We start from the raw sequence: 62,537 nt of genomic DNA, 5'->3' as shown, positions 1-62,537 counted from the left end.
ATGGTAGGATGGTTCAGCTGCCTGATAACAGGCTAGGAAGAAACTGTCCCTGAATCCGGAGGTGTGCGTTTTCACACTTCTATACCTTTTGCCCGATGCTTCAGTGTGGCAATGTTTAACTGGACTGTATGTAAGAAAATAATTTCATGATGCCTCTGATTGTGCAGGTCATTGCCAATTCTGTTGTTGAGAAAGCAGCAGTGTGCAGGAAAGTCTGGGTGGTGTGTAGCAGGTGCATTGGGAACCTGATCAATGTCAGGGGAATCAGGATGAAAAACAATGATAGAGACAGGATCCCTTGACTATTCTGTGGGGAAATAAATACATTGTTATTGTGAATAATTGAACAATAAAAAAAAACTAGAGCTTAATAATTAAAAAAAGCATAAAGATAGAAAATAGTAGATCATTTGGGCCTTTCACAATTTAATAGGATCTTCTTACACGAAGGGTGGTGCGTGTATGAATGAGCTGCCTGAGGTGATAGTTGAGGCAGGTACTGTCAAAAAGTTTATAAAACATTTGGACAGGTACATGGATAGGATAGTTTTCGAAGGATATCGGCCAAACGCAGGAGGTGGGACTAGTGTAGATGGGGCAAGGGCAAGTTGGACCAAACAGCCTGTTTTCACACTGTTTGATTATGAATCTGTCTCTATCATATGTTCCTGACCTTTCCCATGCACTTTGACTTCTTTAGTTTTGAGAAATCCAAGTCAAGTCAAGCGTATTGTCATGTGGACGAGAGCAGTGAGGTATAGATACACTGCAAATCTTGCAACAGCATCACAGCATATAAACTCAGACAACACACAAACTGTAACTTATACTCCGTTCTTGCTCCCCCCATTCATAACAAGCAGGGGCCGTGGAATGTTTTTGAAAGTGGGGGGCTGAGCGATCACTGATCGCCGGTCTCGGGGGCACCCGGTGAGGGAGCGGAGGGAGGGTGGCACAATTATTATTTTTTGTTGTTGCTCGCCCTCCCTCTCGGGCAGACTCTCTCTCTCTCCCCATCGGGCCGACTCTCTCTCTCTCCCTCCCTCTTGGGGCTGACTCTCTCACTCTCCCTCTCTCGGGGCCGACTCTCTCTCTCTCTCGGGGCCCACGACCCTACCCTCCCTCCCCCCACACTTACGCTCGACGGCTTCACTAGGCTTCACTCGGTTTCGTTCACTGCCCCATATCGACTGTGAACCTCGCTGTGATTTCGCCGTTGAGGGGAGGGAGGGTTTTGGGGGGACAGTCGGTTGCAGCCACGGCTGGTCGTGGTTTTGTTAAAGATCATAGAGCGGAGCTCCAGTCTATGATCTTTGGTTTTGCCGCACTCACTGTGCGCTTGTTCTGAGATTCTGGATGTTGGAGGTCCTCAGAACAAGAGAAAAATACACCTACGGGCCGGGTAATTTTGGGATATGAAACACGTCTCGCCAAAAAAGTGGAGGCCAACCTCCCCCCCCCCCCCCCCGGTTCCATGGCCCATGACAAGGACAGAGTCCACCTTGTCCTCACCTTCTACCCCATCTGCGTCGCATACAGCACATAATCCTCCGACATTTTTGCCACCTCCAACAGGATCCCACTACACCTTCCCATCTCCACCCCTTTCTGCTTTTCGCAAAAACTGTTCCCTCCACCTCCCACAGGTACTTTCAGGATGCAACACCAGTCCCTTTACCTACCCCCTCGACTCCGTCCAAGGACCCCGACAGTCTTTTCAGGTGAGGCAGAGGTTCACTTGCACCTCCTCCAACTTCTACTGTATCTGCTGTTCCAGGTGTGGTCTCCTGTATATTGGCGAGACTCGCAGGCTCAGGCTCGGCGATCGTTTCACTGAACACCTCTGCTCAGTCCGCCTAAACCTACCTGATCTCTCGGTTGCTCAACACTTTAATTCCCCCTCCCATTCCCACATTGACCTTTCTCACCCATTGTCTGAATGAGGCCCAGCACAAATTGGAGGAACAGCACCTCATTTTTCGCTTGGGTAGCTAACACCCCAGCGACATGAACATTGGCTCCTCTAACTTCAAGTAGCCCTTGCTTTCCCTCTCTCTGCATCCCCTCCACCTTCCCAGTTCTCCTACCAGTCTTATTGTCTCCAACTACATTTTATTTCTGTATCGCCCACTCCCCTGACATCAGTCCGACGAAGGGTCTCGACCCAATACGTCACCCATTCCTTCTCTCCAGAGATGCTGCCTGTCCTGATGAGATACTCCAGCATTTTGTGTCTATCTTTGACCCAAACATCACCTGTTCCTTTTCTCCAGGGATGCTGCATGACTCGCTGAGTTACTCCAGCATTTTGGGTCTAAAGAGGCAATCAGTGTGTGGAGCTGGAAGAGTTTGGTCCTAGACACTCCCACTACTGGAAACATCCTCCCCATATCCACTTGATTTGGGCCTTTCGTTATTCATTGGGTGATGGCAAACCTAATTGTGGGTTAAGTGGAGAAAGAAACAAAACAACCATTGGAACTGTGGCTTCAGAGAGAGCCCACCGAGCTGGTCACCGAGGTCTAAGTCACGGTCCATTGGGTTGTGCCTCCATGGCCGAACGGAAGTCCCAGCGTATTGCGGCATGCAGGAGAAAATCACCGTGCCTGTCCCCTCGTAGGATCCAACCGACCGCCAGCCTGGAAGGGGGAGGCTGCCGTGCTGGCCCCTACTCGTCCGCCAAAGACCAAAGATTGGGAGAATGGAGCTAGTGGGCGGGGAGCGAGGCCAGTAGGAGAGGAGAGGGAACTGGGGTCTGGCCAACCGCCCCCTCGAGGTTGGCTGTGGGTGGCATCCTTGGGTAATAAAGAGGACAGGGACATGGTGTCAAAGGAAGGAGACGGCTGGAGGATCGCAGCAGCCTGGGATTTGCCTGGAACAGGCACAGTTCATAAGAACTAGCGCGTGGACTTAGAAAATTGGCGCAACAACACGACGCCTCTTGGAGGTTGGCTGAGTAGACTATTTCTGTACACTTGCTAATCGGGGATATGGCAATACTCTACTGGACTGTTTATAAGGAAATGTATTTCACTGTGTTGGCCCTTGGCACTTGTGAGAATAAAAGCACCATTGAACCATTGGAATTGGAGATGCAACACAATATTCTATTTCTCCTGGCGGGAGGTGGGGGTCAAAAGTGATAAACAGAACATTCAAGCCTCCATTTCAGGAGAACTCCCTCCAACAGAACAAAGCACTGAGACCGCAGTCTGGGTGTCAATGATTTAGATGTAGATGAGGGGCATTCTTCTTAATGCGTGACCAGCAGCTCAAATGAAGATTTGTTTGGAAGGTTTTGTTTAAAGCTTTTAACATTCATGGGGACGTAAGGTTTCTTGCTTACTCTCAGACACAAGTTTAAAAAGAGAAAAATGACTTCATACCCATTCAGTGCAACACACAGAAAATCTACAGACCTTAAAATATTATAATGTGAAAGGGTGTGTGGGCACTTATATAAACCTGCATTACACCTCGTGAATAATACCCATTTGGAAATTTAACAGCAAAGTGGCACAGCAGGTTAAGTCAGTGACTCACAGCTCCAACATCTCGGGATCGATTCTGGCTTCTGGTGTGTGTTTGCACGTTCTCTCTGTGTGCGTGGGTTTCCCTTAATTTTCACCTTTCTACAGAGCATCTGGATTTACAGAGGACTGGAGGGTAAGCTAACGTGACCCAATTTTTTAAGAAAGGAGGGAGACGGAAAACAGGGAATTGTAGATCAGTTAGCCTAACATCGGTAGTGGGGAAGATGCTTGAGTCGATTATTAAAGATGTAATAGCAGCGCATTTGGAAAGCAATGACAGTCAGCATGGATTTATGATGGGGAAATAATGCTTGACTAATCTTCTGGAATTTTTTGAGGATGTAACAAGTCGAATGGATAAGGGAGAGCCAGTGGATGTGGTTTATCTGGACTTTCAAAAAGCCTTTGACAAGGTCCCACACAAGAGATTAGTGTACAAAATTAGAGCCCATGGTATTGGGGGTAGGGTATTGACATGGATAGAGAACTGGTTGCCAGACAGGAAGCACAGAGTAGGAATTAACGGATCCATTTCAGAATGGCAGGCAGTGACTAGTGTGGTGCCGCAATGCTCGGTGCTGGGACCACAGTTATTTACAATATATATTAACGATATAGACGCAGGAATTGAATGTAACATTTCCAAATTTGTGGATGACACTAAACTGGGTGGCAGTATGAGCTGCAATGAGGATGCTATGAGGCTGCAAGGTGACAGATAGGTTGGGTGAGTGGGCAGATGCATGGCAGATGCAGTATAATGTGGATAAGTATGAGGTTATCCACTTATGTGACAGGAACAAAAAAGGCAGATTATTACCTGAATGGTGTCAGAATGAACTGCAGATGCTGGTTTAAACCAAAGGTATACACAAAATGCTGGAGTAACTCAGCGGGACAGGCAGCATCTCTGGAGAGAAGGAATGGGTGATGTTTCAGGTCGAGACCCTTCAGACAAAGCCTGGCGAGTGATGGGTGGATATAGGTGAAGGGGGAGGGGTTAATTGGCAGATGGGTGGAGTAAATGACATAGGCTAGAGATGAAAAGTCAGATAAGGAGAGAAGAATCTGATTTCTGAGGCAGGTACTATAACAACATTTAAAATAATTTGAACAGTTATATGGAATGGAAAGGATTAGAGGGCTGTGGGCCAAACGCAGGCGGGTGAGACTAGTGTGAATGGGGCATTTTGGTTGGTATGGACAAGTTGGGCGGAAGGGCCTGTCTCCATGCTGTATTAGTCTTTGAAGAGGGTCTTGCAGTGCGGAAACAAACCATTTGGCCCGACTCGCCCGTACAGACCAAGATTCAAGGTGAAATTAACTGGGTGAACGTCAGAGCGGCGCTGGGTTGTAAATTATGCGGGTGCCAGTAGATGCAATGCGGGACATAATCGGAGTGGTGTTGAGTGTCCCAGCAACTCCAAACGCCCAGTCCTCTCTCTCTCTCTCTCTCCCAGAATTGCTGATCGCGGGCGGCTTTGACAAACAGCTGATGGGGCGAGCCAAATGCCACCGGCAGGTCTAAATTTAAAAATACCCATCTGAGCTGTCCTCCGCACAAGTCGGTGCTCATCTCACTAGCAACAACATTATCACCAGGAGCGAAATCAGGCTGGCAAATTTTCCCTCGGGCATCTTCTTTTAAAACAATCTGCAAGAATTTGAGTGTTTCCGTCCTCAAGGTGTGTGTGTTAACTAACTGGATAGAAGGTTAGTAAGATTGAAATACACTGCAGACTGTTGGATTGCACAATTGCTGGTGACCGCCTGTATTTCTCTCTGTGTGTGTGTGTGGTTGCAGCAAATTCTGAGCCATTATCCCAATCACAGCATCTCTTTTTTTAATTATTTGGGAAAGAGTGCGTTAATACGAATCGAACGAAAATTCGCCCGCAGTTTGCTGCCTCTAGTTTCGAACCGCCCATCCGAGCGCTATCGAGTGTCACTGCGGTAACCCATGTTTAGCCTTTCCCGTTCCAATATTACAATACTCCCTTTCCAGTACTGTATTATAATTGGCATGTTTGTTTTCACCGTCTCCTTCCTTTTGATTTGCATTACATCAAATCGTGTTGGTGCAAGTTTTTTTAACCAAACATAACCGATATAGAAGCATGTAGAGACAAGGAACTGCAGGTGCTGGTTTAGAAAAAAAAGACAGTGCCGGAGTAACAGAGTTTAGTAGGATGGGGGGGTGGGGGGGTGGGAAGGGGGGTGGGGGGGGGGGGGGGGTGGGAAGGGGGGGTGGGGGGGGGTGGGAAGGGGGGGTGGGGGGGGGGTTAGGGCGGGCCTATATTGAAACCTAACCGAAATACCTGGATAGAGTGGATGTGGAGAGGATGCTTCCATTAGTGAGAGAGTCTAGGACCAGAGGCCATAGCCTCAGAATAAAAGGATGTACCTTTAGAAAAGAGATGAGGAAGAATTTCATCAGTCAAAGGATGGTGAAACTGTGTAATTCATTGCCATAGGGGCCTGTGGAGGCTGTCATTGAGTATTTTTAAGGCGCAGATTGACAAATTCTTGATTAGTATGGGTGTCAGAGATTATGGGGAGATGGCAGGAGAATGGGGTGGAGTGGATAAGATAGATCAGCCATGATTGAATGGCAGGGTAGACTTGATGGGTTGTATGGACAAATTCTGCTCCTATAACTTATGAACTTATGAGTAACTCAGCGGGTCAGGAGGCATCTCTGGAGAACATGGATAGGCAAAGTTTGGGACCTTTGTTCCGTAATCAGCATGTCTTTGATACGGAGAAATCCTGTCCAACTAATTTGATTGAGTTTTTCAAACGGTTGCAAAATTCATCGATGAGCGTGGTATGGTTCATGTAGTCTACATGGACCTCAGCAAGGCCTTTGACCAGATACCACATGAGCTGGTTTAAAAGATGAGAGTTTGTTGGATCTAAGATAACAAATTAGATCTGAACTTGGTTTGGTGATATGAGACAGGATGATGGAGGAAGTAGTTCTTGTGACTGAAAACCTGTGACCAGTGGTGTAACACAAGGATTGGTGTAACACATGTATGGTGTATATACATTCATGATTTGTAAGTGGATGTAACACGTGAGTTTAGTTTCATAAAGAGGTGCAGTGAAAAGCTTTTTGTTCTGTGCCAACCAGTCAGCAGAAAGACTATACATGATTACAATCGAGCCGTCCTCAGTGTTCAGATCCAGGACAAAGTGAATATCATTTAGTGTAAAGTCCAATTAAAGATAGTCTGAGGGTCTTCAATGAAGTAGATAGTAGCTCAGGACCGCTCTCTAGTTGTTGGTAGGATGGTTCAAATGCTTGATAACAGCTGGGAAGAAACTGTCTCTAAATCTGGAGGTTTGTGTTTTTGCACTTCTGTACCTCTTGTCTGATGGGGGAGGGGAGAGGAGGGAGTGCCTGGGGTGAGACTCGTCCTTGATTATGCTGGTAGCCTTGCCAAGGCAGTGTGAAGTGTAGATGGATTCAAAGGAAGGGAGTTTTATTTGTGTGATGGTCTGGGCTGCATCCACAATTCTCTGCAATTTCTTGCTGTCTTGGATGGAGCTGTTCCCAAACCATGCAGTGATGCATCCGATAAAATGCTTTGTACAGTGTAGAATACAGCTCATTTGCAGGTGACCTGCCAATCAGTATTGTCGTTAATAGAGGAAGGGGATAGCCTTGGGCTTCTGGCCAACATTAATGAGTTGGTACAATGGAAAGAGCAATGTGATATGGAATTTAATCCAAATAAGTGTGAGGTAATGTACTTTGGGAGGATGATTACGGGTAGGACATGCTCTAGGGGATACTGAGAAACAATGAGAACTTTGTTCATGAGTATGGCAATTCCTAAAGATGGCAGCACAGGTAGATAAGCATACCTACACAGGTAAACAAGGCATATCGGATAGAGTAGACGCAAGAACTGCAGAAATTGGTTTACAAAAAAAGACATAAAGTGCTGGAGTAACTCAACGGGTCAGGCAACATCTCTGGAGAACATGGAAACATGACTGGTCTTGACCTGAAACATTACCTATCCATGTCCTCCAGCGATGCTGCCTGGAGTTACTCCAGCACTTTGTGTCTTTTTTTATAAGCCAGCATCTGCAGTTCTTTGTTTCTATGATGCCAAGTTAAACTAATCTCCACTGCCTGCCTGTGATCCATATCCCTCTATTCCCTGTATATCCATGTGCCTATTAAAAGCTCGGAAAAATGTCACTATCGTATCTGCCGTCATCGCCTCCCATGGCAGCGCATTCCAGACACTCGCCACTCTTGGTGTGTAAAAAAGAAACCTGCCCCGCACATTCCTTCCCTGGTGGCTGCTGTTATCATTGTGAACTGGGCCATGGAATTCCCAGGATAGATACATTGATGCACCTTGTATCCAGTCTCCGTCAAATTCAGTGATCTTGAATCTCGCTGGGCTAAGCAGGGATGCTGATCCAGCCATTTGCACTCTAATTATAACTGTCTCATGTTGTAGTTTGAGAATGTTGTGCAGATTATGTTAACCCCTTGCTTGCACCAGGCCTGGCTCCAGGAAAGGTAGGCTTGCTGTATGAGGAGGTACCAATGACTTGGCAGAGAAAGTGAAGAGGTCCTGCAGAAATAATGTAGGCACTTAGGCAGAAAGTTGAAAAGCAGGACATGATGGGCTGTAGCCTCCAAATTGCTCTTTACACCATTTGCTAATGAGGCTAGGAATAGGAAAATAGAGCAGGTGGGTGTGTGGCTGAGGAGTTGGGGCAGAAGATTATGATTTGGATCTCTTTTGGGGCAGAGGTGACTGTACAAGGAAAATGGGTTCAATAGAGGGGAACAATATTCTGGCTGGAGATTCGCTGGAGCTATTTGGGAGGACATCCACATCTCCAGATTCATAAACAGTTTCTTCCCAGCTGTTATCAGGAAACTGAGCAGTCTTCTCATCAGTTAGAGTACGGTCCTGACCTCCCATCTATCTCATTGCAGACCTTTGAACTTTCTTTAATCTGACTTTATCAGATTTCAATGTTATTTCTTTGCACTGAATGTTGTACCTATTATCCTTTATCTTTATTCGTGCTCTGCGGGTGGCTTGATTGTATTCATGTATAGATTTATCTTTGACTGGATAGCACACAAACAAAAGCTTTTCACTGTATCTTGGTGCACATGACAATAATAAACTAAACTTAGCTAAATGAAACTCAACTAGTTTGGAAGGGTTGGTACGCAATGCAGTAGTGTGGCTGATGAGATATTTGAAGTTATTATAGACCAGCATGTCTTTTGGATGTGGGAGAAAACTGGAGCACCTGGAAAAAACCCATGCGATCACAATCTCTGCCCAGACAGCACCCGAGGTCAGGATTATCTCTGAAGTACATGGGTAGGTGATGTTTCAGTTCAGAAACCTTTCATCAGAGCCTAAACATCAGACCTGAACATCACTAATCCATGTTCACCAGAGCACCTGAAGAAGAGTTCTAATCCAAAACGTCAGCTATCCATGTTCTCCAGTGATGCCACCTGACCCGCTGAGTTACTCCAGCACTTTGTGTCCTTTTCTTTGGTTAAAGAAATGTCTTGTTAGTCACCCTCGGGTCAAACACAGTCTTCCTTTCAGCAATAAATAATTACTCGTCATGAAGGTAGTGTCCTAGGAAATATTAAGGAGGATCGTCATGGCAGTGAAGATATCAGGGATGATGGATGATCCGAGGCAGCTAAATCTAGATTATTTTGAAGAAAAATTATTGTCTGAGAATTCAGAAGCTGTAACCTACAGAGTGGGGTCCTCGGGGAAAGCCTGACGACAGCTTCAGTGATGTATGAAATCTACACCACAGTATGGATTTTCTCCCTTCCATCATGTTATCTTGCTGGAGAAGCCACATAGCTATCTTCATTGGCACATCACGTATGTCAGCACATTACCTGTCTGGCTTTGTCCTGCCCCTCCTCTCTTCCAGCTTTCTTCCCATTTGTGAGGCGATGGATTATTTTAGTTTACTTTAGTTTTTTGTTATCATGTGTACCAAGAAACTGTAAAAAGCTTCTGATTGTGTGCTATCCAGTCAAAGAAAAGATTATACATGATAAAGGATATGGGTTACACATTTAGTGCAAAGTAGAACATTGAAGTCTGAATAAAATCAGATTAATGAAAGTTTAAAGGTCTCCAATGAGGTAGATGGGAGGTCAGGACCGATCTCTCGCTGGTGAGAGGATGGTTCACTTGCTTGATTACAGCTGGGAAGAAACTGTTCCTGAATCTGGAGGTGTGCATCTTCAAACTTCTGTACCCTTGCTTGATGAGAGAAGGCGTGACCAGGGTGAGACTAGTAAATGATTGAAGCAGAGGTCATGCTAACATGCAAGAATGGGTGGGATGGATAACTAAAGGAGAACATTCTTTATCCCAAGGTTGTGTCTAACTTCCTTGTATGTAAATATCGGTTTTGCAATCTGATGTTCCATGTAACAAGTTAGTTGATTTACAGGTAAGATTTTGCACAGAGCTGAAAAGATATATATAGTTTCCAGCCATGTACACTTGACAACAGTTGAGAAAGAAGCAGAGTTAATGTTTCAGGTTCTTTGTAAGATATTTCGATGAAGGGTCCTACACTGGAAACGATAACCTATTTCATTCTCCACAGATGCTGCCTGACTTGCTGGGAACTTTATTTGTGTTTCCAGCATTTTTTTGACTTTATTTCTGATTTTCAGAATCAGCAGTTTTTTTTAAAGTTACTAGACCCGTTGGGTCTGTTCCCCGAACGTGCGGTTGAGGGGGGGGGGGGGGGGGGGGGGGAATTGGGCGTCACACACATTAACCACCCCCACACACACTGTCTAGCATTAGTGGTTTGTTGATTAATTATTGAAATCACAAACTGAATTAATCTTTTTAATATATTCTGTGTACGTTTGAGATTTTTTTAATGAAATGGATTATTCCCGGGAGGGCGGGACTGTCATATGCTGAGAGAATGGAGCAGCTGGGCTTGTACACTCTGGAGTTTAGAAGGATGAGAGGGTACCTCATTGAAACATATAAGATTGTTAAGGGTTTGGACACGCTAGAGGCAGGAAACATGTTCCCGATGTTGGGGGAGTCCAGAACCAGGGGCCACAGTTTAAGAATAAGGAGTAAGCCATTTAGAACGGAGACGAGGAAACACTTTTTCTCACAGAGGGTGGCGAGTCTGTGGAATTCTCTGCCTCAGAGGGTGGTGGAGGCAGGTTCTCTGGATGCTTTCAAGAGAGAGCTAGATAGGGCTCTTAAAAATAGCGGAGTCAGGGGATATGGAGAGAAGGCAGGAACGGGGTACTGATGGGGATGATCAGCCATGATCACATTGAATGGCAGTGCTGGATCGAAGGGCCGAATGGCCTACTCCTGCACCTATTGTCTATTGTCTATTATAGGATGTGGTGCAAGACTCAACCTCATCAACAAACTTTTCTGACAAACTGGTCAGAGTCATTTCTTTAGTTGTGGATGATTCATTGAATATACAGCACAGGAATGGGCTCATCAGCTGACAATGTTTGTGCCAAACATGATGCCAAATTAAACTGATCTTATCTGCCTGTACATGATCCATATCCCTCTATTCCCTGCACTTCCATGTGCCTATCTAAAAGCCACCTAAACACCACCATCGTATCTGCCTCCACCACCACCACCCCGTAGCAAAATGTTCTCGGCCCCCACTACTCTGTGCAAAAAATCCTGCCTGCCATGCACATCTCATTTAAACTCAGGCAGCAGAGTTGAGGATTTCCGCCTGGAAATGGAAGGTCAAAGGGGAGGTCAGCAATCAGTCAACTGAGATTCCCTCACAACCCTGTGCAAAGACACTCCTATATTACCAGTCAACAAGTGACCTGACTGGGAGGTATTACAGATCTTCCAATCGACCTCATTGTAACCATCAAGTCAAAGGTTCTTTAGTAACTTGTCAGTTTCTTTGCTGAACTAAATTAAGGCGCATGTTGCAATCAAAAGCGCTTGAACAATTGGTTGGGAAGACAGCGTGAAACCAGGCCCTTCAGCCCAACGTGCCCATGCTGACCAAGATGCCTCATCTACACTAGTCCTTCCTGCCTGCATTTGACCCATATCCCTCTAAACCAATGCTATCCAGATACCTGTCTAGATGATTGGAAAGGAGATATAGTTGCACTTTCCTTCATATGAATGTTCTCTGTAGCTCTAAGATTATATTCTGCACTCCTGTGCCTTTTATTTTTTGTACTATTTTATTTTTTGTACTAGTGTATGGATGATTTGCCAGGATAAGACACAAAACATGTTTTCACTGTATCTTGGTACATGTGACAAGAATATTCCAATACCTTTGAGTGGATGCGGGGTGAGATGATATCACGTCCTGGGTCTCAAGAGGATCACAAAATAAGACACAAAGAGCTTGAGTGGTCCTGCCCCATGCCCATCCTTCGACCAACACCACCAGAAGCGTTATGTATGGTGGGAGTTTGCTGCCTGCAAACTCTCTGCTCCATTTCCCACAGTACAACCTTCACAAAAGCATTATCATTCAATCAAACTCAAGTGTGCATTTACTTAGACACAAGGAACTGCAGATGCTCATTTACAGGAAAAAAAAACACAAAGTGCTGGAGCAACTGAGCGGGTCAGGCAGCATCTCTGGCGATGAAGATATGACTGGTGGAAGGATCATGTTGAAAGTGACACAAATTAGATTACTTTAGCTTAATTTAGAGATACAGCCCCAGCGATCACCCGTACACTAGTTCCATCCTACACACTAAGGACAATTTACAGAAGCCAATTAACCTACAAACCTGTACACCTTTGGAATGTGGAAGGAGACTGGAGCACCCGGAGAAAACGCACGCAGAACAGACAAATTCCAAACAGTACAGCACCAGTATAGATTTGATGGTCGATCATTTCGAGGATTTCCGAGGTGGATTAGTACGGGATGTCAAAGGTTACGGGGAGAAGGCAAGTGAATGGGATTGAGAGGGAAAACCAAATCCGCCATGATCGAATGGCGCAGTTGACTTGTTTGGAGCCAATAAGCTTAAGTAAGTTTATTGTAGTCATGTCTAGTTACCTTTAGTAGGAATGTTACAAAATTTTGAGATTTTAAAAATCAAGTCTGCAATTTATCCCATCAGATAAAGCATAAAAAGAAGTTTAATTTGACACCTAATTCACTTTCATATTTTCAGTATTAAAAAAGTTATGGCCATTTTCATACTCGGAAATTAGCATCTTGGTCCCTATTGCTTTTCCATTGACTTAACACAAAAGCTGTGATCGAGGACAGTCAAAAGCCCATAACTTTCTTGAAAATTAAGAGAACTGAAATACATTTTCAGTTATTATAGATTGAAGCATTCTGAAACAAATATGAAACAATCTTACTTGGATGACCTGAAATTAAAGCATATAATTAGATAGTCATCCAATTGTAGCTAATTACAAAATTCAATTACTAGATCTAAACATCTATCCATTTCTTAAGAAAAGATTAACATTTTTAAATAGCCTAAGTGTCCAAATAACATTCACACAAGAATTCACAATATAACATGATTTTTATTGTCTGATCTTATAGAATAGAATAGAATGCAATTTATTGTCATTCAAACCTAGGTTTGAACGAAATATCATTTCTACAGTTTTTTACATTACAAAACAATCCAAGACCCACACTTAACACAGTTTACATAAACATCCATCACAGTGAGTCTCCAACATCTCCTCACTGTGATGGAAGGCAAAGTCTTTATCTCTTCCCTTTGTTCCTTCTCCCGTGGTCCAGCAGTCCAACTGCAGTGTCGAGGCGAACTGGGGCTCCGAAGTTAAAGCCCCCGGCGGGCGATGGTAAGTCCTGAGGCCGTTTAAGCCACGCCGGGTGATGTTAGGCCCCGGCTCCATGTCCTTAAACCCGCGATTCCAGCGGGAGAAATCGCCGTTGCGGAGCTTGGAAAAGCTCCCACTAGGGACTTGGAGCTCCCGATGTTCCCGTCCACCGGGTCTGCGGCCGGTGCCTCCGAACTCCCAAAGTCGGGTCGCAGCCGCACGCCACCACAGCTCTTCCCGCTCCGAAGTTGGCCAGCTCCGCGATCTCAGTTCCGCAGGCTCTGCAACTGGAGCCCCCAGGTTAGTCCCGGCCGGAGGTCGCCGCCGGCTCCACGATGTTAGGCCCAACGACATCCGAGACCCGACAGGGAATAGTCGGGTCCCCGCACAGGGAAGATATTTAAAACGGTTTCCCCCACATATACACAGCTAAAAAAAATAATAAAAACTAACTCAAGACATACATTTAACAAGACAAAAATAAAAAAAGACAGACGACTGTAGTCGAGCCACTGCCGTTAGGCGCCGCCACTAACACCAGCTTTTATTGTCATGAATTTATAGGCCAAATGGAAGGAATTTAGTGTTTAATTCCCGTAAATTAATGGCCATTTTAATCATCTTGCGAGTGGGATTTTGTGGAACACGATCGATTGGAACGTTGCAGTTGCGGTGAATTTAAACCCCATATCGGCAGGAAAAATACTGCCGGTTCGTATGGGGCCTAAATCACCTTTTCGCAAAGTAAAATGTGGATTAAGGTCATCCTAAGAAGCAAGTTTATATGTAAAATAAACGGCTTACCTTTAGCTGTCCGGTACCTGAAATCCGTCCCCATTGTCGGCGTTCACGGCATTAGAAGCGGATTTTTAGTTTACTCCAGCGCTGAAATGGTCCAGTGATTAAAAGTAGTTAGCCCCCCAGTAGTTAGCCCCCCGAGAAAATATATCCAGGACAAGCGGTAGAAAACCACATTTTAACCCCCCCCCCCCCGCCCTCAAAGGCGCCAAAGTCGCGCACACGGCCAGTGATAGAACTGCAGCGCTGCTGAAGGTAAGTTTTATAACATACCTACTTTAATTATTATCTGCCTGTGTTAATGTGGGTGGGATTTTATACGTAGTCTGGGCTAGAGGATTCTGGCGCAGACTCTCGGATGATTAGTTTTAGTTTTGATATTGGGCCATGGGTTGAAACAGTTTTCTACCATGACCACGAGCATGATCGTTGTCAGACGATGTACTTTGACAAGAAGAAGTTTTTTATGATTTATACGACATGAATGGAACGACGATTAAGAATGGAAATTTATGAGTTATTTCATTGTTTTGTATTATTACAATAAAGAAGCTATTAATCAAGAGACTACTTCTGGTAGATTCATCTTTGCTGTTTCAAATGTGTCGTGGACTGCGTGAGACTACTTTTCTAATCATACCCGACAAATTAGTGGCTATCGAAATTGGATTTTGAGAAGTTGCTGCTCCAAGACTCGATGGGCTGAATGGTCTAATTCTGCTCCTGTGACTTATGAACGTGAGATGAACTTTGGTGCCCCTGCCCGTACATTGCAGCGGGAAGCTCAGTCCGGGTTCTGTGCATGGGGCTTGGATTATTTACTCTGTGACCTCCACTACTCTCCCCTCCTGACTCCAGAAGTACTGCGGCCATTGCCGCAGTGAGACGAGAGCTGGAGTAGTAACACGAGTCGAGCACTTGGCTGAGATCGGACACCCAGCTGCACCAAATGTGATCTGCTTCCTTGTGAGCCGAAATACAAGTCTGGCCGTGTGCTCCTTGGCTGCAATACCAGACAAAGGTTGCAGATTCCAACCGGATATCATCACTGACACATCCAAAGCTCATCAGAAATAAGAGGAGAAGGCCATTCAGCCCATCGAGCCTGTTCCTGCACATTCGATAAAGTCAGCACTGATCCTTTAACTCGGAAACCTCCAATGGTTTATTATTGCATGTACTGAGGTACAGTGGAATTCTTATTTTACATCAGTAAATCATTACTATACACATGCACAGTCCCAGGTTAATTATAAAGTGTATAGAAATAACCCAGCTGCGGTCTCTGGGTTTTGCTGTTTCCAAAGTCCCAGCTGCAGCCGCCGTCTCCATCCGGATCGGCCAGTGAACTATTGTCCCTGTCCTCGCATGGTCCCGTTCAGCTTTTTGTGTCAGAACCCTTCTTCAGACTGACTGGGAGAGAGGAACTTCTTCAAGGCATACCTTGTGGAGATTTTGCAGTGGAACAGCCGACATGTGCAGGAAGGAATGCTAGTTTATACCGAAGATAGACACAAAGTGTTGGGGTAATTCAGCCGTTCAGGCAGCATCTCTGGAGAAAAAGGATGGGTAGTGTTTTGAGTCGGGACTCTTCTTCAGACTGAGGATTAATTACATCGCAGCTTGGTTTGGGAACAGCTCTTCCCAATTCAAGATGGCGGCGCTGGCTTAACAGCTGCGGCCCACCTGCAGTCCGTTTGTTTTTTCTTTCTTTTTGTTCCTTTGTCCTGTTTTTAGATAATTTTGTTTTATTAATTTGTGTATGTGGGGGAAACATGTTTTGGTCTCTTCCTTCGGGGGATGCAACTTTTTTTTCTGTTGTATTCCCCGTCTCCGTCTGCGCCGAGGCCTAATGGCGGAGTTCGGAGCTGTGGCGGCGGCAGCGGGACCCGACTCGGCCTCGGAGCTGTGGCAGCGGCGACCCAACGACCCGACTCGGCCTCGGAGCTGTGGCGGCAGCAGCGGGACCCGACTCGGCCTCGGAGCTGTGGCGGCGGCAGTGGGACCCGACTCGGCCTCGGAGCTGTGGCAGCGGCAGCGGCGACCCGCGGAGTTTGAACCGGCCCGTGGGGTCACAACATCTGGAGCCTGGATCGCCTCGGTGCAGAGGGAGAACAAAGAGGGAAGAGACAGAGACTTTAAGATTTTGCCTTCCATCACAGTGAGGAGGTGTTTGGTGAACTCACTGTGGTGGATGTTAAATTTGTGTTGATTGTGTGTTTTTGTCATTTTTATTATATGTATGTCTGCAGGGAAACGAAATTTCGTTCAGACCGAAAGGTCTGAATGACAAATAAATTCAATTCAATTCCCAAGACCGCAATAAATTTCGGAGAGTTGTGGATGTAGCCCAGTCGATCACAGACCAGACTCCTCACCATTGACTTCATCTACACTTCACCTTGCCTTGGAAAAGCAGCCAACTTAATCAAATTGTTGCACCCAGGTCATTCCTTTTTCTCCATGCTCCCGTTCAGCAGAAGGTACAGTAGCTTGAAAGCGCACACCACCAGACTCAGGAAGAGCTTCTTCCACTCTGTTAAAAGCTTCTAAACTGTCCTTCCATAAGCTTGGGTTCTGTCTGATTCATCTCTGCCCCATTGCAGATATTGGACTTTGTCTCTGGAACTAATGCGCTACAATGTGGAGAACAACATCCTGGACTTTGTACCTTTACTCTCCGTAATGCGCTTGAGTTTGACTTGTTTGCATTTATCTATGTACCTCTCAGTGTAGCTCAGGCCCTCGAGCCTGGCAACAACCTCGTAAATCTTAAGTTCTTTGTTAATCTTGGTTTCTTTATATGATCTCTCTTATCACATCAATTGGCCCATCTTCTGAGTAAGTGAAGCTCATTTAGGAATCGTACTTGCCGTTAAACGGTTATTTGCTTTACTCATTGATGAGAAGTGGACACCATTTTCTTTTGGCCAATTTTTTAATGGCCCTTGGACTCTGTGACCTACAAGGTAACTTTGGAGCATTGTTGACCTCATCCTGGCGGTCACATGTAAGGACAGCAGACATCCTTCCCAAAGAGTTCTCAACACTCACTTTTAAGGTGAGCGGGGAAAGATTTATTGAGAACCTGAGGGGTAACTTTTTTACGCAAAAGGGCGGTGGGTGTATGGAACAAGCTGCCAATGAAGGTAGCTGAGGCAGGTACAATTGCAATGTTTAAGAAACATTTAGACAGGTACATGGATGGGATACGTTTAGAGGGATATGGGTCACACGCGGGCAGATTAAACTATTATTATCTGTTATTGTAATGTCTTGTCGAATGTGGGTATATTGGGATCCTGTCTTGATATCTTGATGCGTGTCTTCTTTCGCCCCTCTTGTCTTTTTTATGTGATGCTGTAAATGGAGCTTCTGTGATGTAAAACAAATTTCAGACTCGCTCTGACAATAAAGTATTATCGTATCGTATCGTATTGTAGAGGGGGCATGTAGGTCAGCGTGGGCAAGTTGGGCCGAAGGGCCTATTTCCAAACTGTATGACTATGACTGTGCAGGAGCTGGGTGCTAGTATTTGCGAAGGGTGTTGGGCAATTCTTCACATTTTGTTAGGAAAACAGCATACCTTTAGTTTCCCTTTAAGAATATAACATTCAGCCTTTGTCCAACAATCCATTGCTGTTGTGATGTTAGCTGGTGGAGCTGCTGCCTTGGGATTATGGTATGGAAAGCCGTAGTCATGTTCATAGGAACAGAATTAGGCCATTCGGCCCATCAAGTCTACTCCGCCTGTCAATCTTGGCTGATCTATCATTCCCTCTCAGCCCCATTCTGCTGCCTTCTGCCCATAACCCCTGACACCCTTACTAATCACGAACCTGTCAATCTCCGTTTTAAAATACCCAATGGCTTGGCCTCTAGAGCCACCTGTGGCAATGAATTCCACACATTCACCACCCTCTGACTGTAGAAATCCCTCCTCATCTCCTATATAAACATACATCCTTTTATTCTGAGGCTACGGCCTCTGGTCCCAGACTCTCTCACCAGCAGAAACATCATCGCCATATCCACTCTATTCAGGCCTTTCACTATTTGGTAAGTTTCAATGAGGACCCCCTCATCCTTCTAGTTAATGAATAGCATGCTGATTGAGGTGCTCTTCTTGTTAAGGTGATCATGAATAAGAGAGATTGGTATTGTTATTGCTTATTATTGTCAAACATAGCAAGATACAGTGAAAGGCTTTGCGTACTATCCAGTCGAAGCACACTCTGCAAAGTGCAAAGAAAGAAATACCAGAGTGCAGAATATAGCATCACAATGTTACAATGTTACAGGTGCAGAGAAAGTGCAGGTAATAAAAAGCGCAAGGGCTGCAACAGGGTACGTTGGAAGATTGGGGCTACACCCTAGTTTATGAAAGGACCGTTCAGTCGTTTGATAACAGCCGGACAGGAACTGTTCCTGAATCTGGTGGTACATGATTTCAAGCTTTTGTATTTTCTGCCCGACAGGCGAGGAGAGAAGATGGAATTGCCGTCCCCTATAGACCTAATTTTACTGTGTGAAAATTGCAAGGAGTCTAGATTGCGCAGAAGACTAATTTAGATTTTCTGTTCCTTTTTAAGCTCTTCCATCCACTATTTACAGTCTACCTCTCCTGAAGCTGGTGAAGTGCAGACATGGGGCTTACGACTGCCTTACCCAAGGTGGAACTGTACCTTTACAGTCTAGTGTTGACCATGGCAGTCCTGTGGTCAGCTAGCTGGATCTATGAAGCATCGACAGGTAAGGTGCGAACGGTTTCTCGGTAGAAGCTCAGTTTTCATTTCCCCCTCTGAACCCTTCCGTCGTTTTAATTGTTCTGAAAAAAATAATTTGCTAACCATTTTAACTCCCCTCCCCATTCTCATATCAATTCTGTCCTGGGCCGCCTCCATTGCCAGAGTGATGCCACACACAAACTGAAGGAACAGCACCTCATATTCCATTGTTTGTACCTTACAACCCAAGGATATGAACATTGGTGGGGTTGCTCCTGGGCCTGGACAAGCTGTCCATCTGCGAGCCTATCCATCTGCCTGAGCCGGCTGCCTGCCCCTTTTCCGGGGTTACGCCCGGGTGGTGTTAGAGAGGGACTACCCGCTGTCCACGGACGCTCTGGGGGATTTTCGGGACCGTTGGGCACCGCGGGGGGTTGAATACATCCTTGACAAGGAGTGTAAGATAGTTGTATAATAGTTTATCGTTTGTCGTGTATTATGGTGGTGGGTTCTGTTTTGTTTTTTACTGTACTGTATATTATTTTAATATTTTAATAAATATTTTTGATTTAAAAAAAAAGGGTATGATCATTAAATTCTTCAAATTTAGGTAACTCACCTACAAACAACAGTTCCCCCCCCCCCCCCCCCCTTTGTTTGTAGGTTACTTGAAGGTTAGTTCGTAGGTTACTTGGCTTCTGTACATTGTCCCCAGTGTGTTGGCTAAAACTAGTGGACGGTGATCGTTGGTCGGTGTGGACTCGGTGGGACAAAGCTCCTGTTTCCATGCTGTATCTCCAAACCAAACTAAATGAGGGGCACTGATAAGGTGGAGGGTTTACTGTGTTTTTTTTTCCAGGGTAGGGGAGTCTAAAAGTAGAGGACATACTGTAGATTTAAGGTGAGAAGGCAAAGATTTAAAAGGGACCTGAGGGGCAAACTTTTCACACAAGAGGGTGGTGGGTATGTGGGACGAGTAGCCAGTTGAGGTCGTTGAAGCAGGTAGTGTAATAACATGTGCAGGGCAGCAGCACAGTGGCACAGCGGTAGAGTTGCTGCTGTTGTTCACAACAATGATAGAAACAAGCTTGTTCAGCAGCGGGATGTGTAATTAAGCCCAGCGGGTAATTCTGCTGCCCGTCAAATAAAGACATCAGGCACAGAATCGCCACATAGTGGTAGGAATGGGTTAGCTTGAGATTCTTTGTGAATTAATTTTAAAAGAGAAATAGGGGGAATAATGAATTTGTCGTTGTGCAGTCTGTGTGGAGGGAAAATCGGTTTAAAATGCAGACTGGTGACATTGAAAAGATATACCCAGGAGTGACATGAAAGTATGAAGCCACAGGTTGGCAGCATGGACAAGTGTTACAGCATCTCCGCGTAACAACGGCAGGGATGTGGGATGAGTGTTAAAGGTTCAATGGTGCTTTTATTGGCATTTTATGAAGTGCTAACACAGTGAAATTCTTTATCTTACAAATAGTCTAGTAGCATATTGCTATACCTCCAACCCTCGATGTACAATCCTCAAAGTGTACAGAAATAGTCTACTGAGTCCGCATGTAAGAGGCGCCATGATTTGGAGTCATTTTCAAAATCCACGCTCTAGTTCTTATGAGCAGTGCCTGTATCAGGCAAGTCCCAGGCTGTTGAGGGGCCTGTATCAGGCAAGTCCCAGGCTGTTGCGGGGCCTGTATCAGGCAAGTCCCAGGCTGTTGAGGGGCCTGTACCAGGCAAGTCCCAGGCTGTTGCGGGGCCTCCAGGCGTCTCCTTTCCTGTACGTCATGTCCCTCTCCTCGCAGTCGATCCTTGTTCACCTGGGTGCCTCCCTCAGCTGACCACCAGGGTGCGGTAGGTCAAACCCCGGTTCCCTCTCCTCTCCTACCTGTCTCGCTCCTTGCTGGGCCTCCTGGGACTTGTCCAGGACAGTTCTTGGGAATTTGTTGCTTCATGTTGTTATGAGACTGATACTAAGACATCTCCTGTGGGAAGTCCAGCAATGTCGGTGGGGAGCCATTCGGCTGAATTTGTCCTTGCCGACAAAATCTTTATCTAAACCAGACCCACCTCTCAGTATTTGGCTCCTATCTAAACCTTTCCTATCCATAGGGTGTCATAGTGGCACACTATGCGCGAGATAACCACTTATGAGGCGTTTGCGCAGTAATCAACCAGAACCAGAACCAGCAGTAGAGTTGCTGCCTCACAGCGCCAGAGGCACAGGTTCGATCCTGACTACGGATTCTGCCTGTACAGAGTTTTATGTTCTCCCTGTGACCACCACAATTTTCTCCGGGTGCTCAAGTTTCCTCCCACACTCCATAGACGTGCAGTTTTGTAGGTTAATTGGCTTTGTTAAAATTGTCCCCAGTGTGTAGGTTAGTGCTAGTGTACTAGTGATTGTTGCTCGGCGCGGACTTGGTGGGCCCAAGGAATCTGGTTCCACACTTGTCTTTCTAAAGTCTAAAGATCCATGGTAGTGCAAAAGGTGGTCCGTTGTGTTCCGCTGGTAGGATTAGAGGTAGGAATAGAGGTAGGATTAGAGGTAGGAATAGAGGTAGGAATAGAGGTAGGAATAGAGGTAGGATTAGAGGTAGGAATAGAGGTAGGATTAGAGGTAGGATTAGAGGTAGGATTAAGGTTGTGCAGGTCAGTTTAAGAACCTATGGTTGTAGGAAAGTAGCTTTTCCTGAACCTGGTGGTTGGGACTTCAGGCTTCTCCACCTCCTGCCCAACGGTAGCAGTGAGAAGAAGACACGGCCCGGAAGGTGGGGATCCATGGTGATAGATGCCGCCTTCTTGACGCAGTGCCTCATGTGAATGCTTTCGAGGGTGGGGGAGGGCTGTGCCTGAGATAGACCACGCCTGTATCCACCTCGCTCTGCAGTGTCTTGCGTTCCTGTGGTTTGGATTTGCCAGTCCAGGCAAATGTGTGGGAACTGAGGTGGAGTGTTGGCCAGACAATATTTTGCACAACCGCCACCTCTTTAAACTTGTCCCGCTTAGTTCCTCCAGCACTTTGTGATGTGCACAACATTCCAGCATCTGCAGTTTCTAGTGCCCAATGGTATGAACATTGAGTTCTCCAATTTCTCCAAGTAACCCCTTCCTCCCTATATTTCCCCTGCCCCACCCAGTGCCCATCCTCTCCCACCACCCCTCGACACCCTGCTCTTATGCCTCCCTGCATGTTCATCCATCCCCACATTACCTTTATTCTCCTCTTTCCCCTCCCTCCGTCTCTCTTCCACCCATATCCCTCCTTCGACATTTTATTTCACTCCTCCTCTTCTCTCCTTGTCTGACATCCTTTTGTCTCCTTTTCACCTCTAGCCTTTGTCACTTATTCTAGCCATCTGTCAATCAAACCTCCCATCTGTATCCACCTATGACTTTGTCCCACCCCACCTCTCCTTTCCAGCTATCACCCCTCTCCTCCCACTCCATCAGCCTGAAGAAAGGTGCCAATCTGAAACATTGCCTGTCCATTTCTCTCCACAGATGCTGCCCGACCCGCTGAGATCCTCCAGCCCGTTGTGTTTTGCTCGAGGTTCCAGCATCTGCAGTTCCTTGTGTCTCCTTTGAAGTAGCGTCGTTCTCCATGGTGACCTTTGTTTCTGTTCTCACCTAGAAAACATGAGCAAGCAGACCTTTAAGCAAAGTGTCAAGCGTGGCTGGTCGTACATTGGTCGTAAGATGGTGAGCTTTGTATTCTATGTCATGGGGGTTCCTCGCGTCTGTTTTGGTGCCGTCACCTTGCTGTTGGCCAACAGACATGACCTGATGGACCATTATTAGCCATCGATCACTAAAGGGTCTCTGCTGTCATAAAAGCTGTGGGCAACACAGTGGCGCAGCGGTAGAGTTGCTACCTTGTAGCGCCAGAGACCCGAGTTCGATGTGACTATGGGTGCTGTCCTGACTGTGGGTTTTTCTGTGGGTGCCTTGAATGCACTGTTGGGGGGTGATGGTGGTGGAGGCAGATACGATAGTGGTGTTTAAGAGGCTTTTAGCTGGGCACATTGTTATGTAGGGAAAGGATTTGGATCACGTGCAAGCAGAGGGGATTATTTTAACTTGGCATAATGTTCGGCATGGGCCATATGGACCGAAGGACCAGCTCCTGTTCCATGTTCTACTGTTCCATGTCCTATGTAGGTTCCACTGGTTTTTCAGGTAGTGCATATCAAATCCCAATGACCCACTAAGTATTTAAAGAAAAAATGCCCATTATATTCCTATTATTTTGCCAATTATTTAACTTTGTTTCCGAGTTACTTGTCTATTCAAAATGCCTGCAAAATGCATTAGACACTCATGTCTCAAGTAGCAAGTTTAGTTTCAAGAGATAAGACATGGAAACAGTCCCTTTGGCCCACTGAGTCCATGCTGACCATCAATCACCCATTCAGGCTAGCCTTATTAGCCTTATCCAACTTTCTCATCCACACGCAAAACACTAGTGGCCATTTAACCTACAAACCTGTACGTCTTTAGGATGTGAGAGGAAACCGGAGCACTCGGAGGAAACCCACACGGTCACAGGGAGAATGTGCAAACTCCACACAGGCAGCACCCGAGTCACAATTGAACCTGGGTCTCTGCAGCTGTGAGTCTGCGGCCCCTACCAGCTGCACCATCATGCTGCTCGGCTGCAGGCTGTGTAAACAACCCTCAATGGGAGACGCGTATCGGATGCTTTTCAGATGCAGTCAATGCCCAGCAAGCTCATTCAATTTTTAACAGTTGCACTTTGCTGAGGAACAAAATACTTGTGATGATAATTAATGAGGGAAAATGAACATTCACCTCATGATGTGATTGTTATTATTTCTAAGTCACATGAGCAGAGTTAGGTAATTTGGCCCATTGAGTCTACTCCGCCATTCAATCATGACTGATCTAACTTTCCCTCTCAACCCCATTCTCCTGCCTTCTCCCTGTAACCTTTGACACCCTTACTAATTGAGAACCTGTCAATCTCGGCTTTAAAAATACTCAATGACGTGGCCTCCACCGCCGTCTGTGGCAATGAACTCCACCGATGCATCGACCTACTGTTACCTGTGACCCACATGGTCTCATGATCTGCAACAGTAGGTCCGGTGTCCCTAACATCGGCTGAGGGTCAGCAAAAGAAACGCTGACGTTGGAGATACCTCAGGTTAGGTAGCGCAGTGGTAGAGTTGCTGCCTTACAAACACACAATAAACACAAATTAACATCCACCACAGTGAGTTGAATACTCCTCACTGTGATGGAAGGCAAAAGTTAAGTCTTTGTCTCTTCCCTTCTTATTCTCCCTCTGCGCCGAGGCGATCCAGGCTTCGGATGTTGTGACCCCACCGGGTGATGGTAAGTAATGTCAGTCCAAGCTCCGTGAACGGGCCGGTTCAATTCCGCGGCCCGGGGTGGTCGAAGCCACCCTCCAGTCCAGAGGACGCAGCTGTTGTCGCGGGAGCTCCGGAGAACAGGTCACCAACCTGCGAGTTCCCGACGAGGTCGGGTCGCCGCTGCCGCTGCCCGCTCCGAGGTCGGATGGATATCCAGACAATGGATGGATATGTATCATGTACAGGCAGAGGAATCATAGTCATACAACACAGACACGGGTCCTTCGGCCCATAGGTTCTTAAGATAGGAACAGAATTAGGCCACTCAGCCCATCGAGCTACTACCCCATTCAATCATGGCTGATCTATCTTTCCCTCTCAACCCCATTCTCCTGCCCTTCTCCCCATAACCTTTGAACTCGGCCAACTAACCGTGCCGACCTAGATGCCCCATGTAAGCTACAGTAGTGCCAGCCTTTGGCCCACATCCCTCTGAACCTGTCCTATCCAGATTAGTTGAACTTGGCATCATGTTCAGCATGGACATTGTGGGCCAAAAGGCCTGTTCCTGTGCTGCGCTATTGCGTGTTCTGTGCTCGAAAGCACAGCTGACTGGTAGAGCTAGTAAAATGGTGAGAGCTCAGCGGTCTGTACGAATAAAAGGAATGTGGATGCAAGAAACTGCAGATGCAGCTTTACAAAAAAGACAGAAATGCTGGAGTAACTCAGCGAGTCAGGCAGCATCTTCAACAGTCTGAAGAAGGTTCCAACCCGAAACCTCATCTATCCATGTTCTCCAGAGACATTGCCTGACCCACTGAATTACTCCAGCACACTGTGTCCTATTTCAGACTAAGTGTTTCCTTGTCACCCCCCTTCTCTCTTTCTTTGCCCACTGCCACAATTTTGAGAAGTTCTTAATTTCCACCAGAGGGTAACATCTCAGAGGAGGTTAGAGAGCCTATGGAGGGCACGGCTTTGGGAAGGCATGAACTGAAACCAGTCAAGATACTCAAGAACGAGTCTCACCCCCGTCACTCCCTCTTCTCCCCTCTCCCATCAGGCAAGAGGTACAGAAGTGTGAAAAGGCACAACTCCAGATTCAGGGACAGTTTCTTCCCAGCAGTTATCAGGCAACTGAATCATCCTATCAACGACAGAGCGGTCCTGATCCACTATCTACCTCATTGGAGACCCTCGGACTATCTTTAATCAGACTTTACTGGACTTTATCATGCACTAAACATTGTTCCCTCTCTCCTGTATCTGTACACGGTGGGCTGCTCGATTGTAATCACGTATAGTCTTTCTGGTGACTGGTTAGCACGCAACAAAAGTTTTCCAATGTACCGATGTGACTATAAACTAAACTAAACTAAACACTGCAATTTGAAACAAAACAAGTGTGCTAAAAATGTAGCAAAAATCCTCCTGCTCCAGAATCCATTTATTTTATTCTGGATTTAAATTTGCAGGACAGCTAAAATTAGATTCTGTGTTAAATATATGTACTCTGTGCTAAACAAAAGAATTAAAATAACACAGACGGTGTTGGTTTGGGGAAGCGAGCTGGCCCTGAACCACAGTGTGAGTGCTTCCTCACGCAGGTGCTCATTCTGCCTCCTAATTTCTTCTTCAGCCCTTTACTTTACGGGTAGCACAGTGGCGGAGCGGAGACCTGAGGTTAATCCTCACTGCGGGCGCTGTCTGTACGGAATTTGTATGTTCTCCCGGTGACCGCATGGGTTTTCTCCAGGTGCTCCAGTTTCCTCCCACACTCCAAAGACATAGAGGGTTGGAGGTTTATTCGTTTGGTAAACATTGTAAAATTGTTCCTAGTGTGTAGGATAGTGCTAGTGTACGTACGAGTGATCGCTGTTCAGCACAGACTCGATGGGCCGGAAGGCTTGTTTCTGTGCTGTATCTCGAATGTTTTCTCCATAATGGGCATTAAAGCTAATGTATATTCAAAACATCATGTTGACAGCCGTCCCCGAGTTCGCTCAGTCACAGTTCCACAGGATATTGGTTTAATATGAGAGGAGAACGATTTACTATTAATCTGAGGGATCACATAAAGGCAGAAAAGATTAATTTAACACAGACATGGTCTTTTACCCAGAGCAGGAGAATCAAGAACCAGAGGACATATGTTTAAGGTGAGGGGGAAAAGATTTAATGTGGATCCTGAGGGAAAAATTTTTTATACAAAGGGTGGTGGGTGTATGGAATGAGCTGCCAGAGGACGTAGTTGATGCAGGTAGTATCACAGTTTAAGAAACATTTAGACATGTACATGGATAGGGCAGGTTTATACGGATATGGGCCAAACACAAGCAGGTGGGACTGGTGTAGATGAGGCATGTTGGTCAGCATGGGCAAGTTGAGCTGAAGGGCCTGTTTCCACACTGTATGACTCGATGGCATTGTGGGCTGAAGGGCCTGTTTCTGCGCTGTATTGTTCAATGGGCTATGTCGATATGGACAGGGTGGGTTGGAAGGGCCCGTATCGGTGCTGTGTTGTGTTTCTCCAAGATCTGAACCACATCCTCCGCTCTTGGGGATGAGAGCGTGCATGAGAGCCAATGCAAGGGTGACAGCACCGTGTACTAATCACCCGCTGTTTCTCTCCTAGGATGTGGCTGACTTTGAGTGGGTGATGTGGTTCACCAAGTTCCGAAACTACATTCTCTTCGCCTTGTCGGGCCATGTACTGTTTGCCAAAGCCATTTCCATGTCCTTCCCTCAGGTAGGTGCCTTCTCCCTCTGTACCTAAAAACAGCATCTCATGTTCCACTTGTACAGTTTAAAACACAACACTTAGAACATTGCAAAAAGACACACAGTGCTGGAGTAACTCAGCGGGTCAGGCAACATCTCTGATCATGGATAGATATGTGACATTTCGGGTGACTTTTCAGACTGAAGAAGGGTCCTAACCTAAAACACCATCTATCCATGTTCTCCAGAGATGCTGCCTGACCCGCTGAATTACTCCAACCCCTTGTGTGTCTTTTTATAAACCAGTATCTGCAGTTCATTGTTTCTGCAGTGTGAACATTGAATTCTCCAATTTGAAGTTTAGTTATAGAGACATAATCCTACAACGTGGAAACAGGACTTCAGCCCAACTTGCCCATACTAGCCATTGCGTTCCGTCTGCCTACATTTGGCTCATATTCCTCTAAACCTATCCTATCCGTATCTAAATGTTTCTCCAACGTTGCAATAGTCCCTGCCTCTACTACCTCCTCCAGCAGCTTGTTCCATAGACCCACCACTCTTTGTGTGAAAAAGTTACACCTCAGATTCCTATTAAATCTTTCCCCCACTCTTTAGTTTAGAGATGCAGAGTGTAAACAAGCCCTTCAGCCCACCGAGTCCACACGAACCAGCGATCAGCTGTACACTAGTTCTATCCTACACACTAGGGACAGTTTACAGAAGCCAATTAACCTACAAACCCGCACATCTTTGGAATGTGGGAGGAAACTGAATGTTTCGTTGTCATTTTCCCCACGTTAACAATGATCTATTCTCCATTTTCCATGAACCTCATCCCCTTTAATCTCTTGTTTTCACACCTTACCCTTCCATATCTCTTGTTTCACTCTCCCCTGACTCTCAGTCTGAAGAAGGGTCACCACCCATTCCTTCTACCCAGAGATGCTGCCTGTATCGCTGAGTTGGTCCTGTGTCTTGTGTCTATCTTCAGGGTGAACCAGTGTAAAGAGCTCAAACTCACACAGGTTGAAACACATTGTTCAGGTCATTATCTTCTAAGCAGATCATTACACGTTCACACTGCAACAGCTACTTCCAGGCAGTGGGCAAGTCCTTACACTATGAATGTTATAATTAGGCAGAGTTATAATTACTAAGCATTCTAATTGGCTAACATGCAATAGCCAATCTACATCTCTTCTTGTATAAATGAAAAGCAAATAAGGCATAACAACTACAACGAGTAAATAAAATGTTAAATGCAAATTGCCACATCTAATAATAATGGGGTTAGACATAATCGCCATATCTAACAGGTGGCTTGCAAACCCGCCCGGCCCACGTATGGTATGGAGCTGCCTCATCAACCTTTTCCTTCGAAAAGTTGAGGGCGCGGTTCAGTGAGCCCGCCGGGCTCTGGGGAGACACGGTAGGGGAACCCAAGGAGGACCGTCGCGGGGGCACCGGAGGGCTGGTTACAAAAGGGGACGAGGGGGCAGACCGGCGCGGGGAGTGGCGGCGGCATTACTAAGCATTCTAATTGGCTAAAATGCAATAGCCAATCTACAACCAGCATCTGCAGTCCCTTCACAAAGGAAACTGGATCACCCGGACAAAATGCCACATGGTCACAGGGAGCACATACAAGCTCTGTATAGACAGCACCCGTAGTCAGGATTGAACCCGGGTCTCTGGCGCTGTAAAGCAGCAACTCAACCGCTGCGCCACGGTGTTGCCCTTAATACCCGTAATACCCACTTGCCCGTCCCTCTTTCCTGTGGTCCCCTCCTCACATCTCATCTCCTACCCTCCCACCCCAGTCCCCACCCATTTCTCCTGCTCCCTCTCCACTGCCTTTCACCCACGTCCCTCCCTCTTGCTTCACATTTACTTCCTCTTATTTCATACACTTTTGTCTCCTTTGCATCTCTAGTCTTCGTCCATGCATCTGCCAATCCCCCCTCTCACCTGTATCCACCTATCACTTGCCCGGCTTTGTGTCGCCCCTAATTATTTTCCAGCTTTCTCCGCCCCCACTACAATCCGTCTGAAGAAGGGTACAATTATACCCTTTTTTTATACAAATGATGGTAGACAAAAAAGCTGGAGAAACACAGTGGGTGAGGCAGCATCTATGGAGCGAAGGAATAGGCGACGTTTCGGATCGGGTTCAAAAGGCTGAAGTGGGTTCTCGACCCAAAACGTCACCTATTCCTTCGCTCCATAGATGCTGCCTCACCCGCTGAGCTTCACCAGCTTTTTTTTCTACCTTCGATTTTTCCAGCATCTGCAGTTCTTTCTTAAACATTATACAAATGATTATTTAAGGTAGACAAAAGTGCTGGAGAAACTCAGCGGGTGCGGCAGCATCTATGGAGCGAAGGAAATAGGCAACGTTTTGGGCCGAAACGTTGCCTATTTCCTTCGCTCCGTAGATGCTGTCGCACCCGCTGAGTTTCTCCAGCACTTTTGTCTACCTTCAATTTTCCAGCATCTGCAGTTCCTTCTTGAATAAATGATTATTTGTTCTCTGAGTGCAGGCAGCAATGAAGAAGTAACAAACATCCTAAAGTTAAAATCATCTTGCCAGAATGCTAGTAAATTGTATTTAAAATTGACCATTCCCGTGCCTCTCTGTTTTTTATTGTGATTGATTGAAAGATACAGCAGGTAAACAGGTCCTTGGCCCACTGAGTCCACACCGACAATCGATCGCCTGACAACACTAGTTATCCCACGTTCATATTCAATCCCTGCACACTAGGGACAATTTACACAGGCTAATTAACCTACAAACCCGTGTGTCTTTGTGCGATATGGGAGAAAACCAGAGCACCCAGAAGAAACTCACGCAGTCACAGTGAGAACTTGCAAACTCCACACAACAGACTCATGTCTCTGGTCTCTCTGTTCTTCAGCTGCACCACTGTACTGTCCTTTTACTCCAGATGTATTTGTTTTCAGCTGGGTAGTTGTGATATATTGAAAGTTGGCCGATTTATGGCAATATTTACTCTTCTCTCTTCCACAGCACAGATCCCTATACTTCATGGTCTATGGGATTCTTGCAGTCCTGGCTACAATGGGTTTCTCCTACTTTGCATTAATCCTGTCCCACTGCATTCTGCTCTACGGCATTGGCTTGGCTAAGCAGAAGTGGCTGTGTTTCGTTGCTGGTCTGTGCAGTTTAGCGACATTTAAAATTGAGCCTGTGGCTTCTTGGCAGGTAAGAACATAAGAACATGTCACAGGAGTTGGCCACAAGGTCGTTGGACACGTCGCTGTTCACCAAATTTGCTGGCAGATTGTTATCTCAACACTGCTTTCCATTCTGAAAGATATTGAGCGATTTAACATCCCACAGCTATGTGGGGTACTGAAATCTGACCGGATCTACCTTCGACACAATGGAAGATGTTGCACATTTTGTTATATACGTTTAGAGCTTAGAGATACAGCGTTAATAGAGGCCCTTTGGCTCATTGAGTCCACGTCGACCTTCGATTACCAGTACATTAGTTCTATATCAGGATGCATCACAGCATGGTTTGGGAACAGCTCCATCCAAGGCAGCTAAATGCAGAGAGTTGTGGGCACAGCCCAGACGCAGACCAACCTCACTTCTATTGACTTCTACACTTCACGCTGCCTCGGCAAGACCGTCGGCATCATCAAGGACCAGTTTCACTCTGGTCATTCCCTTTTCTCCCCTCTCCCATCAGACAAGAGGTACAGAAGTGAGAAAACGCACACCTTCAGATTCAGGGACAGTTTCTTCCCAGCTGTTATCAGGCAACTGAACCATCCTATCACCAACTAGAGAGCGGTCCTGAACTCCCATCTACCTCATTGGCGGCCCTTGGACTATCTGTAATCAGATTTTGCTAGACTTTACCTTGCGCTACATGTTATTCCCTTTATCTTGTATCTGTTCACTGTGGACTGCTTGATTGTAATCATGTATTGTCTTTCTGCTGACTGGACAGCATGCAACAAAATTATTTTCATTGTACCTCAGTACACGTGACAATAATAAACTAAACTATGTCCTACACTCCGGGGGCAATTTACAGGCCAATTAACTGCACGTCTTTGTGGTGTGGAAGAAAACCGGAGTACCCTTAGAAAACCCATGTAGTCACAGGGAGACCATACAATCTCCACGGAGACAGCACCTGTAGTCAGGTCAAACCCGGGTTTCTGGCGCTGTGAGGCAGCAACTCTACCGCTGAGCCACCGTGCCGCCCCCATGTAAGGTTGAGGAGTTTGAAATCGGACATGTTCTTTAAGGTCTATAAAGGAAGCAAGAGAGAACTTAAACCGTGAATCCACTTCGCAAGTTGGATCACGGGCAATTTACACATTAAAAACAAACAGGTAAGTAGGGAGGCGGTGGGTCCACTCAAGGCCGAAGGAGGAAATGTTTGCCGAGAGCCAAGAGGGATTGGGGAAGGAACCTAACAATTACTTTGTACATGTATTCACCAAAGAGAAGGAAATGGAGGAAACCTCATAGAAGTATGTAAAACGATGAGAGGCATAGATAGGGTAGATAGTCAGAACCCCTTTCCCAAGGTTGAAATATCAAATACTGGAGGTCATAGTTTTAAGGTGAGATGGGTAAAGTCTCAAGGAGATGTACAGGGCACGTTTTTTTACGCAGAGGGTGGTGTGTGCCTGGAACACACTGCTGGAGGGGTGGTGGTTGAGGCAGATATGATAGTGGTGTTTAAGAGACTTTCAGATTGGCACATGGGTATTGCAGGGAATGGAAGGATAGGGATCATGTGTTTGGTCTTGGCATCATGTTCAGCACAGACACTGTGGGCCGAAGGGCCTGTTACTGTGCTGTACTGTTCTATGATAACAGGATCAGGGAGAGGTATGCTCACATTCCAGCGCATCTTGGCATCAGGAAGGAGGAGGCATTGGGGCTCTTGAAGAACATTAGAATGGTTATGTCCCCAGAACATGATGGGATCTATCCCAGGTTACTGAGAGAGACAAGAGAGGAGATGGTTTTGCATACCATACACAAATTATGCAAAGAGTGGTCACTTTTATCTTAATTCAGAAATACAGTGTGGAAGTGGGCCCTTCGTCCCGCACCGACACAGTGATCCCCGCACATTAACACGACCCTATACACAGTAGGGACATTTTTTTTCATTTATACCAAGCTAAATAACCTACAAACCTGTACGTCTTTGGATATGGAAGGAAAACAAAGATTTCGGAGAAAGCCCACGCAGGTCACGGGGAGAACGTACAAACTTCGTCCAGACCGCACCTGTAGTCAGGATCAAACCCAGGTCCCATGCACTGTAAGGCAGTAGCTCAACCGCTGTGCTACCATGCCACCCACTTATAGGGCTCCAAACTGATGAATATTTTTTAAAAAAGGACAAAAGTGCTGGAGTAATTCAACTGGTCAAGCAGCATGTCTGGAGAACATGGATAGGTGACAATTTGGGCCAAGACCCTTCTTTTATCCATGTTCTCTAGAGATGCTGCCCGACCCATTGTGTTACTCCAGAGCTTTGTGTCATTATGTGTAATCCAGCACCTGCAGTTCCTTGTTTCTACAGGCGAAAGGGATAATTTGTTTCCAATAGCGGAATTAATCCTGAAATACGATTGCTCCAGACAGCAGAACCTATTTCAGTTCTGCTCTGTCTCGTCCCAGACAGGGTTTGTAACGGGCACCTTCCAGCTCCAGGATGTCCTGTTCTACGGAGGAACTGGTTTCACCATCATGCGATGCATGAGCTTCGCCTTGGAAAATGCCGAGAAGAAAGATGGGAACTACTCGATCCTGGACCTTCTCATCTACAACTTCTACCTCCCCTTCTTCTTCTTCGGCCCTGTGATGACCTTCGATCAGTTCCACGCTCAGGTAAGCTGTGAGGCCAGGAGATTCAACATGGACAACGTCCTTTACGGAGATGTTGCACAGCATTTCACACCTGCAGACCTCCTGTCCTGTTTAAACTTCCACCAGGAGAGGTGGTAGAAACACCTATTAGATAATCAACTCTAAAAAAAGACACAAAGTGCTGGAGTAATTCAGCGGGTCAGGCAGCATCTCTGGAGAACGGATAGGTGATGTTTTAGGACATGAAAATTCCCGGGAAACTTCAGGACTTTGGTCTCCCACCGGGCAGCGGGAGTGTCCGGAGCCTCTGTCCTTCCTGGTCCTGTCCCGATTAATCTTCAGAACCTGGAGATGGGACCAGGGCGTGGAAAAACGTTATGGGAGTCATCATTGCATAGTTCTGGTCTTTTATATCACAGCTGTGCCTGCCTCACACTGAGCCTCATTGATCATAGAGTCAAGGAGTTGTAGGCAGTGAATCAGGCCCATCGGCTCACTGCATCCGTACTGACCTTGATGCCCACTCACACAAATCCTATGTGCCACAGTCGAACAACATAGAATGGTACAGCGCAGGCACAGGCCCTTTGGCCCACATGTTCTGTGCTGAACATGACGCCAAGATAAACAAAGCTAGGATCCATATCCTTCTATTCTTGGCTTTTGGGTCAGGACCATTCCTCAGACTGTTCTTGCCATTGTTTGAAGGAGGGTCTCGACCCGAAACATCACCTATCCTTGTTCTCTAGAGATGCTGCCCGACCGGTTTCTCCAGTACTTTGTATCCTTTTGTGTATTAACCAGCATCCTCTGCCAGTAAAGTCCCTGCCTAAATGTCCCTCAGCCACAGTAGCTGTAAATGATTCTACTACCTCATCTGGCAGCGAGGTCCAGGATATCAATGGCTTCCTATGTGGGGGAGCAGAAGGGGGTAACTTTCTCCTCAACCCTCCATCACTAGTCGAGGGATAAGGTCTACTCAAAGGGGATGGGGTTAGAGTCAAAGTCATACAATATGGAAACAGGCCCTTCAGCCCAACTTGCCCACACTGAGCAATATCCTTCTAAACCATGTACCTGTCCAAATGTCTTATAAACATTGTGATAGTACCTGCCTCAACTATCTCCTCCAGCAGTTCATTCCATATACGCACCACCCTTTGTGTAAAAGAAAAATTGCCCCCCAGGTTCCTATTAAATCTTTCACCCCTCACCTTAAACCTATTTCCTCTGGTTCTCAATTCCCCTACTCTGGGTAAAAGTGTTATTTTACCCTATATTTTCCTCTCATGATCTTATACACCTTTATAAGATCACCCCTTATCCTCCTGACCTCCAAGGAATAAAGTCCTAGCCTGCCCAACCTCTCCCTGTCCCTCAGATCCTCAAGTCGTGGCAACAATCTTCTCTGCACCCTTTCCTGCTTTGTGACATATTTCCTATAACAGGGTGAACCAAAACTGAACATAATTCTCAAAAATGTTGTTGATTCTGTGACTTGTGTCCCACAGGTAAATCAATCCAAGTTTGCTCGGAAAGAGAAGGAGGTGTGGAACATTGGGAAATATGCCTTACTGCACCTTGCTGTGATCATCCTTGTGGATATCTTCTTCCATTACCTCTACATCCTGACCATACCGTCTGACCTCAAGCTGGCCACAATGCTGTCTGACTGGGCATTAGGTAGGTCACTGGCATTGACATCAGTGTGGACCTTGACCATTCCCGCAAAACTTCCCTCTGGATTGGAGGCTTCCACCATCACTCAATTCCTATACCTGATCCCACGGACTCTTGTCTCTCTGGTCCCGTACCCCTGTTGCCCGCACTCTTCACCCACTGGATCGTATCCTTCATCTTGGCAGCACTGTGGCTCAGCGGGTAGAGTCGCTGCCTCACAGCGCCAGTGTCCTGGGTTCAATCCTGACTTCAGGTGCTGTCTGTTTGTGGAGTTTGCACGTTCTCCCTGTGACCGTGTGATTTTCCTCAAGTTTTCTCCCACATTCCCTCGATGTGCGGGTTTGTAGGTTAATTGGCTTTTGTAAATTTTGTAGGGAATGTTTGGGAATGTGGGATAACATGGAACTAGTGTATGGGTGATCAATGGTTGGCGTGGATTCGTTTGGCCGAAGGGCCTGTTTCCGCACTGCATCTCCAAACAAAATGTAGAACATAGAATAGTACAGCACAGGAACGGGCCCTTCGGCCCACAACGTTTGTGCCGACCAAGTTAATCTGATCTCATCTGCCTGTACATGATCCACATCCCTCCATTCACTGCGCTTCCACATGCCTATCTAAAAGTTTCCTAAACACCACTCTCATATCCATCATTCCATCTGCTCTTCACCTCTCTCCTAACAGTTCCTATTCTCACCTCCATTATTTGTCAGGATCCTTTGCATCGGGTAGCCTTTGTGACCCTGCTTATTGCCCTCTGAGCTGCCTCGACCTCCACTCTCCCCTCCCCCAACCTGCCTCCATCTGCCCTTTATTTCCCCCTTCCTTTCTTCCACTCATCAGCCACCTGCCTCTGTCTCCCAACTCCACCTCATTGCCCTTTCACACCTGACTCCTTCTCTCCACCATTTATCATCTTCTGGACCCTGCCCCACCCCTCCTCCACCTTCCCTCTTCTCTGCAGCACCTCTTCCCTCTCCACCCCCCACCCCCCCACTAACAGATCCTGCTTGACCAGCTGAGTTCTTCCCGTAGTGTGCACCCGCCTCTATCTTCCCCCTCTACTGATGTAATATCTCCTCCAAAAACGTTGGCAATTTCTTTCCCCCTTCACAGATGCTGCTCGACCCACTGAGTTCCTTCAGCAGTTTGTTCTTCCCTCTCGCTTCTCAGCCTCATCCCATTTAACGCGTAGGTCGGCAAATCGCCCGTTTTTTTTTGTCTTGCTTGTGCATTTACAAACCTGCAGCCTCTTGTTCTTTAATCTGCAATCCCTAATCAGACTCTGCCATCCCACATTTTGCCGGCCAGCACGCCCCCCCTTCCACCCTCCCAACAAAGAATTCCCACCAAAGTGTGAATGCTCCGACACCACACTCCTCCCATGACACTCCTCACCCCGTTGGTTCAGTAAAATGTTAATAATCCCTTTAATTTGCACGGCACAGTGACGCAGCGGTAGAGCTGCTGCCTCACAGCACCAGAGACCCAGGTTCGATCCTACTACGGGTACCGTCTGTACAGAGTTTGTACGTTCTCCCCGTGACCACATGGGTTTACTTCGGGTGCTCCGGTTTTCTCCCACACTCCAAAGATGTACAGGTTCGTAGGTTCATTGGCTTCTGTAAATATTGCAAATTGTCTCGGTGTGTAGGATAGTGCTCGTGTATAGGGTGATTGCTGATCGGTGTGGACTCGGTGGGCAGAAGGGCTTTTTTCTGCACTGATTCTCTTAATGCCAAATAGGAAAGGTACTGATGGCCTGTGTAGTGTGATGTGAAATATGGCAGCCATTTTGTACACAGTGAGATTAGAGTCCAATAGGCCCACTGCTTGCATAGGACTTCCTCATCCATGCAGTCACTGCCATTGAGGGTTAGGGGGTACCACCCCATACACTAGCACTATCCTCCACACTAGAGACAATTGCAATAATAAGTTGCAATTTTTACTGAAGCCAATTAACCGACAAACCTCTATGTCATTGGGATGTGGGAGGAAACTAGAGTACCCGGAGAAAACCCGCGCGTTCACAGGGAGAACGTACAAATTCCATGCAGACAGAAGCCGAGGTCAGGATCAAACCCGGGTCTCTGGCGCTATAAGTCAGCAGTTCTACCACTGCGCCGCTCTATAAACTTGAAGCTTTGAGCTAATGGAGCCGGGGAGATTTATCAACTAATGGGACTTGCCTTCCCTGGCAGCCTGCTTGGCTTACTTCAACCTGGTGTACGACTGGATAAAGGCGGCCGTGCTGTTTGGGGTGGTTGGGACTGTGGCCAGATTGGACTACCTCGATCCACCAAAGCCACCGAAATGCATCACCATGCTCTACGTTTTTGCTGAGACGTAAGTGTTTTGTTTTCCTCGTTGCCCCGATTTCCCGCTCCGTCAAGCCGAGGGTTACTCCGAGCTTGGGAAAGGCAAAGAGATTTGGGAAAACTGAACCAAGGCAGAGATTGACAGCTTCTTGAATAGTACAGGTGTCAGGGGTTAGGGGAGAAAGCAGGAAAATGTGGTTGAGAGGGAACGATAGATCAGCCATGATTTAATGGTGGAGTAGACGATGGGCCAAATGGCCTATAACTGCTCCAATAACATGTACATGTCAGGCATTGTCATAGCATCAAAGTTTGCAAAATGGGCCCTTCGGCCCAACTTGCCCACGCCAACCAACATGTCCCATCTTTACTAGTCCCACGAGCCTGCGCTTGGCCCAAATCCCTCTAAACCTATCCTATCTATGTACCTGTCCAAATGTTACTTAAACGATGTGATAGTACCTGCCTCAACCTCTTCTGGCAGCTCATTCCATATACCTACTACTCTTTGCGTAAAGAAAATTGGCCCTCAGATTCCTATTAAATCTTTCCCCCCTCACCTTAAACCTACGTCCTCTCGTTCTCAATCCCCTCAACCTGGGTAAAAGTTTCTGTGTATTCACCCCATCTATTCCTCTCATGATCTTATACACTTCTATAAGATTTGGGGTGGCACAGTGGTGTAGCCGTTGAGCTGCTGCCAGTGACCCGGGTTTGATCCTGGCTACGGGTGCTGTCTGTACAGAGTTTGTACGTCCTCCCTGTGATTGCGTTGGTGTTCTCCGGGTTTTCCAGTTTTCTTCCACACTTCAAAGATGTACAGGTTTGTAGACTAATTGGCTTTGGTAAAACATAGTGAATTGTCCCTAGTGTGCAGGTTAGTGTTAGTGATAGTTGGTCGGCGCGGACTCGGTGGGCTGATGGGCCTGTTCCGCGTTGCATCTCTAAAGTCTAAAGATCATCCCTCATCCTCCTGCGCTCCAAGGAATGAAGTCCTAAAGTTCCCACTTCATTCTCCACAGGAGGAATTGGCATGACAAGGAGCTGTCGGTGCTGGAATCCTAACCAAAGCAGTAACTTAGTGCAGCAGGCAGCATCTATGGTTTAGGTATAGGTTTAAGTTTATTGTTCTTATGTGCACAGAGGCAGAATGAAAAGCTTTGTTTTGCATGCTACCCAAACAGATCAGATGTAACAATACTTTAAAGGGCAGGTACATGGATAGGAAGAGTTTAAAGGGATATGGGCCAAACATGTACAAGTGGAACTAGCGTAGATGGAGCATCTTGGTCAGCACGACCAAGTTGGGACAAAAGGCCTGTGTCCTGTATGACTATGAATCTAATACTATACATAAATGGAATCAAGTGAGCTTCCAGTACATTAGGAAGGGCAAAGGCGAAGATAGTGCAGAATATAGTTCTCAGCATTGTAGCGCATCAGTTCCAGAGACAAAGTCCAATGTCTGCAATGGGGTAGAGGTGAATCAGACAGTAGACTAGCTTATGAAGAACCATTTAAAGGCCTGATAACAGAGGGGAAGAAGCTGTTCCTGAGTTTGGAGGGAATGGACAGGCGATGTTTCAGTTCCTGTTCGAAGAAGTGTCCCGACCAGAAATGTCGCCTGTCCATTTCCTCCACAGATGCTGCCTTACCCGCTGTGTTTCTCCAGACGTGAGGAGAGGTTGGAAAGAGGAATGATACCGAAAATATTTTGCTGATTATGTGATTTGTATTTCAGGCACTTTGACAGAGGAATTAATGACTGGCTGTGCAAGTAAGTTATTAGAAAAGCTCTCTCCCCGTTGCTATATTAAATGTGGGCTTTGCCCAGTGACCAGTGGAGCTCGAATGTCTTTACTTTACTTTGGAGATACAGTGTGGAAACAGGCCTTTCAGCCCACCGGGTCTGTGCCGACCAGTGATCACCTTGTACACTGGCATCATCTAACCCTCTAGAGACGATTTACAATTTACCAATTCACATCAGTCTATGAAAGTAAGCATGCAGGTAAAGCAGGCAGTGAAGAAAGGGAATGGCATGTTGGCCTTCATAACAAGAGGAATCGAATATTGGAGCAAAGAGGTCCTTCTGCAGTTGTACAGAGCCCTAGTGAGACCACACTTGGAGTATTGTGTGCAGTTTTGGTCCCCTAATTTGAGGAAGGACATTCTTGCTATTGAGGGAGTGCAGCGTAGGTTTACAAGGTTAATTCCCGGGATGGCGGGACTGTCATATGCTGAGAGAATGGAGCAGCTGGGTTTGTACACTCTGAAGTTTAGAAGGATGAGAGGGTATCTCATTAAAACATATAAGATTGTTAAGGGCTTGGACACACTAGAGGCAGGAAACATGTTCCCGATGTTAGGGGAGTCCAGAACCAGGGGCCACAGTTTAAGAATAAGGGGTAAGCCATTTAGAACGGAGACGAGGAAACACTTTTTCTCACAGAGAGTGGTGAGTCTGTGGAATTCTCTGCCTCAGAGGGCGGTGGAGGCAGGTTCTTTGGATGCTTTCAAGAGAGAGCTAGATAGGGCTCTTAAAAATAGTGGAGTCAGGGGATATGGGGAGAAGGCAGGAACGGGGTACTGATTAGGGATGATCAGCCATGGTCACATTGAATGGTGGTGCTGGCTCGAAGGGCCAAATGGCCTACTCCTGCACCTATTGTCTATTGTCTATTCCTGGGCATTCAAGTTGCTGAACCAGGCCGTGATGCAACGGTCGATATGCTTCAACGTTTAAGAAACTTTTAGACAGGTACACGGATAGGGCAGGATTAGTGGAATATGAGTCAAATGGGTGGGACTAGTGTGCATGGGACATGTTGGACGGCATGAGCAAGTTGGGCCGAAGGGCCTGTTTCCAGGCTGTATGACTATGATTACGTTCTCTATTGTACACCAGTAGAAGTTCACGAGTGGTTGTAGTCATACCGAAATGCCTCAATCTTGATGATAATGTTACTTTAAAGGTTATTTTGATGATGATAGTTGTAAGGAAGTAGAGGCAATGACGATTAAACGCTCGTGACTCTTGGCTCCATACCTGACCAGTGCCATGTGCTGCCACTTTCCAGGTACGTCTACGACTACCTGGGCGAAGACCACACCAACATCCTGAAGGAGCTGCTGGCAACGGTTTGCACCTTCCTGGTCACCACGCTGTGGCTGGGGCCGATGAACGTGGTGTACATCTGGTCTGTGTGCAACTGCTTTGGCCTCAACTTCGAGCTGTGGGTGCAGAAGTTCTTTGAGCTCGAACCTCTGGCGTCGGTTGAGGTAGGAGACCAGGGCATCCTGTCCCCCTTGCTGCCTGGTTCAGTTGCTCCAGGCACGGCTCGGTGCAGAGCTTGTCCTGCTCCGCTAGTAAAAGAGCGGAAACGGGCCCTTCGGCCCATCTCGTCCAAGCCGACCACCTCGTCCATGGGATGCTAGGCTTTGCTCCATTTGCCTACATTTGGTCCTCGGAGATTGACAGATTCTTGATAAGTAGAGATATCAAAGGTTATGGGGAAAAGGCAGGAGAAATGGGGTTGAGAGGGAAAGATAGATCAGCATTGAATGGTGGATTAGACTCAATGGGCCGAATGGCCTACTGTTCCTATGACATAAACTTTCTCATCCATATTTATTATTTTTTAGACAGTGCGGAAACAGGCCCTTCGGCCCGAGTCCACACCGACCAACAATAACCTCTGTATACTAATTAGCATTATCCTACACACTAGGGACAATTTACAATTTTTACTGATGCCAATTAACCTACAAACCCGTACGTCTTTGGAGTGTGAGGAGAGCGCCCGGAGAAAACCCACGCAGGTCACAGGGAGAACGTAAAACTCCGTACAGATAGCACTCTGGCACTCTAACGCAGCAACCCTACTGTTGTGCCACCATGCTGATTGGTAGAGCTACCCAGCACGGAAACGGGACATTCGACCCATCTCGTCCATCCCGATCAAGTTGGGTGCTGGACTTTGTCCCATTCGCCTGCATTTGGACCACTTATCTCTAAACCCTTTCTATCCATAGACAAAGCAGATGTCCATGGCAATGTCGAGAAGAATCAGAGCGATCTTTGGTGCTGCAAATTTCTGGGCCATCATCTTGTACAACATCCTCTCGTTGAACAGTGTTGACTTTGCCTTGTTGGTTGCTCGAAGGCTGTTCCTGGTTGGTAAGTTCTACCAAGAAAGGTTTAGAGGGATATGGAGAAACAAGGAACTTCAATTGCTGGTTTATATCAAAGAAATACGCAATATGCTTCAGTAATTCAGCGAGTTAGGCAGAATCTCTGGAGATGCTGCCTGATCCGCTGAGTTACTCCAGCACTTTGTGTCTATCTTTAGAGGGATATGGGCTAAAGGCAGGCAAGTTGGGCTAGCATAGAGGGGCTATCTTGATCAGCATGGATGAGTAGGGCCGAAGGGCCTGTTTCCGTGCTGTATGAGCCTATGACTATCACTCAGGGGAGTGGGAGGATGGAATGTAACAGTTACCATCTTCAACATCACAAACTACTTTGTGTAGCTCCACACCTCCGGTGCCATGGCTGGATTCTCGCTGGTTCTTTGAGGGAGTGGGTTGCCTTGTCTTGATTAATTAATTGAAAGATACAGCATGGAAACAGGCCCTTTGGCCCTCCAAGTCTAGTTCTATGTTATCTCGCTTTCTCATCCACTCCCGACACACTAGGGCAATATTCAGAGGCCAATTAACCTGCAAACCCGCACGATGAAACCCGGGTCTCTGGTGCTGTAAGGCAGCAACTCTACCACTCCGCCAGCGTGCCATCCCATAAATGATGAAGTATTCCATAGTCAGTGGCATATTATCACTATCCCTCTAAATCTCTCCAATCCACGTACCTGCCTAAATGTATTAAAAATGTTGTTATTACACTAGCAAAACACAGGATTGAAACAGAAACCCTTAAACGCTCTGCCAACTGAGCTATTGTGGTTTTGCATCATCTGTCTCATGGGAGAGGGGAGATGAGGGAATGGCCGAGGTGTGAGTGGTCCTTGGCTGTCTATGACTGGAACTGTGGCTTAAACTTCATGTTGCCTCAGCAAGGCCACCAGCATAATCAAGGACCAGTCTCATCGCCGGTCACTTCCTCTTCTCCCCGCTCCCATTTGGCAACAGGTACAGAAGTGTGAAAATGCACACGTCCAGTTTTAGGGACAGTTTCTTCCCAGCTGTTAACAGGCAACTGAACCATCCTATCACCAACTAGAGAGCAGTCCTGAACTACTATCTACCTCATTGGAGACCCTCAGACTATCTTTAATCAGACTTTACTGGACTTTATCTTGGACTAAATGTAATTCCCTTTATCCTGTATCTATACACTGTGGACGGCTTGATTGATCATGTAACGTAACAAAAAAGCATTTCACTGTACCTCGGTACACGTGACAATAATAAACCAGATATTAATGCGCTGTGCGTTTTAATTTCTCATTCAGGGTTTCCCCTGACCCCGATCAGCATCCTCTTCGTGACCTATTGTGGCGTCCAACTGATCAAAGAAAACGAACGCAGGCTGGCTCTGGAAGCTGAAAAAGAGAAAACGGAATAGAAGAAACTGGCTGAGAGAGAGAGAAAGAGAGAGAGGGGAAGGAAGCCACAAAAAAACCTTCCCACACAACAGCTACCTAATTGTCCTTTCATAAGTCTTGCAAAGGAAGTTTCTAGTTATCTAACTGAGCCGTTACCGAGATAGTTGTTGCCACACTGGTGGGTGATGTCCACACGTCTGCTCCATGCGGCACGGCATCACCTTGGATCATCTTTCCCTCCTCGCACATCCTGGACACTTCCTGCTGGAATCCGGTGGGTAGGGGGAAGGACATCCAACTCAGGCAAATGGCTGACCTATCCCTCTCCCTCTTCCCCTCCTCACCCTCTCCCCCACCCTCCCTCTTTCCCTCTCCTTCTTTTCCTCTCTCTCTTTCCCTATCCCTTTGCCTCTTTTCCTATCCCTCTCTCCATCCCCCTTTCTCCTTCCCCTTCTTTCTTCCTTTCCCCCTCCCCTGCCTCTCTCCACCTTCTTCTCCCTTCCCAATCCCTGCCTTCACTTTCCCATCTCCCTTATCCTCCCTCTTCCTCTCACCTTCTCCCCTCTCCTCTCCTTTCACCCTGTCTCACTCCCCTGCTTCCCCTCCCCCTCCCCCACATCCTCCCTTTCTCTCGTTCTCATTCTCCCTCTCTCTCTTTCCCCCTTCATCTCCCCTCACTCTGTCACTCTCTCTTCCTCTTCCCCTCCCTCTCTTCCCCACCGCCTCCCTCTCGTTCTATCCCCCGACATCCTCTCCCTCTTCCCAAGCATGCCGTTTGTACATTGCTGGGTGGGGTGTACATTGGCGGTCTGACTAAAGTGTTTCTCGATCATGGATGGCCAGTTGGCGCGTCAGGGCATGGATTTAACCCCAACCCGACCAGACTGGGGTAGTACAGCCGGGCCCATGTCTCCGCGACTCCCTGCCCTTCCTGAATCCATCACTGCTAATCCAGGTGTGCACGGGTAACAATGGCCAGTGTTAGGCTGGGTCAGTCTGGGACCTGGGATATCTCAGCCTCTCAGAAATCCCCTTCCACCCGGGACACGTCCACCCTCCCCCAATAACAGGTGTAGCAGTAGTACACTGAGACAGTATACAGTCACTGCCTCTCAAGATGCCCCACCTCCTGCCCCCCCCCCCCCCCCCCCCCCCCCCCCCCCCCACCCACCCCCAACCCGCACCATCTTCCACCCCGACTCCCTATGTTACTGCAGGGCCCTGAAACCCTCATTCTTGTCACTGTCTTCATCTTATTCCCTTCAGTGTTATACAGCCATAGAGTCATGCAGCACAGAAACAGGCCCTTCGATCCAACTCGTCCACGGTGACCCAGATGCCTCATTTAAGCTAGTATCTCTTGCCCGCGTTTGGTCCTTCTCATAGTCATAACGTCATACAGAGTGGAAATAGGCCCTTCGGCCCAACGTACCACATTGACCAGCATGCCCCATCTATAGTCCTACCTGCCTGCATTTGCTCGATATTATAGTCATACAGCATAGAAAAAGGCCCTTCGGCCCAACTCATCCATGCCAACCAAGATACCCCATCTAAGCTAGTCACTTTTTCCCACATTTAGTCCATACCATAGAGTCATACGGCGTGAAAACAGGCCCTTCGGCTCAACATGCCTATGCTGACCAACAAGCCCCCGTCTACACCAGCTCCACCTCCCTGCCTTTAGTCCATATCCCTCTAAACCTGTCCTATCCATGTTATCATCAAATCTTTCAGGCTCTGCACACCGGAGGTCACCACAGCTGACCAGGTGAGATGGTCTGGTGATCCGCTCTGTAATCTGCACAGACAGGCTGCCCATCGCTCCCACTGGGCTCCAGGGGTGAGTTGTGGGCAGTTTTCTTCACCCCCCCCCGCCCCCATAGATACAGAGTACTGAAAAGACCAAGGCTGCTATTGGCCGTTTGCAAACAACAATCAAATAATTATCATATGACAATGTTGTCAACCTTATCCACAATACACTCGCCCTCCCGTAGCGACCAGCGTTCACGGAAGGCCTCCAGAGTCCTTGTAGACACCGCGTGCTCCTTCCCCAGGGACACGCGGGCACGGACCTTCGCCCAGAAGAGGGGCAGGCCGTCTTGGCCAGGTCCAGGGGCAAACCAACAGGGAGATTCTTCCCCCCTCCCCCCCCCCCCCCCCAACGAATCCACTGAGGCACTGGAGGGGAGGGCGATGCTACACGACACAAGGGCGCATGGAGTGGTCGGCAGGGACTGCCGGAGCAATCTTCTCTCACTTTCTCGGATGGCAGAGCTTCCCCAATTATCATCGGTTTGATTTCCTTTCCTCATTGTGGCCTTTACTGTGATGCAGATGTGAAAGTTGTTTGCACAGCTAGACTCTGAACTGAATGCATTGTCCATTACCATGCACTGTACCCTGCAATACACTGTTCAATAAACTGTAAATTATAAGCACACCTGTAACTAATACATGTAATATTAAATTTGCTCTTTAATTTTCTTTCCGTCTTCAGTTTCTTTGTTATAGAGTCATAGAGTGATACAGTGTGGAAACAGGCCCTTTGGCCCAACTCGCCCACAATGTCCCAGCTACACTAGTCTCTTGCCTGCACTTGGTCCATATCCCTCCAAACCTGTCCTATCCATGTACCTGTCTAACTGTTTCTTAAACGATGGGATAGTTCCAGCTTCAATTACCTACTCTGGCAGCTTGTTCCATACATCAACCACCCTATGTGTGAAAAAGTTACCCTTCGGATTCTGATTAAATCTTTTCCCCTTCACCTTGAACCTATGTCCTCTGGTCCTCGATTCCCCTGCTCTGGGCAAAAGACTCTACCCGATCTATTCCTCTCATGATTTTATAAGATCTCCCCTCATCCCCCTGCGTTCCATGGAATGGAGACCCAGCCGACTCAACCTCTCCCTATAGTTCACACCCTCTAGTCCTGGCAACATCCTCGTAAATCTTTTTTGAACCCTTTCAAGCTTGATAATATCTTTCCTATAACATGGTGCCCAGAACTGAATGCAATATTCTAAATGCAGTCTCACCAACGTCTTATACAACTTCTATACTCAATACTCTGACTGATGAAGGCCCAAGTGCCAACAGCCTTTTTGACCACCTTATCTACCTACAACTCGACCTTCAAGAAACCATGCACCTGCACTCCTAGATCCCTCTGCTCTACAACACTACCCAGAGGCCTATCATTTATTGTATTGTCCTGCCCTTGATCGACTTCCTAAAATGCAACACCTCACACTTCTCTGTATTAAATTCCATCAACCATTCCTCCGCCCACCTGGCCAATTGAACCTGACCCTGCTGCAATTGTTCACAACCATCTTCACTATCTGCATAACTTTTGTATCATCATCAAACTTGCTAATCTTGTCCTGTATGTTATCATCCAAATCATTGATGTAGATGACAAACAGTAATGGCCCCAGCACTGAACCCTGAGGCACACCACTAGTCACAGGCCTCCAGTCTGAGAAGCAACCTTCCACCATCATCCTCTGCTTCCTTCCAAGGAGCCAATTTGCTATCCATTCAGTTATCTCTCCTTGGATCCCATGCAATCTAACCTTCCAGGGCAGCCTACCATGCGGAACTTTGTTGAATGCTTTACTGAAGTCCACGTACACAACATCTACAGCTCTGCCCTCATCAACCTTTTTGATCACGTCTTCAAAAAAATCAAACAGATTTGTGAGCCACGACCTCCCATGCTGACTATCCCTAATCAGCCCTTGTCCATCCAAATGCCTGTACCCTATCCCACAGAATACTCTCCAGTGACTTACCAACTATGTTGTCTGCTCGGAATATCTTTAATCGGACTTTACTGGACTTTATCTTGCACTAAACATTATTCCCTTTACCCTGCATCTGTACACTGTAGACAACTTGATTGTTATCATGTGTAGTCTTTCTATTGACTGGATAGCATGCTATAAAAAAGCTTTCCACTGTACCTCAGTACACGTGACAATTAATAACTAAATTAACATGTTAGTGTGCAGGGATCGGTAGTCGGTGCGGACTCGGTGGACCGTAGGGCTTGTTTCAACGCTGTATGTCGAACCTAAAATAAATCTATACTGAACCCACCACCCCCTTTGGAAAAAATACCCGCCCCTTACACCTCCTGTAAACGTTACCCCTCTCACGTTAAAGCTATGCCATCTAGTCTTTGATATTACACAATTGGAGAAAGGTTCTGACTGTCTATGTCTCTCACAATTTTATATCTTTCTATCAGGTGTCCCCTTAACCTGAAAACAATCCATGTCTGTCCACTGATCACAGACGTCCAGTGTGAATAACACCGTTCCACCACAATCCTCTGTCTTCTTCCAGTGAACCAGTAGGTTGTTCAGGATGCTACCCAGAACCTGCGTTCCCCACTATTCCTTCCCCCGGCTTTGCGTTGCCTTGAGGACACTCTTGCTTCATCACCCGTTGTTGTAGTAACCTGTCCCTCCACCCAATAGTCCTCCAGTCCCTTGTGAAAGGCACCAATCCCATTTTAATTGTGCCTATAGGGCCTGGAAAGAGTGGATGTGGAGGGGATGTTTCCACTAGTGGGAGAGTCCAGGACCAGAGGGCACAGCCTCAGAATAAAAGGACGTACATTTAAAATGATGAGGAGAAATTTCTTTAGTCAGAGGGTGGTGAATCTGTGGAGGTCGAGTCAACTGATATTCTTCCGGCAGAGATTGACAGATTCTTGGTCAGTAAGGGTGTCAGGGGTTACGGAGAGAAGGCAGGAGAATTGGGTTGAGAGGGAAAGATGGATCAGCCATGATTGAATGGCAGAGTATATTTGATTAGCCGAATGGCCTAATTCTGCTCCTGTAACGTATGAACTATGAACCTTGAGGACCTCGATATGTCTTGAAATGTGTAACATCCCAAATTAAGTCCTTTCAAAGTGAGGTCTGTGTGGAACCAGCAGCCAATACAGTGCAGTAATGAGATTAGTGATCAAATCAATGGTTCAATGGTACATTATTTAGCAATGTTACAAAATTTTGAGATTTTAAAAATCAAGTCTGTAATTTATCCCATCAGATAAAGCATAAAAATAAGTTTAATTTGACACCTAATTCACTTTCATATCTCAAGTATTTAAAAAGTTATGGCCATTTTCATACTCGGAAATGAGCATCTTGTTCCCTATTGATTTTCTATGGACATAACAAAAAAGTTGTGATCGTGAACAGTCAAAAGCCCATAACTTTCTTAAAAATTAAGAGAACTGAATGAAATTTTCAGTTATCATAGATTGAAGCATTCTGAAACAAATATAAAATAATCTTACTTGGGTGACCTGAAATTAAAGCATATAATTAGTTAGTTACCTAATTGTAGCTAATTTCAGACTTCAATTACTAGATCTAAACATCTATCCATTTCTTAATAAATGATTAACATTTTTAAATAGCCTAAATGTCCAAATAATATTCACAAATAATTCACAATAAAACATGATTTTTAAATCTCATTTACATTAATTTATAGGCCAAATGGAAGGAATTCAGTGTTCAATTGCTGTAAATAAATGTCCATTTAAATCAGCTTTCCAGTGGGTCCCTGTGAACGCGCTGGTTTAGAACGTTCACATTGCGGTAGATTTGTGCCCCAAATGCCCAGAAAAATACTGCGCGATATAATGGGCCCAAAATGAGCTACTCGCAATATTAAACTTTGTATAAAGGGATCTTTAGAAGCCCTTTTTAATGTAAAAAAATACAACCTACCTTCTGTGGTTTGCTTTATGAGACCCTGCGGTTGCTGGCGGTCGCGGGTTTAGAGATTGATTTTTAAACTACTATAACTATTATTCAAGGCCTTTAAACCTAATAATAGCTTTTGCGACGGGGTCTTCCAGCGATTTTTCGTTAATAATTAACTAGGCTGAACATCTTCGATTTGAACAGCCTAGAGAAAATCGCGTTTTAAACCCGCCCCCTCTAAACGGCGCCAAAATCGCGCACACCCGCAGCGGCAGATTTTCAAAGACGCTTCAGGTAGGCTTTGCAACATACCTACATTATTGTCACAAGTACCTAGATACGGCAAAATTTATTGCTGCATACATTTCTGTAAAATCTTATGATACATAGGTCCAAACATCCTTAAGTACAGGAGTGTAAGAATAATAGATCACACTGAGGCAATATATAAGCATCGCCACAATTCCAGTGCATCTTGTACCCTTCATGTTGAAAGTTGTTTAAAATATAGAGTCTTCCGGTAACTTGGCTGTAAAGGCCCGTTGTCCTGGTGATGGCACTGGGCCTGAGTTGCAGGGGTCAGCCTGGCAATGTTGTTGTTGTCCTCCACCGCTGCTCCATCATAGAATCACACAGAGTGGGAACAGGAGGATGTGGGGTGATCTTATAGAGGTGTACAAGATTGTGAGAGCAGTCTAGAGGATAGATGCACAGAGTCTTTTGCCCAGAGTAGGGGAATCAAGAACCACAGGACATAGGTTTAAGATGAGGGGGGGAAAGATATAATGGAAACCTGAGGGAAAATATTTTACACACAGGTGTGTATGGAACGAGCTGTCGGATGAGGTTGAGGCAGGTACTATTGTAATATTTAAGACATTTGGACAGTTACATGGTCGTGAAGTCTTAAAGGGATATAGGCCAAATGCAGGCAGGTGGGACTAGTGTAGATGGAGCATGTTGATTGGCATGAACAAGTTAGGCCAAAGGGCCTATTTCCACACTGTGTGACTGACTCTATCCATGTACCTATTCAAGTTTCTTAAATGTTGTTATAGTACCTGCCTCATCTACCTCCTCCCGCAGCTTGCTCCATATATCCACCACCGTCTGTGTGGAAAAAGTAGCCCCTCGGGTTCCTATTAAACTTTCCCCTCTCATCTTAAACCTATGTCCTCTGGGTAAATGACTCTGCATTCACCCTATCTTTCCCCTCATGATTTTATACACCAGATAAGGGTTGAGAGGAGACTTGATAAAAATATATAACATTCTGAGAGGCATAGATAGGGTAGACAGTCAAAACCTTTTCCCCAGGGTGCAAAAGTCCAACACTAGAGGGAATAACTATAAGGTGATAGGGGTAATGTTTAATGGAGATGAGCGGGGCAAGTTTTGTAGATAGGCACATGGAAGAGCAGGAAATATATAAAACACAAAATTCTGAAAGGATTGGACAGGCTAAATGCAGGAAAAATGTTCCCGACATTGGGGGAGTCCACAGTTTAAGAATAAGGGGTAGGCCATTTAGGACTGAGATGAGGAAAAACTTTTTCACCCAGAGAGTGGTGAATCTGTGGAATTCTCTACCACAGAAGGCAGTGGAGGCAAATTCGCTGGATTTTTTCAAGAGAGAGTTAGATTTAGCTCTAAGGGCTAACAGAATCAAGGGTTATGGGGAGAAAGCAGGAACGGGGTACTAATTTTGGATGATCAGCCATGATCATATTGAATGGCGGTGCTGGTTCGAAGGGCCGAATGGCCTGAACCTATTTTCTATGTTTCTATGTGCAGGTAGATGAGATCAGTTCAGCTAGGCATCATGTTTGCAACAGACACTGTGGACTGAATGGGCCTGTTCCTTTGCTGTACTGTTCCTTGTTCTATGTACCTCTATAAGATCACCACTCAGCTTCTTGCCCTCTAAGGAGATGTTTCCTCAGGGATTACCATCCTCCTTCATTAAGCTTTAACACTGCAGAAGATTCATCGAGAGAGAAAATCCTCTCCAGCGTTCAAAGTAACCCTTCCCTTTGCTTCCTAATTAGCTTCCTATCTTTCTAATTAAGATTACCTGTCAGCCTTACTGGGTTAACGAGAGAATAAAATCAGTTTTGAATGTGATATATCCTAACCATATCACTTTTTTTGTCTCTATGTCCATGGTAATAGGTTGACTTATATTGGTTCAGCTTGACCTTTGTTGTTATTGTAATGCCTGAAGTTAATTAAAATGGAAATGTAAATCTAGTGATAATTATACTAATTTATTCCATCGATAGCGGGGAGAGGAGAGATATGAATATATTAGCATAGTTAAACAGGCGGTGAATGTGAGATGTGTGGCACTAAATGTAACCTAGAAAATTAATAAGGAATGACATTTTACAAACCCAGGCATATTCCTGATATTTGTAAACTAATCATTCTGAAGGACAATAAATCATGGGAAAGTTCCTGTATGATTAGCAGGGAACCACATTTTCTTGCTGCAAGAAATAACCTTTATTTTCAATGATGGTCTGTAAAAGGATTTAGACTACAGGCTTTTGAGATATTTGCAATAATGCCCCAATAATCCGGCACCCTTGGGACTTTAGTGGTGCTGAACCTGCAGCTTTTCTGGTATATAACTGAATAAAATCATCCCTAATCTTCTGCATGTGTGAGAGTCACCAGGTTAAATCTGTGCTCAGTAACCTGCTGAAAGATTGACTTGGAAACAAAATATGGGGAAAGTGGTAGAGTTGCTGCCGTGCAGCGCCAAAGACCCGGGTTCCATCCTGACCTTGAATGCTGTCCGTGTGGAGTTCCCCTGTTCTCCCTGTGGCCGCGTGGGTTTCCCTCTGGTGCTCCACTTTCATCCCGCATTCCAAAGATGTGCAGGTTTGTAGGTTAATTGGCTTCTGCAAAATTGTCCCTAGTGGGTAAGAAAGAACTAGTGTGAACGGATGATCATTGGTCGGTGTGAAGAGAGACACAAAGTGCTAGAGTAACTCAGCGGGTCAGGCAGCATCTCTGAAGAACATGGATAGGTGGCGTTTTAGGTCAGGACCCTTCTTCAGTCTGAAACGTCACCCGAAACGTCACCTATCCATGTTCTCCAGAGGTGCTGCCTGACCCGCTGAGTTACTCCAGCATTTTGTGTCTATCTTCGGTTTAAACCAGCATCTGCAGTTCCTTCCTATGCATTGGTCGGTGCGTATCCAATGGGCCGAATGGCCTGTTTCTAAGCTTCAACTCTAATCTAAACTAAACTAAACTGAACTAAAGTTAAACTACACTAAACTAAACTCAAATGGAGGGGGGAGAGACACAAGGTGCTGGAGTAACTCAGCAGGCAGTATCTTTGGAGAAATTATGTGACGTTTCGGGTCAAGACCCTTCTTCAGAATGTGAGTCGGGGAGAGTAAAAGGGAGGCGGGGGGGGGGGGGGGATATGCCCAGAGTTTGTGTCCTCCATGTGACCCCAGTGACTCCTGGTTCTCTGTGTTGATGTCAGAATCAGTTTGTGCACAATGCCCCTCATAGTCAGGCAGTCCCCAGTGCGTGGGATAACTCATAACATTGCCCCCATGGGTGGGTGTCTGTGAGCGAGGGGAACGGTATGGGAGTCTGTTTTTCATTCCTAAAGGTTTGCCATCCTGTTGCTGTGCTGTCTTGGAAGCTCCAAGATATTTTTGGGAACAAGGAATTACTCACCGTATGGTGACCTTTCTTGGTGCTGGATTTAGGTCCGGTCTCATCCACAATGACACCCATGTATCAGAAAGACAGGTCATTGTGGAACTTCTGCTCCACCTACACGTAGAACCCGCTGGAACTGTTAAACAGAACCCGTCTCAAAATAAACATCATCACACACATACACGCACATATATAGACACAGATATACACAACGACATAGGCACACACACAGATATAGACGCACACACACACATACGCGCATGCACATAGATACACAGATGTACACACAAATACAAAATGTGTAAATATACAGACACACATACATACAGATACATACATGGAGATAAACAAACACAAACACACATGCGCACAGACATACACATGGACAGACGCACACAGACACACACACAGATATAGACACGTTAGCATTCACACACATGCGCACAGAGATACAGATGTGCACACAAATACAAAGCATGTAAACACACACACAGACATACAGATACATACACAGACATACACACAGGTGCAGGCACATGTACACTTACACGCATGCATATACACATGCATGCACACAGACAAAACATACACACACACACACACACACACACATGCACACAGACAACACACACACATGCACACAGACCACACACACACACACACACACACACACACAAACATGCGTTCAGATTTTTGAAATTACTACCCGACGGGAAAGGGGAGAAGAAGGAATGACCAGGGTGAAAAAGATCCTTAATTATGTTGGTTGCTTTCCCGAGGCAGTGTGAAGTGTAGATGGAGTCAATGGAGAGTGGCTGGTTTGTGTGATGGACTGAGGTGGAAGATTGCAACCTTCACGTGGTCCGCCCTGTTTCGACGAATGCAATCAACCCGGCGTGCACAATCAAATAAGATCAAATAGAACAAGTTGTCCGACAACTTTAGGCTGTGCACATCCTGCACAAGAAGAAGAAGTGATGGACTGGGCTACATCTACAACTCTGCAATTTCTTGTGGTCTTGGGCAGAGCTGTTGCCAACCCAAGTTCTTCTTCTTGTGTAGGGCGTGCACAGCCTAAAGTTGTAGGACAACTTGTTCTATTTGATCTTATTTGATTGTGCACGCCGGGTTGATTGCATTCGTCAAAACAGGGTGAAGGTTGCAAACTTCCAACCCCCAACCCGAGTTGATGCCAAATCAATTAATGGACTTGGGGGTTGAGGGGCCTGTTTCCACACAGTATCTCTTTGTGGCTCTAAGCCTGTCTCAACACCACACCAAGAAATGTAAAATTATTAAGTGTTCAAAGAGCATGGAAGCATCTTGTGCTTATTTACCCAGGGTCTCTGCATAGTCAGCTGTCAACGCCAGGACAATCCTAGAGCATTAGCAGAAGACCTTGGGAACCTGGATCAGTCTTGGGTTAGCATGGAGGCTCCTGATAGGTTTAGGTTTATTATTGTCACGTGTACCGAGGTACAGTGAAAAGCTTTGTTCTGCATGCAGATCAGATAATACTACACACAGATACAATCAAGACAAACTCATGTACAATTGTTAGAGCAATGGGGAGGATACAGAGTGCAGAATGTAGTTCTCAGCATTGTGGTGCATCAGTTCCATAGACAATGTCCGCAATGGGGTAGAGGTGAATCGGACAGCACCCTAGCTTATGGAAAGACCGTTCAGAAGCCTGACAACAGAGGGGAAGAAGCTGTTGCTGAGACTGGTGGTGCGCACTTTCAAGCTTCTGTACTTTCTTCCTGACAGGAGCAGGGAGAAGAAGGAATGAAAGGGATGGGACAAGTCTTTGATTATGTTGGCTGCTTTTCCGAGTCGTTGTGTGATGAGCTGGGCTACATCCACAACTCTGCAATTTGAGGTCAGTCAGAGTGAAGACAGATTGATGACAGTTAAAGCCTCAACTATGACATGCTCCGTACAAAGCATTTTATCGAGATGCATCACAGCATGGTTTGGGAACAGCTCCATCCAAGACCGCAAGAAATAACAGAGAATTGTGGACACAGCCCAGACCATCACACAAACCAATCTCCCTTCCATTGACTCCATCTACACTTCACGCTGCCTCGGCAAGGCCACCAGCATAATCAAGGGCCAGTCTCAACCTGGTCACTCCCTCTTCTCCCATCAGGCAAGAGGTACAGAAGTGTGGAAACGCACACCTCCAGATTCAGGGCCAATTTCTTCCCAGCTGTTATCAGCATCTGAACCATCCTATCAACAACTAGAGAGCGGTCCTGAGCTACCATCTACCGCGCTGGAGATCCTCTGACTATCTTTAATCTGACTTTACTGGACTTAATCTTGCACTAAACATTATTCCCATTATCTGTACACAGTGGATGGCTCGATTGTAAACATGTACAGTTTTCCCACTGACTGGATAGCACACAACAGAAGCTTTTCACTGTACCTCGATACACAAGATAATAAACTAAACTAAGTTATGAAATACAAACACAACCTCTTGGCCTGTTTGCATCCCCAGTCCTCTGCTCAATGCTCTTTGCGTACACATGCTTGTAAAGGAGTTAGTGGAAGCTGTGGCATAAAGTCCTTACGTGAGGCAGCAGCTTCTGGGGAAGTGAAACATGGACAAACAGGGAAACAGGCCCAACAGGCCCACGCTGACCATCAATCACCCGTTTACACCACTCCTCTGATATCCTACTCTCTCATCCATCCCCTACACACTAGGGACAATTTTACAAAGACCAATTAACCTACGGACCTGCATGTCTTTGGGATGTGTGAGGAAACCAGAGCACCCGGAGGAAACCCACGTGGTCACGGAGAGGGAGACCGTACAAACTCCACACACAGACAGCACCCGAGGCCCTGATCGAACCCGGGTCTATGGCACCGTGAGGCAGTGGCTCTACCTGCTGTGTTACTGTGCAAGGCTGGGTATCTTGGTCAGCATGGACGAGTTAGGCCGAAGGGCCTGTTTCTGTGCCGTAGGGCTATATGACTCTAGACTACAACAAAGAGGCAAAATGAATCATAACAAGAGATAGGTAACCATTTTAAGGTTTTGGCATCTATCAATGCCCAGTCTACAGAAAGTATGGCTGGAATTATTCCTGGCCTTGTAGTGGCTGGGAGTCAGGGAAGATCTGTTATAGATGTGTGACAGGGAGGCCTCGATAGTTACATGCGGTCAGATGCTAAAAATACAGGTTAATTATACACTCACTGGTGGCATGGAGTTAACAGTCATTGGTGCTGGCAATCGACATTTACAAAATGTACTTGTCCAGGCCGTTAGTCAGAGGAAACTCTAGAACTGCATCAAATCCCAAATAACAAATGGCAAATTTTCCAGAACATTCTAACCAGTGGGTGGACCAGCAGCTGTAGAGCCGTTGCCTAACAGCGCCAGTGACCCGGGTTCGATCCCGACCTCGGGTGCTGTCTGTACAGAGTTTGTACATTCTCCCTATGACCGTGTGGGTTTTCTCCGTGTGCTCCTGTTTCCTCCCACACTCCAGAGACGTGCAGGTTTGTAGGTTAATTGGCTTCTGTAAATAGTCCCGTGTGTGTAGGATCGTGTCAGTTTGCGGGGTGGCACTGCCAAGGCAGCGTGAGGTGTAAATGGAGTCAATGGAAGTTTACTTCCACTGAGACGAGAGAGCATTTCTTTAAAATTCTGGATTTCATTTACTGACGCAAGTCCTGTTTAAAGATAATCTGAGGGAGACAAAAATGCTGGAGAAATTCAGCAGTTGAGAGCATTTATGGAGTGAAGGAATAGGTGACGTTTCGGGCCGAGACCCTTCTTCAGACTGATGTGGGGATTGGGGGGGGGGGGGGGGGCGGTAAGAAGAAAGGAGGAGGTGTAGACAGTGGGCTGTGGGAGAGATGGGAAGGGGATGGGAAGGGGGGAGAAAGCAAGGACTACCTGAAATTGGAAAAGTCAATGTTCATACCGCTGGGGTGTAAACTACCCAAGCAAAATATGAGGTGCTGCTCCTCCAATTTGTGGTGGGACTCACTTTGGCCATGGAGGAGGCCCAGGACAGAAAGGTTGGATTCAGAATGGGAGGGGGAGTTGAAGTGCTGAGCCACCGGGAGATCAGGTTGGTTAATGCAAACAGTGCGGAGGTGTTGGGCGAAGCGATCGCCAAGCCTGCACTTCGTCTCACCAACGTAGAGCAGGTGACACCTAGAGCAGCGGATGCAATAGATGAGGTTGGAGGAGGTGCAGGTGAACCTCTGCCTCACCTGGAAAGACTGCTTGGGTCCTAGGATGGAGTCAAGGGGGGAGGTAAAGCGACAAGTGTAGCATATCCTGCGGTTGCAAGGGGAAGTACCAGGGGAGGAGGTCGTTTGGGTGGGAAGGGACAAATTGACCAGGGAGTTACAGAGGGAGCGGTCTCTGCGGAAAGCCGAAAGTGGAGGAGATGGGAAGATGTGGCCTGTGGTGGGATCCCGTTGGAGGTGGCGAAAATGTCGGAGGATTAAGGGTATCGACCCGAAACGTCACCTATTCCTTCGCTCCATAAATGCTGCCTCACCCACTGAGTTTCTCCAGCATTTTTGTCTACCTTCGAACAGCATCTGCAGTTCTTTCTTAAAGATAATCTGAGGGTCTCCAATGAGGTAGATGGGAGGTCAGGACCGCTCGCTCTGTGGGCTGTGTATGTTTTTGGTCAATGAGTCATGGCTCTATCTGGCAGGGATTGTTGCAGTTGTTGGCCTGGGCTGATTGACGGGTCCCTCTGCCGGGATGGAGGGGGTGGGGAGAGTGATCAGCCTTCCTCTGGCTGGATGCCTGAGCTTTGTGCAGGCTGCCACTCCTATATATAGAGCCAGGCAGGAATGTGTGCTGTCGGACAGTTGCTATCCGAGCTGAGACAGGGAAGAGCCCCGGTCAATTCTACAGAGCTCCGGCCATGGCGATCCGTGTGGACCCGGCTGAGGAGCCTCGCATCTACCAGCAGACCCTCCTGCAGGACGGACTCCGAGACCTGCTGGACAGCGGCAAGTTGGTGGACTGTGTGCTGAAGATCAAGGACAAGGAGTTCCCCTGCCACCGGCTGGTGCTGGCCGCCTGCAGCCCCTACTTCCGAGGCATGTTCCTCTCCGGTCTGGAGGAGAGCAATAAGCGGGAGATCACCCTTGAGGAGCTGGAGCCCGAGACGGTGGCGGTCCTCCTGCGCTACATCTACACCTCCGAGGTGAGGTTGGACGACAGCAACGTGCAAGACATCTTCACCGCCGCCAACATGCTCCAGATCCCTTCCATCTTCACCCTCTGCATCTCCTACCTGCAGAAGAGGCTGGGTTTGGGCAACTGCCTGGCCATCTTTCGCCTCGGCCTGATGCTGGACTGCCCGAGGTTGTCTGTGGCCTCCAGAGACTTCGCCTGCGAGCACTTCAGCCTAGTGAGCAAGGACGAGGACTTCCTCAAACTCAGTCCCCAGGAGTTGGTCGCCATCCTCTCCAGCGACGGTCTCAACGTGGAGAAGGAGGAGGCCGTCTTCCAGGCAGTGATCAGCTGGGCGGAGAGCGAGGAAGGCCATCTCCCGGCCCTTCCCCAGGTCTTCGACTGTGTCCGCTTCCTCCTCATGCCCAAGGACTACCTGACCAAGAACGTGGAGGGACACCAGCTGGTCAAGTCCAACCCGGAGCTTGTGGCCAAGATCCAGATGGTCAAGGATGCCCATGAGGGCAAAAGGCAGGTTGGCAAGCCCAAGGGAGAGAAGGAAGAGTCGAGAAAGAAAGGAGACGGTGAGCCAGCAAGCAGCGAGGCCAAGGGTGAGGGAGAGGTGGAGGAGAAGGAGGAAGAGGAGGAAAAGGAGGAAGAGGAGGAAGCCTCAGGCATCTTGAACAAGAACCTGCGCTTCGGCATGTTCATGAAGGACCTGATCTTCATGATCAACGAGGAGGCCACCGTGGCCTACGACCCCCTCACCAACGAGTGCTACTTTGCCTCCGTCTCCAACAAGATCCCCAAGAACCACGCCAGCCTGGTGACCAAGGAGAACCAGATCTTTGTCATCGGTGGCCTCTACTACAACCAGGAGAACAAAGAGAGCCCCCTGCACTCCTACTTCCTGCAGGTGAGCCAGCACTCCCACCCCCACTGGGGCAGGGAGGGAGAGCTTGTCCCAGCGACGTCTGTCCTACTCCCCTACCCACAGGTCCGGCTGGGAGGCGAGGGTGTGAGGGGTGAAGGAGTGAGGTGGGGGGGGGGGGAGTGAGGAGGAATGAGTGTGAGGGGAGATGATTTTTTTTAGTTTAGTTTAGAGATACAGCGCGGAAGCAGGCCCTTCGGCCCACAGAGTCCGCACCGACCAGCGATCCCCGCACACTAACACTGTCCTACACTGTGGTGTGAGCGAGAGAGCTAGAGGGGGCATGAGGGGAGAGGGAGTTGGGGGAAGCGGTGTATGGGTGTGAGTGAAGGGTACAGGAAGAGAGGAGAGAGAGAGAGAGGGGGATAAGGGAGAGGGAGAGGGAGGGGGAGGGAGTGGGAGAGAAAGAACGAGAGGGAGGAGTTATGGAGGCATTGAGTCACACAGCAGGGATACGGGCCCTTTTGCCCAACATCCATGCCCGCGTAATGCCCACCTGCCTTGTCCCACCTGTCGTGTTTGGCCCGTATCGCTCTTAAACTCTCCTATCCATGTACCTGTCCAAATGTTTTTCAAATGTTGTTATGGTACCTGCCTCAACTACTTCCTCCGGCAGCTCGTTCCATACACCCACCACCCTCTGTGTGAAAAGGTTGCCCCTCAGATTCCTATCAAATCTTTCCACTTTCACTTCTGGTTCTTGATTTCCCTCCTCTAGGTAAAAGACTGTCATTTATCCCATCTATTCCACTCATGATCTTATAGCTCTCTCACAGTACCCCTCAGCCTCCTGCGCTCCAGGGAATAAAATCTTAGCCTGCTTGAAGTCTCACCCTAGCTCAGGCCCTCGAGTGGGGTAGGTGTGAGGGGGGAGAGGGAGTGAGGGGGGGAGGATCAGTTGTGCGTGGAGATGGAGAGATTTGAGAGAGGAGAGGGAGTGAGGAAGAGGGGGAGTGGGACAGGAAGAGTAGAGGCTGTGAGGGGAGAGAGGAGGGGCTGTGGGGGGAGACAGATGAAGGTGAAGGGGAGGAGAGGAGAGGAGAGGAGGTGCTGTAAGGATGAACGAGAAGGGCGGTGGGATGGCTGTTCAGAGTGAGGGTGGGCTGTGAGAGTGTAGAAGAGGATGGTCAGTCTCGGGGGGGGGGGGAAGTGGGGGTGAGGAGTGTTGGGGTACAGAGGCGGTGGGGGGGGGACTGAGGGAGGGTTGGTGAGGAAGCTGGTTATTGGAGGATGGCGGGAGCTGTGAGGAAGGGACAGCCCAGGATATTGGGGGGGGGGGGGGAGGGGCGGTCTGGGGTAAAAGGCCGCACAGAGTGCAGGGATGGGGAAAGGGCAAGTGAGGGCATATGAGGTGTGGGATGAAGGGGTCTGTTGGGTTGGGGCCAAACAAGGGCAGCACAGCTGGTAGAGCTACAGCCTCACAGCTCCAGAGACCCGGGTTCGATCCTGACCTTGGATGCTATTCATGTGGAGTTTGCCTGTGGGGTTCTCCCTGTGACCACGTGGGTTTCCTCCTGATGCTCCGGTTTCTTCCCACATCCCAAAGACGAGCAGGTTTATAGGTTAATTGGTCTCCGTAAATAGCCCCTAATGTACAGGATGCAAAACTGGGATAACATACAGCTAGTGCACGGGTGATCGTTGGTCGGTGTGGACTTGGTAGGCCGAAGGGGCTGTTTCAACACTGTGTGTCTAAACTAAACTAAACTAAACTAAACTCAGAAACGGAGAAAGCAGTTTTGGCATCAGTATCTCTCCGCAGTCAATATTCCAAACTCCCAACCTGTGAAGAATTGAGAACATAGAACATAGACACTAGACCCTGCAGATGCTGGAACACAAAAACAACCTAAAACGTCACCGATCTATCTCCTCCACAGATGCTGCCCAACTGGCTGAGTTACTCCAGCACTAACTAAGTTAAACTACCCTCTTTGGAAAAATACTGTATCTGACCCACACATCTCCTTTAAGCTTTGCCTCTCTCACCCTACAGCTATGTCCTCTAGTCTTTGACATTTCCGCGCTCGGCAAAAGGTTCTTACTGTCTACTCTATCTATGCCACATAATTTTATATACTTCGATCAGATCTCGCTTCAGCCACAGACACTCCAGAGAAAACAATCCAAGTCTGAAGGACCCAACCTATCATTATCCTTGTTCTCCAGAGATGGTGCCTGACCCGCTGAGTTACTCCAGCATTTTGTGTCCCGTGCAAGATTCGAGCAACTGCAGTTCCTTCTGTCTGTATGTCCAATCTCTCCTTATCGCTAATAGCCTCCAATCAAGACAGCGTCCTGACAAACCTTTTCAGCACCTCCTCCACAATCTCTCAGTCATTTAGCGACCAGAACTATACATGATACTCCAATTGCACCATGGCCAATGTTTTATGAAACTGCAACATGACGTCCCCTCTGTGGAGTTAAGATTTTTAAGTTTGGGTTTAGGTTTATTATTGTTATGTGCACTGAAATACAGTGAAAAGCTTTGTATTCCATGCTATCCCAACAGATCAGATACACCATGTATCTATAGACTACAGTTCTCAGCATTGTAGTGGATCAGTTTAGTTTAGAGTCACATTGTGGAAATAGGCCCTTCAGCCCAGTGAGACTGCGCCGTCTAGCGACCACCTCGTACACTAGCACTATTCTACACACTTGGGACAATTTTCAATCTTTACCGAAGCAATTGACCTACAAAGCTGCACATCTTTGGAGTGTTGGAGGAAACCGGAGCACCCGGAGAAAACCCACGCGGTCACAGGGATAACGTACAAACTCTGTACAGCTAACACCCATAGTCAGGATCAAACCCGGGTCCCTGGCGCCGGGAGGCAGCAACGTGCCAAAGTGCCGCCCATGGTGCAGGGGCCCGGGAGCATGTGACTGACCTCTAACCTGTGTCTTGACCTCCGAGCAGTTTGATCACCTGGACTCTGATTGGCTGGGGATGCCTCCCTTGCCGTCTCCGCGTTGCCTGTTTGGCCTGGGGGAAGCGGAGAACGCCATCTACGTCATCGGAGGGAAGGAGGTGGGAGAAGGCGAGAAGTCGCTGGACACCGTGATGTGCTACGATCGACAGTAGGTATTTAGTTTAGTTTAACCCCGCTCATCTCCTTTTATACTTTGCCCCTCTCACCTTAAACCTATACTCTCTAGTATTTGATTTATCCATCCTGGGGAAATAATTCTTTCAACCCTCTCTATACCTCTCATAATATTTTATAAACTTCTACCAAGTTTCCCCGCAACCTCTGGCGTTCCAGAAAAAACAATCCAAGTCTGCCCAACCTCTTCTTGCAGCTAATACTCACTAATCCAGACACAACATGGAATTGGGCCCTCTGGACCACCGAGTCCACGCTGACCACCGATCACCTGTTCACACTAGTTCTACGTTATCCCACTTTCGCATCCACTTCTTACACATAAGGGGCAATTAACCTACAAACCTGCACATCTTTGGGATGTAGGAGGAAACCGGAGCACCGGAGGAAACCCACATGATCACAGGAAGAACGTGCAAACTCCACACACGGACCGCACCCACGGTCGGGATCAAACCGATGCTGTGAGGCAGCAGCTCTACCAGCTGCACCATTGTACTGCCCTTGGAATAAGCAATGCAGAGTGTCTTGTCAGACCAAGCATACTGAGCCAAGCCATCGCACATAGTCCAGCTAAAGCACAGGCACATCTCCACATTGCATCAGCGTGGGATGGACGTGCGCTACAGTGCACAACACCCATTTGTCAATGAGACAGAGTCATAGACTCATAGTCACACAGCATGGCCCCTCAGCCCAACTCATCCATGCCGACCAAGTCTAAGCTAGTTCCATTTGCCAGCATTTGACCTAAATCCCTACAAATCGGTCTCATCCATGCACCTGTTCAAATATCTTTTAAATGTTGTTACTGTACCTGCCTCATCTACCTCCTCCCCGTATACTTATCACCCTATGTGTGAAAACGTTACCCCTCAGGTTCCAATTAAGTATTTTCCCTTCACCTTAAACCCGGCTCTTGATCCCCCTGGGTAAAAGACTCTGTGCATTCACCCTATCTGTCCACCTCATGATTTTGTACACCTCTAGAAAATCATCCCTCAGCCTCCTGCGCTCCAAGGAATAAAGTCCAAGACAATGAATGTTACTTTATTGTCATGTGTACCGAAGCACAGTTACGTTATTTTTTTGCGTACAGTTCAATGACAATCCTACTAATGTAAAGGCACACTCATACTATGAGCGTAAAATAGTAGACCGAGTAGCTGAGTCCGCACACAAGAGTCGCCATGTTTTAATCGCCATGATCCTCAATCAGCACCTCTCCCCATAGCTGTGGCCCTCAAGTCCTGGCAACACCCTTGTAAATCTCTGTACTCTTTCCATTGGCTGGGTTCTTCGTTTAGTTTTGTTTATTATTGTTACATGTACCGAGGTACAGTGAAATTTTTTTTTTTTTGCCTTCTATCCAGTCAGTGAAAAGATATACATGATTACAATTAAGCCACCCACAGTGTACAGATACAGGATAAAGGGATTCACGTTTTGTGTAAGATGAAGTCCAGTAAAGTTCGATTTAAAT

General features: G+C 47.0%; 2 protein-coding genes across 5 annotated transcripts in view; both read left to right on the top strand.

Moving 5' to 3' along the window:
• The first annotated feature begins 4,975 nt into the window (after window positions 1-4,975).
• Window positions 4,976-44,902, top strand: hhatl (hedgehog acyltransferase like). 4 transcript variants are annotated; one of them, XM_033043399.1, is made up of 12 exons: window positions 4,976-5,218; window positions 18,775-18,934; window positions 22,544-22,611; window positions 26,881-26,994; window positions 30,001-30,195; window positions 32,656-32,865; window positions 34,356-34,527; window positions 36,729-36,873; window positions 38,587-38,622; window positions 39,926-40,127; window positions 40,881-41,025; window positions 42,320-42,507. In XM_033043399.1, the coding sequence occupies exons 2-12, from the start codon at window positions 18,829-18,831 to the stop codon at window positions 42,430-42,432; spliced, it is 1,506 nt and encodes a 501-aa protein (XP_032899290.1). In that variant the 5' UTR covers window positions 4,976-5,218; window positions 18,775-18,828; the 3' UTR covers window positions 42,433-42,507. The 4 variants fall into 4 exon arrangements, with proteins under 4 accessions (XP_032899290.1, XP_032899275.1, XP_032899300.1 ...); XM_033043384.1 differs by having other exon boundaries at window positions 4,976-5,246; XM_033043409.1 differs by lacking the exon at window positions 4,976-5,218 and adding an exon at window positions 15,221-15,367.
• Window positions 44,903-56,756: 11,854 nt separating this feature from the next.
• Window positions 56,757-62,537, top strand: part of klhl40 (kelch like family member 40) — a 17,606-nt gene continuing 11,825 nt past the window's right edge. Inside the window, exons 1-2 of the mRNA XM_033043372.1 lie at window positions 56,757-57,926; window positions 60,868-61,028. Of these exons, the coding sequence (XP_032899263.1) occupies window positions 56,757-57,926; window positions 60,868-61,028 (1,331 nt within the window). The remainder of the gene's footprint in view (window positions 57,927-60,867; window positions 61,029-62,537) is intronic.

The sequence above is a fragment of the Amblyraja radiata genome, chromosome 2 (genome assembly GCF_010909765.2).
Source record: "Amblyraja radiata isolate CabotCenter1 chromosome 2, sAmbRad1.1.pri, whole genome shotgun sequence".
Classification (NCBI taxonomy): Eukaryota; Metazoa; Chordata; class Chondrichthyes; order Rajiformes; family Rajidae; genus Amblyraja; species Amblyraja radiata.
Note: the sequence above shows the minus strand (reverse complement) of the source record. Positions and strands in the feature narration are given on the sequence as shown.

Bases quoted from the DNA above. Each gene is read 5' to 3' on its own strand.
- hhatl (XM_033043391.1), top strand. From the start codon at position 18,829: ATGGGGCTTACGACTGCCTTACCCAAGGTGGAACTGTACCTTTACAGT. The intron at 30,196-32,655 runs GTAAGAACATAA...GTCTCGTCCCAG, and splicing joins AGCCTGTGGCTTCTTGGCAG to ACAGGGTTTGTAACGGGCAC. The intron at 36,874-38,586 runs GTAAGTGTTTTG...TTTGTATTTCAG, and splicing joins CTCTACGTTTTTGCTGAGAC to GCACTTTGACAGAGGAATTA.